General features: G+C 39.6%; 1 protein-coding gene and 1 long non-coding RNA gene across 2 annotated transcripts; both read right to left on the bottom strand.

Annotated features, from left to right (window-relative positions):
* Positions 1-19,606: 19,606 nt before the first annotated feature.
* LOC112138496 (NLR family CARD domain-containing protein 3) lies at positions 19,607-53,141 on the bottom strand (the record flags this gene model as incomplete). Its single annotated transcript, XM_024261047.1, has 7 exons — positions 19,607-20,911; positions 21,230-21,403; positions 36,552-36,725; positions 39,486-39,659; positions 50,823-50,996; positions 51,092-52,884; positions 53,052-53,141. Coding segments are annotated over 7 exons (2,595 nt in total), but the record flags the coding sequence as incomplete, so codon positions are not given.
* Positions 53,142-61,477: 8,336 nt separating this feature from the next.
* Positions 61,478-67,226, bottom strand: LOC112138493. Its single transcript, XR_002917791.2, has 3 exons — positions 67,166-67,226; positions 64,593-64,766; positions 61,478-64,263 (listed from the first exon to the last, which is right to left on the bottom strand). It is a non-coding gene; the product is annotated as an uncharacterized LOC112138493 (long non-coding RNA).
* Positions 67,227-72,089: the final 4,863 nt, after the last annotated feature.

The raw sequence follows: 72,089 nt of genomic DNA, 5'->3' as shown, positions 1-72,089 counted from the left end.
CTTATTTTAGACCCAAAACCATTGAAATTATGGAATGTCAAACACAGAGAAACCATCTGAACCCATCTACCATCCATCATTTGCACCAAACATTAGCTCAGTTGTCAGCAACGCTGCTTCCCACTGCGGAGTTTGCGAGTTTGAGTCCCGGCTACGGAATTTGTTTTTACGCTTAAAAAAAGAATTCGGCGAGTAGTTTTTAAGTCTTGAGAATTCAAATTAAATAAATACTTTTTTTAACATATGTCAGGCAGCAACAATTTCTTTTTAGCGTGCAGTGATATCCGTGTGTGTGTGGGGGGGTGGGGGGTGTTACCAAACTGGTCATTCATGCGATTACGGAGATTACTGGTTAAATTAGAAACAGATCAAAAACCATTCCTTACTCAACAAGTGACAAAATAACCTTCCTGACATTATTTATTCATTATTAGAAATGTTCTGTTCTACCGCTGCAGCTGTGTTGCTTTTCTTGATGAAAATGTTCTCCTATAGTCGCATATGCTTGAAGGAACTTATCAATTTCCGCCACCGGAAGTACAAAACTCAGCTGTTTGCTCCCGTTGCCATGGTGAATCGTGCTGTCTTTGCTCCATTGATCAGGGCTTTTTATGGTCGCGACGCTCACACCTGGTTCTGGTTCTGACAACTTCAAGTTGATTGAATCAAACATTTTCAGCTGTTCTGGAACCGAAAACCCTGAGTTTGGGAATTTAGAGTCCAGTGACTCTAAGTTCAGGTTCGAACTCTAAATTTGTTGAACCTGCTTCTTGAAACGGGCCCCTGTTGGCTAAAATAGTCTTCATATATAAACTAGTAAAAATTTACACAGTACAACTGTATCTCACACACACTTAATCATACAAACCCACACGAATAAAGCCTTTCATTCTGTCACACATACTATTAGTGTAAAGGTGAGCTGACACCTGTGCTCAGGTGAGTGTTTATGTTTTGCTGAGATGGTTGATAATGGAATGTACACAGGGGGAAGGTACCCGGCCTTCCCCACACCTATACCCCCCGTCAAATCAGCAGCCAGGGCCCCTCTACACCCACCACAAGGCCACAGAGGGAATCCGCTCGACGAGAAATCCTTCAGTTGTTCAATATCTTCCGCACTAATTCCGCCTCGCTGACGTCGGGCCTCCATTTCAAACACAGAGCCCGGTAATCAAGAGCAAAATCCCTCAGACACTGACCTGGAACCTGTACCATATCTCCTAATTCTTCTACTTCTGATTTGTAATCAGGTGGAAGAAAAACAGATTGAAATGCTTCTTTGACCTCTGTCCATCCATGTATCTGAGATTTTGTCACACTCAACCAGCTGTGTCAAGGCTCTGTGAGAGCACCTGATAGAATGTCTATTTCTATTTAATTCTATTTAATGTATTTAGTACAAATCGGACATACAATTTGTAACAATAAATACAAAGAAGAACAAAGGGATAAAATTGTACATAGATTAAATTAAAAAAAATAAAATGAATGTGCATGGAGTGGAAGAAGCCAGAAGGCTTTTAAAGACCACCCAAAATAAAAGATGAAAAAGTATAAATAGAATATAATCACAGAAAACATACATACATACATATATATACATATACATATACACATATACATACACAGTACATACACATATACAGACATATACACACTACAAACATACACATATATAAAGCAGTAAAGCAAAAAAAGAGATTTTTGACATGATTGAGAGTCTGAAGAAAAAAAACAGATAATTCCCCATATTTTACCGTCTGTTTTTCAGTCTTGGTTTGTAGACTGATAAGGAGATGTTGTGATTCAGCAGGTCTATATTTGCATTCCACAACTTAGGTCTATTAAATCTGATTGAAAATTGTTCACAATTACGTTTGAAAAAAGGCAGATGTAATCTGGGAGTTTGTCTGGTTGGATAATTGTGGATTTTATAGTTTAAAGCAAAGTAATTGTTTACATTGGAGGGCTAGTTGGTGTTATAGAGAGCATTAAATACAAATTTACAGGTCAATAATGTATTGATATCATAGATGCTGAGTAGCTTCAGATTATTGAATAATGGACAAGTGGATGATTTCCAATCGGAAGAACTAATAATTCTTACCATAGTTTTTTTGTATGAGGAATATTTTATGTAGGTGAGATATATAGGTACACCCCCAAACAATATTACAATAGGATAAATATGGATAGGCAAGACTGTAGTAAAGAGTTAAAAGACATTTTGGATAAACAGGGTGACGTATTTTAGAAATAACTCTAATAGACTTAGTTATCTTTTTACATACAAGTCCAATTTTTTTGTTTCAGCCTAGTTTTTCATCTATCCATAAAACCAAAAAACATACTTTTGAAACTTTATTTATGTTGGTTTTGTTCATGTACACCTTTACAAAGTCATTGTTGTATTTTTTCCCCCTGCAAACAGTATGAATCCTGACTTATCTATATTAAGAGATAACTTATTTGCTTTAATCCACTCAGAATAAATCTGAAGGTCACTATTTAACATTTTAAGAAGAGTATTAATATTATTATTTGAAATAAAAATATGTGTGTCATCGGCAAAGAGTAACAGATAAGATGATGTAGAGATATTAGCAAGATCATTTATGTAAATAATGAAGAGAAGTGGACCCAAAAAAAGCCCCTGGGGAACACCGTACTTTATATGAGTCATGTTTGAATCAGAGTTATTTATTGATACATATTGTTTTCTATTTCTTAAATAATTTGATAACCAGTTATAAACTATTTCTCTGAACCCATATTTCTAGAGCTTAGCAAAATGTAATGGTCAACCATATCAAACGCTTTGGAAAGTCAAGAAAAACACCTATTGCAAACTTATTATCTAGAGCTGAGTGGATTTTATCCAAATTCTGTCTGCGCCATGCAAGAAGAATATTTTTTGCCAAAGCAAAATTGATTTTTGAATATTATGTTTTTTCTGGTTAGATGATCACTAAGTCTTTTGTAAACCGGTATCTCTAGTATTTTTGAAAAACACGGCAAAACAGAAATTGGACAATAGTTGCTAAACAGGATTTTAGCGCCTTTTTTATTTATATATATAGGTATAACTTTGGGAGTCTTTTAATCTGATAGTATAATGCCAGTTTTTAAAGACAAAGAAAAAATAAATGCAAGTGGATCAATAATTATGGGTTCAATATCTTTAATAATTTCAGCACTTATTTTGTCATGACCTGGGGCAGATTTTCTAAGACTTTTTATGATATTGTTAATTTCTTGAGAAGTTGTGTGCTGAAAGATATTAAGAGATGGAAAAGAGCCTTTAATGAAGTCTATTGCATTAGCTTTTGTCTATAATGTCTATAAGATGAGCATGAATCAGAGGTCTAACAGCCAAAAAGGATTCACATTCTTCTATGAAATGTAACACTTCTGCAACTTCCTTTTCACAGTAAAATAAGGAAAATCTATATGAATATCTGGTTTTGAAAAATGCAAGGGCATTGTAGCATTTTGATTGAATATGAAGTCAGGGCTTATTCTACTGCAACTGGAGTTGGACCCCTTAGATCCAGATTGCTATTTACACCTGGTCTTTTTGTGATATCACTACCCTTCGTTACCATCTAATACTTGCTCCGAACTCAAATCTCTTTCACCTTTCTTTTGTGCCCTTATCCCCCCACCCCCAACCTCCCTCTTCTTCTTTTCCATCTGGCCCAACACAAAAGAAAGAGATACAAACATAGCCAATATAAATAAAGTTACAAAAGGGGGTTATGCAAATATACATGTTGTGCGTTAGAAGAATATTAACCCCTGTTGTGACAATAAAATCTGTCTAAAACAAGAAACTCTCATTGTTTTTGCTGTTTGCTCAGCAGTTGGAAAAGACAAGTTTAAAAAAAGAAGGAAAAGAAAAAACAGGAAATCTTACCCAGATGTGACATATTTCTTTCTGGATATATTTTCTTACTGGTCTTGCTTATTCTTTGATCTTTCTAGTGGTGGACTTACTCATTGCAGTCATTCCTTTAAAGAAAAATAACTTGTCACAGTGATGAGCTAAAAAGTTTATTTTATTATCCATTCATCCATCCATCCATCTTCTTGTCCGCTTCGTCCCTTTCCTAGGTCGCGGGGGTGCCGGAGCCTATCCCGGCCACTGACGGGCAAAGCTGGGGTACACCCTGGACAGGTCGCCAGTCTGTCGCAGGGCCTCAATCACACACACATTCACTCTCACATTAAATGGAATTTGGACTATGGCTGAGCAGGATTTGAACCCCTGACCTTGTCCTTATATTTTTTGTCTTCACAACTGGGCCAGATTAAACCATCTGGTGGGTTGGACACGCCCCGCGGGCCGGTTGTTTGACACCCCTGATTTAATGTAAGGATGTTGCAGTTGGGGTGAAAAAGCTGGTGCGCTTTAGTTTTTCTATCTCTGACTTCATTTTTTTTCTCTCTGTTGTAGATAATCAACCAATTGTTCCTCAAATTGTTTTATCATTATCACTGTACAGTCTTCTAATGTTTCAACACATTTATTTACATAGGAACGGAGGTTCACCTTTCTGTTTAGAGCACTGCTAGCGGAGTCTGAAATCAACTTCCAGGCTGGTAAATTTTCCATTTAACACTTCCAGTTGATTGCAAAAAGAACACACATCTGCTGGGTTCAAATAGTCTTTTCTGCATAATAATCCATAATGGATTATTCCGTCCGTAGTAGTTCTGTTACAGCAGAGGGACTCTTTGGAAAAAATAAAACAAATCACCTTTAATCCAGCTGTCATGAAAATAAGGAAAAGATGAGAAGAAAGAGAGAAATTTGTTTCCACACTTCCTAAATTACTGAAAGACAGAACAGAATCAGTGACCCTCAATCAGAAAATATAGAAAGACAGCAATGAGCAAAGGGACAAAAGATGAGGAAAGGCAAAGTGAGGAAAAGAAAATTGTAATTTAGAGGATTCCGTTATTTTTTATTTACTTCATTTTATTTTTGTTTATTTTGTTTCCTTTAATAAACCCTGATCCATGCTGCTGGATTGACTGGATCCACTGGATCAGCTCACAGACACCTTCTTCCAGTCTGCAGAGGAAACCCTCATCATCATCAGCTCTGATCCTCCTTCACTAACAGATGATTTGAAAGGTGATTTGTTTTATTTTTTCCAAAGAGTCCCTCTGCAGTAACAGAACTACTACGGACGGAATAATCCATTATGGATTATTATGCAGAAAAGACTATTTGAACCCAGCAGATGTGTGTTCCTTTTGCAATCAACTGGAAGTGTTAAATGGAAACAAGAAAGTGAAGGATTAGCAAATTAGTTCATTGAATACATTTGATGTAAAAATAGTAAGTAAAAATATTGTTTATAAAATACACATTTTTATGATTTGTGATTTCAGTTTCTTAGCAAATCCTTTGGATTCATGACTTTGATGTTGTCTGAAAGTGATGCAGTTATTCATCAGATGTTTTACCCTATAGATAAAGATTTTTATTCAAAATAATTTAAAAATAATCATTGCAGAGGGTTTCATGTGTTTCTTCTGTGGACAGCAACAGAACTCTGATTCACCCGTCTGGTTCAGATGATCTTGACGTTGATAAATCAAAACATGTGCTCCTCAAAAATGATTTGTCACAATATTTGTCTGAAGATAAACAGTTTCTCTGGTTCATAGTGTAGAGGCTTGGAAAAGTAAAAAATAAATTGAGAAATTGTAAAAGTAAAAACAGACACCCCTTACATTTTCTTACATTTTTTTAATTTTAATTTACTTACATTATTATTTACAGAGTTCCGTTTCCAACTTTGAGTACTGTAATTCCCTCACTGTCCGCTAGGTGGCAGTGCAGCAGAATAGATGCGCACCAGAGGAAGAATAAATCCTCTTGATAAAATGCTGCAAGCATATTAAAACGTGTGCTGTCTCTTTGTTCCAATTAACAGACCACATGCCCTCTGAGCCACGACTTAGAAGAGCAACAATAGAAACAAAACATTCAGTGTAAAGTGATTCTGCAAACTGTTTCTGTGTGTTGCAAGTGGAACCATAAAAACATTGGAGACAGGCGTGTTCAAATAAATTGACAATATTTATTGGTCACAGCATTCCTGGTCTTTAAAAGGTTCCACTGTTGTCCTGAGCCGAGATAAAACACAAATGTAAGGCAGCAACTTGCTGCGAGCACTGCAAACTGTTTAAAAGGATAAAAAGGTAAAAACTTATAAAATGACAAACACAACACAGCATGCTCATGCTAAAAACTAATCGGCTGGCAAACAGAAATTACAGACCCGGAAGTGACCACAAAATAAAAATGATAAAAAGTGTAAAAACAGAACAACTGGAGTAAAAAACTAAAAACACAATATAAGAAGGACAGCAGGTACTGGTATGATGACAGGGGAACAGAAACAATAAAAACAATCAATCATTTGTTAAAATACCCACCCCTCCCCCACCCTCTTCCTTTTTTCCGTCCGGTCCAACAACAAAGAAAATATAAAAAATAAAACATAATCAATATAAATAAAGTTTAGCATTAAACACAACAGGGGTTTATACTCAATAAATCTCTGTTGTGACAGTAAAATCTGCCCAACACAAGAAGCTCTCAGCCCACATCTGTTGGCTCAGCTGTTGGACAGGACAAGTTAAGAAAAAAAAAAAAAAACTTTTTTTCTTCTCTACCATTTGCTGAAACCCATCATAAGTGAGTCGAGTCCTGTGAGCGTAATCTGATCCATTATAGCAAAATATGGGTAGCCATAAATTGATGAGTGAATCGAGTCCTGTGTATATAACTTGATCCGTTGTACCATACCAGGTAGCGAAAACCTGTCACCCGCGTCGTGGGGAGAACAGGTGATTTGGTAATAATAGGTTGTGACCAGAAATTTACGGGAACCAACAAACTTCAGTCGTCCTAACCAATCAAGATCAGGTGTATAATTGAAGTCCTGTGAGATTGGTTCGGGAAAGAACAGAAAACAGGTAATGCAAATGAGAAACAGAGCGGAGGTTCAGACTCAAGTCTGGTCACGTTTATGAAAACAAAGCATGGTTTTGAATGTTGTGAATTTCTAGATTACTGGTGTCAGAAACATGGGTTCCCCAAGGGAGGTTCTTTGAGTAAATGCCAACTTGAAAAACCCGGAAAAAACCTAACTGTCCAGTTCTGTCAGGTGGGATGGGTTTAAATTCAGAGCTGTGACCAGAGCAGTACAGCTGATCTTTGACAAACTGCAGTGGATCAACCTAAATACAGAAAAAAGAGTTTCATTTAAAGACAAAGATCATGTTTTTCATCCTTCAGTTCTTCTAAAGAGTTCAGAGCTGAAGAAGATCAGAAAGTTTGGAAAAAGTCCAAAGATGTGAATCACACATCACACCACAAACGGTTATTGAGCCATCTGATTGGTCAATGTATAACTCTAATAACTTGTGATAATGGAAAAAAATCTTTAAAAAATAGGATTAGAAAAAAGAAGTTAATCAGAAAGCAGCAGAGGAAGAATGATTATTCTGACATATAAAATGACTCAGAAATAACTGTTTCTCAATGTAATTCAATGGGACTTCGGCCTTTTTGCAACCCAGTGGTACTTCCTATATGGAACACGGAAGTAGGGGGGCTTGCTCTGTCCAGTTATTAGGTGTGTTTGAGACGACCGGCGCTCGGCAGATCGCCTGGATTGCGGTGCATGTTGGTTAGTTTCTTGCACTGACGTCAAATGTGCGCCGTCACGAAGTATCGCGAGAAAGGGGCGGGTTCAAGGCGCCTTCCTAAGCCAGCGCAGCCAGAAAATAGGGACTGCGCTGGCTGCATGCCGCCTTGATGACTACAAAACAATGCATTGTGGGAAACTGTGTCCACACAGTTCTTGTAGTTCGGTGTGAAATAACTGGCGCTAAATGAAGGACATCGGTGTATTTTTTTACTCTTTCTAGAAGGTAGTGAATCACTGATGAAAAAATAAACAAGATTTCAAATAATCTGTGGTTATATTTGTTATTGTTGCCTCTAAAACTTAACTTTAATTTAATTTTATTTATTTATTTGGGACAGTGCGAATGCTATTTTATAAACTGTATTACTCTAAAATATGTTAAAAAATAATATAAAAGACACAACAGCACAAATCATACTAGGAGGAGTAGCATGTTAACTTTCAGACGAATGGTAAGGACAACCCCCACCTCCTTGATCTCGTACAGTCTCGTCATTCACCTTTGTGGCTGCATTTTCTGTATGGGGAAGCAAAACGGTTGCACTGCTTACCACACATGCGCGAACCACACGTCACTTCCTCTTTTCGCCCACTATACCACAGAGTCATTTCCAAACAGTAAAACTCCTTGATCACATGAATTTTTTGTTTTTCTCAACAACTGAGAGCTTCTCCTGACTGGATTACAGTTCGAAAAAAAAGCCACAGAGTTACCGTTAATAACGTGTTTGGATTACCGGAGGCTGCACGGTGGCGCAGTGGTTAGCGCTCTTGCCTCACAGCGAGAAGGCCCTGGTTCGACTCCCGGCTGGGACCTTTCTGTGTGGAGTTTGCATGTTCTCCCCGTGCATGCGTGGGTTTTCACCGGGGACTCCGGCTTCCTCCCACCGTCCAAAAACATGCTTCATAGGTTAATTGGTGACTCTAAATTGCCCCTAGGTGTGAATGTGAGAGTGTATGTGTGTGTGATTGAGGCCCTGAGGCAGACTGGCGACTTGTCCAGGGTGTACCCCGCCTTCGCCCTTCAGTAGCCGGGATAGGCTCCGGCACCCCGCGACCCCGAAAGGGACGCAGCGGTCAGGAAGATGGATGGATGGATGGATGGATTACCGGAGAAAATAAAGTGTTTTGAAGTGGCGCTGTATCCTCTTAGGGAGTAAACTACCGTCATGTAAAACTGCAAAAGAAGAAAACATTTGTAGTCCGTTTGTAGTCACTGCAAGATCGTAAGGTCCTGATCCTTAACGTGTCTTTTTCCTTTCGTTTCAACAATAAGTGAATGTTTTCACTATGATAAACATTTTAAGTGCTATATTAACATCCTACGAGGTTATTATTGTTGCTACCGTCCGAAGACCGGAAAATGCTTTAGTGGAAGTGACGTTTGGTTCGCGCATGCGGGAGAGCGGTGCAAACAGTTTGCTTCCGCATACCAAAAATGCAACGACAACCTTCATCTCAGGCGCCTTTCTCCGCCCCCTCCTGTAGCAGCTTAGTCTCGCCGACGACGCAGGCGAGGCACCGGGGGATCTCAAACACACCTGTCCTTATATACAGTCTATGGTATGACCCGAAGGGCGCATGTGAACGACGAATCCAGCGCGTGCCACGCAGGATTCAGAGACACAAGTGAAAGGCTTGTTCAGTATTGTTCTAAATAAAGTCAGATCGAACAAGCAAGCACTTGGACCCGAGTTATTTCTTCTGGATAACACCACAAATTGATCACGTGACCTTTAAGCTATTGAGCTAAAATGCTAATAATTTCATATAAATCTCCATTTACATTTTGAATAGTTTTAGAATTTTAAATCAAGAGCCGTATCTCATGTAGAGAGATGAGTGTTATGATCCAATATCAATTATGAGTCAATCGATCACATGAACTAGAAGCTATTGAGCTAAAATTATAATGAATAAAAAATACTAATAGTTTTACATTTTAAAATCAAGAGTCATATTTCATGTAGGGCGATGAGTTTTATGATCCAACATTGATTTAGAGTAAGTTAATCATATGACCCGCAAATTATTGAATTTAATTCTAATATTTGCATATTATCCATTAAAATTCTTAAACAAATCAAATCAAGAGGTGTGGAAGTGAAGTAGCATGATGCAACACTTGTGGGGCTGCTATAACGTGATTTTATTCTTCCACAAAGACAAAGAAATAACATAAACATGACCCTCATCTGCTTTTTGGCATAAGAGACATTTAAATGTCTCGTCATCCTCTATCTCCTCACTCGCCACGGACAGACAGGAGCAATGGAACCACCTGTTGCAGTCATCACACTGTATCTGTTTAAATGAAACATTTTAATCTCATTGGTTGTTTTGATTTACTTTTATGATTCGACACCTAAACATCATTAGAACTGTTTTGCATCACTCACCCGTTGTATTATGGTAGTTCCTTGTCCTGGTGTCTTGAAGATGGCACACACAGAACTTTACCTTTCCTAAACTTTGATGAGGCAGATTTTTCCGCTCACCAAAGAGAATACAACCTGCTGTATAGTGGCTCAATAAATAGATCTTGTGTCCGTCACACTACATGTGTGGGAAAAAGCATGAAGCAGGCCCTCCATAACCTGGTAGAAGCAGCAAATAGATGTTTGAGTTCATAATAATAAACAGTCTCAAACAGGATGAAATATGACTTCCATCAGCTTTACTATGTCATTCTCATAATAATTCATACTCCAATACTTCAGATAAAAACATCTATGACAGTAATAAAAGTACATTTGATGATACATACCTCCCCATCAACCACTGGTGTGGCCTCAGTGTGCACAGCTCAGAGTGGTGATGAGGATGTTCTGCCCTTCATCTGTGAGGAATCACAACAACCACCTCACAGTTCTTTTTCACAGTAGTTTAACTGCACATTGACATTTAAAAAAGTGTATGTTCTTAATGTTTTTGGATGGGGTGGGACAAATAGACTCAACAGGGTCATCATCTGACTTGCTTGAACTTTTATTGAGCTTGTCCAAAATGTCCTCTGGAAGATTTTGTTGCATGACGTGCTCAATATATCTTCCCTGTATTGAGGCATACATGTTGGACACAAACTCTGCTGATCGCAAGTATCTCTTCTTTTGTAGGATGGAATGCTTCAATAACTGAACCACAGCTCGACATGACAGTTTGTGTCTCTTGTTTTAGGCTTTTTGTCACTTTTTTAGTTCTGTTTTCACGTGAGACATCCCCAAGAAGCAAAGCACTCCATAAAGGATAGATGTACTTCTTGAGTAGCACATGGATAACACCAGGACAGCGGTATGGGGGTTTTGGGCCAACAGCATCATCAGAAAGGATGTCACATTCTGCTTGGTCTCTTTGGAGTTGAAAAACTTTTGTGAAATGTGACTTTTGAATCATGGTGTAATACAGTACTTTCTTGTTTTGATCTGGTGTTTTCTGGACAACACTTCCTGTAGCATCAAGATAGAGAGTGACAGCTGATGTTTTTTGAAGTGCTCAGTCAGAATGTTAAGTCCAGCCTCTGTGTACAAATGTAGAGCAAATGGATCCATTTGTAGGTGCTGAAGGTAACCTTTAAATGATGCACGATTGCTGGCGATAACTTTTCGAGTGAGCGTTAGTTCCAGCATTAAGTCGTTGTGAAGCCTTGAACTTTTCTTCAACTCGGAGGATATTTTCTTTAGAACATCAAGAATCAAGAATCAAGAATCTTTATTGTCATTTATGCAGAGCAAAATGAAATTTCTGCCAGCAGCTCTTTGCTAAAATTTAAGAAAGAATAAGATAAGATAAATATATACAAGGTGCATTACAGTTAAAAGACACGGTGAAAGGGAAGTGGATATTGCACGACAGTTAAGAACATAAATAAAAATAAATAAATCGGTGCACAGAGACCTGAGAGTTATTGTTGAAGTCTATTTCCTTAGACTTAGGGTGGGTGGGTGGATGGACTTCACAGCTCTGGGGAAGAAGCTGTGTTTTAGTCTGTTGGTGTGGGTCCTGATGTTCCTGTATCTCTTCCCAGAGGGAAGAGCTACAAACAGTTGGTGTCCAAGGTGGGTGGGGTCTGCAGCTATACGACCAGCCCTCCGTTGGACCCGGCTGTCGTACACTGAGTCGAGTTGTGGGAGCGGTTGACCCACAATCCCCTGTGCGGTTTTCACCACCCGGGCCAAGTCCTTCCTGTCTTTTGCAGTGCAACTCCCGTACCACACTGTGGCGCTCATGCAGAGGATGCTCTCTATGGTGGCTCTGTAAAAGTTCTCCAGCAGCTGAGAGGAAAGTCCAGTCCTTTTTAATTTCCGAAGGAAGAAGAGTCTCTGTTGAGCTTTCTTCACAAGGTAGGATGCATGCACTGACCAGGTAAGGTCAGATGTAATGTGGATCCCCAGGAACTTGATGTGGTCCACTCGCTCCACCTCTTCCCCGTGAATGAGAAGAGGGATGTGTTCCACCTTTTTAGACCTCCTGAAGTCCACTATGACCTCCTTGGTCTTGGAGGTGTTTAGGACGAGGTTGTTATCGGTGCACCACCCTGTTAGGTGCTGGATCTCCTCTCTGTAGTGGGTCTCATCATTGTTCGATATGAGGCCCACAATGGTGGTGTCATCTGCAAACTTGACAACCATGTTTGTAGGGTGGATAGCAGAACAGTCGTGGGTGAATAGAGTGGTCATACTGCGAGTTATGCTGCCAGCTCTTAATTTATCCATCGTGTATTTTTCAGCATGGCGGAATGAAAATTACTGACACCTTTGGTTACAGCTTTTGCTATTTTTCTTCATAGCAGGAACTTCGCTGGTCGAAATCTCCTTTGATTTTTTCTGTGTAACCACACCAACGCCAATAACTTTAAAACTCATTTTTTATCTGAGTATTTTGGCTTTTTCCTCTTAGAGAAATGGTAGACAGCTGTACATCCATCAAAAGTGCATCTTGCTTTTGCACTGAAATAAGGACATTTCTTTTTGTTCTGTGTCCTTTTTCCACATGCTGGTATTTCAAGGAAAGTGAGCAACATGGGTTCTCTATCAGAAACTCATGATACAGTGTGTCTGCCCATGGAGGTCTGAGTTTATTCATGTCATGTTGAGCTTTGATCTTATCCCATTTCTTTTTGTAATGAAAATGTTTAACGTTCTGGTTTGTAATATCTGTTGTCAGTCTCTTCCTCCTGAGCACCTTCAACATCCACTCAACTTTCACTTCTTTCTGCTGCTGCTGGTGTTTCTTCTGTGTCTAAAGTGGAACTCTCCTCAACCTCTTCCTTCCTGTCCATCTTTCCCTTTCCCTGCCTTTTCTTTACCTGTTCTTGTGCATCATCTACAAAGAGGTTACAACGTGATAAGTTAGAATCATGCTACAACGAGATATAAACAAATTCATTTTTCTTTCATTGTAGCAATATGCTTCCATACAGAAAAATGATCCCACAATCCATTTCTCCTGTAAAATGCATCACCGAGCTGGGAGGAGCTGCTGTTTCAAAATGACTGGAACAAACAGTGTGACATTATGTAGTAGTTAGGCAAAAATAAGCTTAATAAGTAGATCTTTGAACACCAACACATGCGATTAACCAAAGAAAATTAATGCGTTAATATTCATTAAAGCTAATTTTTTGCACCTTGTAGAGCAGCCGTCTTTGGTTTTGCCTCATTATTTAGGCTTCAACGGAGTGATTTAAAACCCCTTTCGGAAATTATAGAGTTCAGTAAAGTTAGAAAGATATTTACAGTTTTCCACTTCCAGGCTCAATAGCTCTTCAGACAAAGGTTCAAATATGACAGCAAGGATCTCAATCGTTTTGTATCACAGAGAGTGACCTACAAATACAGTTAAAAAGAAAAAAAAAAAGAGATTGTTTTTTCCCATTTAATGAGAAGTGTTCTCTTCCAGCTGCAGATGGAGAGACGCTGCTAAGGGACCGTCTACAAAGTACAAGCTTCCAGAAAAGACATTCTGTATAAATCAATAATCTCTCAGAAACAAATAAATGTCGGCTTTTATGTGAACTAGTGATGGAGATTCGTTGCCATAATCATGCTACAATAAAGATTTTGGGGGAAAGTCTTTCTTTATTTATTTTATTATTTTGTTTCAATCAATCCTTAGAAGATATATAAAACATGATAAAGATGCTCAATACCTCTGGGAATATTGGAGCTACAGTCACCAAACTTTCTGTATTGACTAATGATGAGTTGACTGTGTTACTACAGCAAAGATTATGGAATAAATTTACTTTGTACATTTTCCTGATTTTTTTGCATGAATATGGATCATATTTTTTCTAAAATGCTTAATAGCTCTAAAGATATAAAGCTACAGTCAACAAACTTTCTGTACTGACTAATTATGAGTTTATTGTCCTACTACAACAAAGATTATGTCATGATTCTGTGATCTGGTTATGTTCTGTTTTCCTTGTCAGTCTCACCATGTTCAGGTCATAATGTCAGGGATGGTGGTGTAGGACCCAAATGCAGGAGACAAGACTTGTGGCAGAAACTCAAAGATTTACTTAATAAACTCAAAACATGACAAAACCAGGAGAAAAACAAACCAGTGCTGTGACAGAACAGAACAGATGACCTGACAATGAGAACTGAAGACCAGACACTTAAATAGGCTGAGGGCAATTAACTAAATGAAAACAGCTGTGGGTGATTTGACCAGAACATGGTGAGACTGACAGGGAAAACAGAACATGACAAAACTGAGGCATGAATCATGACAGATTATGGCAGAAATTTTCTAAAATGAATTTTTCTTTTACTTTCTTTATTTTCTAGAATTTTTTACAATGGAAATATGGATCACATTTGGTCTAAAATGCTCAATATGTCTGAAGATATTGAAAGTTTGGTGACTGTAGCGTCAACATCTTTAGAGCTATTAAGCATTTTAGACCAAATATGATCCATATTTTGATTTAGAAAAATTCTGGAAAATAAAGTAAGACAATTTCTACTATAATCTTTGTTGTAGTAGGACAGTAAACTCATCATTAGATAGTACAGAAAGTTTGGTGACTGTAGCTTCAACATCTTTAGAGCTATTAAGCATTTTAGACCATTTTTGATCCATATTTCGATTTTTAAAAATTCTAGAACATAAAGAGAGTAAACTTCAACCATAGTTTGGTGATTGTAGCCTCAATATTCAAAGAGCCATTGAGCATATTTTCATGTTTTATATATTTATTAAAAATTGATTAAATCAAAAATAATAAAATAAAATAAATTGCTTTTTTTCCCGAAATCTTTATTGTAGCATGAATATGGCGACGAATCTCCATCACTAGTTCACATAAAAGCCGAAATGTATTTGTTTTTGAGAGATTATTGATTTATACAGAATGGTCTTCTCTGGTAGCTTGTACTTTGTAGACGGTCCCTTAGCAGCGTCTCTCCATCTGCAGCTGGAAGAGAACACTTCTCATTAAACGGGGAAAACTATCTTTTTTCTTTTAAACTGCATTTGTAGGTGACTCTCTGTGTTGATATAAGACGATTGAGATCCTTGCTGTCATATTTGAATGTTTATCAGAGTCTGGAAGTCTGAATCTGTGAATATCTTTCTAACTTTACTGAACTAAATTACGGAGCGCGTTTGTGTTACGTTGTCACAGACGAGAGCGGAGAAGTGCAGCACTAAAGTTGTTGGTTCGTTTCTAAAACCTCCATTTGACCCATAATATGTTGGGCTGCAAGTTATATAACCATCAAAATGATTCCTGTTAAATCCAGATTAAAAAAGTATCATAGCCATGCGGGAAATGAGCTCACCTGCACGGAGCACAGCTGTCCGGACTCCTCGTCTGTCCTCCCTCCAGATTATTTTCAGACAATGGGTGTAGTGGGCTTTCCTACTTTGGAGAAGATTAGTAGTGAGTAATGTCCAAATATCTGTGGGAACATTTATCTCAGAAATATGGCACATAAACCCCAATAATGGCTCGTCTCCCTCCAGCTTTTGCCCACATATCTGTGGTCTTCTTTCTCTGGCCTTTTTTGAAGCGCCCCGTACTTCATTTGTCAATCGTTACTGAAGATTCCTCAGCTGGTCTCCTAGCTGTCCTGAGACTCAGCCAATCACATCCCTCGAGCGTCTGTTGTTTGGATTGGTCTATAATTGTGTTGTCCTTGAAATTGATAATAAAGAAATAAAAACAATAATCTTAATCTGTTAATCTCAGGCTCACCCTTCTGATGCTTAGAAGTGTTTTTAGTTTCAGAATAAAATCTCAAAAAATCAGACGACTTGCAGTGAGCTTTAGCTGCTGGTTTTTGGAAGAACTCTTCTTTTTTAACAGAAGAACCAGTTCAGTCTGAGTTCTTCCTCTGCTGCTCTTCTTCCTCACAGATGAGATCACACAGAAACATCACTGCCTTCATCATGAAGGAGAAGACGACAGAAAACACAAAGACTCACCATGAAGAAGAAGAAAGTTGGAGCCTCGTCTCTTCCTGCTCTAACATGGAGAAAAACACTAAACTTCCTCGTTTCCTGGTTCAAGGACACCTGAACAGAGCTCCGCCCCCTGTATGTATGGATGTGTTTGTTAGCTCCTCCCTGTAATCAGACCCTTAGAGAGTCTCTGCTATACAGGAACTGACATTATTGTGTGTTTTTTTATTAACAAAGTTAAAAAACTTGTGAAAAACAGAAGGTAGAAAAACAACAGAAGAAAGAATAAAATCTCAGGTAAAGTAAATACTTAAGTTCTTCATCAAACTGCAGCTGAGCTCTCACCATGTCACACATCTGCTGTCTGGTTGATCAAACCTCCTTTCATGTTGTGTGCATACATGAGTGTGTGTCTGTAAATGTTGTGTGTTTCTCTGACTGTTAAGGACCAACAACAACACAACATGGCAGCAACCGTCACCACCACATCCTCAGAGACTTCCTCTGTTTAGCTGCTTCAACATGAACTATAGGAACAGAGAATTGAAACAGTGAGTCTGAAAACTTGGGAAGAATCAACAGGGGCCCGTTTCAAGAAGCAGGTTTTGTTGGAACTCTGAGTTCGTGAACTCCAAATTCGGCAAAATTCTGAGTTTTCGGTTCCAGAAAGAGGGATAACTCAAACCCGGGAAAGTGGGCGAAACCAAGCCCGTTTCAAGAAGCGGGTTAAGCTGAACTCAGAATCAATCACTATGGTAACTGAGTCTGTGAACGAAACCTGGTCGGTAGCAGGTTTTCTTCAGGAAACTTAGAGTTCTCTGCGGTCTCCGCCCCTTTTTAAAGTGAAGGATGTTCAAATATGAGTTCCTCATGAACATTTAGAGAACATTCACGTTAGAGACGTCACGTTTTCACCACGTAGAAACGAAAATGACACGTTCATTCATAGAGGATCATGTAGAGAGGAGGCTGATTAATCCAGAGGAAATGTTATTTACGTCGGTAGAGGATTTGGAGGACACGAGTCGACTGACTGCAGTTTCCCAATTCATTTTTATTTCAGCAATATTATAAATAGTGAGTTTTTCCAGGGACTCGCTATTAAAAAATACAGTCTTCTTTTCCTTATTTTAATCCCTTAACAAAAGGAACGATTGAATGTCAAACACTGGGAAATCATCTAAACTCATCTACCATCCAGCACTTGCGTCACACATTAGCTCGGTCGCCAGCAACGCTGCCTCCCACTGCGGAGATTGCGAGTTCGGTACCCGGCTGCGGAATTTACTTTTACGCTTAAAAGAATTCGGCGAATATTTTTTAAGTCTTGAGAATTAAAATTAAATAAATGCTTTTTTGACATATGCAGCTACAGTTTCTTTTTTAGCGTGCAGTGATATCCGTGTGTGTAGGGGGGGGGGTTACCAAAACTGGTCATTCATACGATTACGGAGATTACTGATTAAATTAGTAACAGATCAAAAACCATTCCTTTCTCAACAAGAGACAAAATAACCTTCCTGACATTATTTATTCATTATTAGAAGTCATTCAAATAACTGCAGATATTTTCTCTCTGTTCTACCGCTGCAGCTGTGTTGCTTTTCTTGCAGAAAATGTTCTCTATAGTCTGCATATGCTTGCAGGAACTTATCAATTTCCGTTACCGGAAGTAGTAAACTCAGATGTTTTTCCCCGTTGCCATGGTGAATCATGCTGTCTTTGCTCCATTGATCAGGGCTTTTTATGGTCGCGACGCTCACACCTGATTCTGGTTCTGACAACTTCAAGTTGATTGATTCAAACATTTTCAGCTGTTCTGGAACCGAAAACCCTGAGTTTGAGAATTTTGAGTCCAGTGACTCTAAGTTCAGGTTCGAACTCTAAATTTGTTGAACCTGCTTCTTGAAACGGGCCCCAGGTAAAAAAACAAGTAGTTTGTTACCATGGAAACAGTGAGTTTAAGTGTTCTGAAAACACAAACTGAGTTTAAATCTGGTTTCTAGGACAGAACTCTGATCTACTGTCTCAGAATCAGAACTTTGTTCAACAATGATGTCTACAGATGTGAGAATGTTCCTCAGTAACAGGTTGTGTTTGAACGGCTGCAGATTCTGCAGAAGATGCAGGAATGCAGGAGTGCTGCCCCCTGCTGGACAGCTTTCTGACAGTAACTCAGCAGTGAAGCTTCAGGATGGAGTCAGTTCCAACAGATCAGATCAACGTTCTGCTCTCTGCTAAAGAGGAAGAACGTCTCCTTCTAAGAAGAATCCAGAGTTCATGATCACAAACATCAACTGAAGCCCAAATCAGAGCTGATCAGACTGCATGGAGCCAAAGAAAGACTTTTTCTGACTGAAAAGAGGAGAAAAGAAGAAGTCATCCACATGAAGCTTCAAGTCAGTGGAGAAAACTACCTGCTGAACAAAAGTACTCGAGTAATGAGGAAGAGTTTGAATGTCTGATTTATTGCTTAGAATTAAAAAAATCAAATTCCTAAAAATAAATAATTAAGCTAAAGAAGAGGAATACTTTACTGAAGAAAATCCCATGTAAAGACAGCAGATATGTGAAATACGACGACCTCCTTCAGCTCCATCAGCTGTGTTTTGGTTCAGTTCTTCAGTATTGAAACATTTCTCTTTTTAAGGTCAAATCCCAATTCTTCCTATACCCCTCTAGCTTCTCCCAACCCCCACGTTTATCCCTCCAAATGGAGAAATATGGAAAATAGTGTCTTCCAATTTAGATGTTACTAACACTCAATGACATCATCAATATTCATTGGTCATCTGCGTTAGCACATGGCTGCCAGCGCTCGGAAAATACATCAAAACATCAGTTTTATGACTTTAAAAAGGTCATCTTATAACAAAAAGTCTTGATTTACATTTAAAGGTAAACTTTTGTGCTTAGAGCACACCCACATGAAGAAATGCATTTTTCCTCCGTGGGACAGCACAACACAGAACACCCTACTGGAGGAGGGATACACAGTCTGAAGTCAATACAGCTACCCCTAAAAAACAAGTTTTGACACCACTACAGCTCCAAATACCCCTACAATCGGAGGGGTGGGGGAAGAATTCAGATCTGGCCCAGCTTTGGACATGTTTTCAAACTCTTTATCTTCTGCTGTTCATGGAGTCGTGTCTCTCTGTTCTTAGAAAGGAGAAATGTCCAGAGAACTTTTCCCATTTCCACTCCCTCCTTTCAGCTGCTGCCCACTGTTCCCCTCTGAATCAGGAGGGAGGAGCTCTCATCTGTTCTGCCCCCCATCTAGAAAGACATCAGCAACAACTGAACATTACAAAGCTCTTTTCAACCCATTTCTACTGAGAATGAAGCAAACACATGAATATTAGAACAGCTTTAACAGGATGAGGGGAAGGCTAAAGATTAAAGTCTGTTTGTGAGTCAAAGATAGAATGAAGACAAAATCAATCTCAAACACAGTGTTGATTCAAAAGAGCATTTATTAGATCCAAACAGGCTGCAGGAATTTGACAGACAGCTTTCAGTTTGAACCTGTAGACACTAAGATGCAGTTCTGGAAACAGCCAGCAGGTGTCCCCCTTCTCCCTCCTGCTTCAATGCAGTTAGTGTTGTTGCAGCAGCTGCATCAAAGTGATTCTCTGTCATTCCTCACTAACATCCACTCTGTTCATTCATGTCCTCTGGAGAAAACAGGCTTTATGCTCAGAAAGTTTCTACTAGTTTCAGACTTTCTAGAAAATGATCAGATTCTACTGGATTTAGATGAAACTTCTTTAAAAACTGAAGCTAAAATGCTGTCATCATGAAAAAGAACAGAGTTTTACCCAGAAAACGCCAAAGAAAAAAGAAGTTCAATCATTAAACTGTAAAAAACATCAAACTAAAATTCTGAGTCTTTCAAACTGCATGAGTCAATATTTTATCATCAACAGAACAGAGATGATATAAAATGATTCAACTGAGAGACTTTTGTTAGTTCTGGTGGGATTTCTGCTTCAGGACTCAGAGTAAACAAGAGTGCGGTTCCCACAGTTACCATGGTTACAATAGAACAAAATCCTGTAAAATAATGAACAAAATCCAAAACCCAGCAGCCTTTGATCAGAGGAACTCAGTCCACTTTGTGGTTCTGAAAGGTCTGATAAAGATGAAAAAGAAGAACCAAAATGCTCCCAGATGGAGAATCCTGAGGCCAGAACTGCTGGAAGGTTTTCTTTCTTTGGTCAACAGCCATGCTGCTGCTTTCTGGACCAGCTGAAGGATGTTCAGAGAATGCTGGTCCACTCTGTGGTACAGAGACGTGCAGGAGTCCAAGAAACACCAGAAAAGACTTGTGAGCTTCTGCAGGAAACCATCATGTCTGAATCTGATGAATCACCAACACAGATCATTCAGAGAAACAGTTTCAGGACACATGAGGAGAAAACTACAGCAAGAGTGTGTGGACAAAGTTAAGAGAAGCTCCCAATACAAGAGAGAAGAGAAACAGAAGACTTCCCAACACTCCAAGTCAGAATGAGAAGATGAAGTGCAGATCTCCATCAGTCCACCGGGGGAGCTGCAGCACAATAACTGTACACTTGATGCTGAGAGAGACAGTGGAGCTGATCTCAGATCAGTTAATGCTGCAGCTCTGACAATCATCTCCACTTCCTCTGATTCCTCCATCACTCTGCTCTCCACCTCCAGGAACAACATCTCTGCAGACCAGCTGATGATGATGATGTTCTCTGATCCAAAAGGAGGAACCTCAGACTAACCTCCACCTGCAGAGAGAAATGAGAAGTCCAGAGATGAAGTGTTGTCTCTATCTGATCTGGTGTGTCAGTCAGTGATGCAGCACAGCAGCAGAAAGAGCAGCAGGAGCTTCAGTTCTGCTCAGAGCAGCAGCTTCCTGTCATCTTCACCTGTTGGAGCTTCTGCTGCTCTGATTGGCTGACTGTTGTCCTGAAACCTGTCATCATTCTCTTCAGAGCTTCATTGAGTAGCTGCAGATTCACAGGAAACTCTGCATCTTTGCTCTCAGACTAACTTTAGGACCAAACATCTGGAAGCAGCTGGACTGACTCCAACTCTCTACTGACCTCAGAGTCTGCAGTTTGAAGTTTGGACTCTCCACCAGATCCTGGAGCTGCTGAACATCTGAAGACTGAAGGCTGTTCATCCTCAGGTCCAGTTCTTTCAGGTGGGACGGGTTTAAATTCAGAGTTGTGACCAGAGCAGCACAGCTGATCTTTGACAAACTGCAGTTCTCCAACCTGAATCCAGAAGAAAGAGTTTCATTTAAAGAAAAAGTTTGTGTTTTTCATCCTTCAGTTCTTCTAAAGAGTTCAGAGCGGAAGAAGATCAGAAAGTTTGGAAAAAGTCCAAAGATGTGAATCAACAGCAGCAGATCAGAAGAGTCCAACAGAAGCAGAGAAGAAGAACATTCAGGAACATTCAGGACAACATGCAGCTGCTTCAGTAAAGAAGTCCAGATGTGTGAAAGTCAAACATCAGCCTGTGGCTGCATCTAAACCAACTGATGTTTCTGCACAATCAGCAGAAAAAGTCAACTTCCTCTTTCTGCTCAGCTCTACTCCAAACACCAATGAATCATGGGAGAATTTCAGCTCCATCTTGAAGTACTTTGTAGATTTAGCATTGATCCAAGTTGAAGTCTCTTTTTACAGACGTGTAATAAACCTCAGAGATGTTTTATTCTTCATCATCATCTCCATCATCCAAACTGAAGCTTCTCTCATTTTTGTTTGTGTTCTGTACTGTGATACTGTAGAGCTTCTTTTTAGTTTTCTATTGTCTTTCAGCCAGCAGTGGACATCCAGTGTATCGCTCCATCACGATTGGTTCTGATGCTCTTTATTTACATCATTTCATCAAAGAATTCATAGTTATAAAAATGTAATTTTTGATTAGAAACAGGATAAAATAAAACTTTAGAGGCACCATTTTTAAGGCTCAGAAATATAAATTCAAGACTTTTCTAGGTTTTTTAAGGTATTATTTCCACATTTATTAATTCAATGTTTCTTAGACTTTTTAAGACCCTGTGAGAACCCTGCAGAAATGCCATCTCTAATGTTGACCAACCACGTGCAGCTCAAAGAGAAAATAAATCAATAAAAAGAGCTGGAGCCGTTTCAACTGTGATTTCAGCAAGTTGGTGACACAGATGTCAGAAGGAAAGAAGCCAAGCATGAACGGAGCGGTGACCCTGCAAAACAGATTTGCTCCACTGTCAGATGACCCCGGATTACCCGACGACCATCCACTGGAAAGCAGCACAAGGAGGACCTGTAACCCAATAGAAGGTAAACGGCCAGAAAGAAAGCTGAAGGGTCGGCCTGAGACTCTGATTGTGGGTGATTCCACTGTAAAAGATGTTCAGTGGTTCTGCAGCAGGAACACTAAAGTCCTGTGTTTTCCAAACGATATGGTCAGTGACATACAGGAGAGAATACCGCAGACTGTGGCAAAGTATCCGTCAGTACAAAACATTGTACTACACACAGGGTCAAATGATGTGTCCAAGCAAAAATCTGAAGTTTTAAAGCAAGACTTCACTGGACTGATAAGAACTGTGAGCTCCATGAATGCAGCTGTCTTTATCAGCGGTCCCATTCCAACAATTCGAGGAGGAGAAGAGAGATTCAGCAGGCTGTTGGCACTGAACAGGTGGCTTTCTACGACATGTGGGGACACCGGAATTCATTTCATCAACAACTTTCACATTTTCTGGGAACGCAAACATCTTTTTAAAGAAAATGGATTCAGTTTAAACAAATCAGGAGTTAAACTGTTCTCTTCCAATCTTTTTTACTTCCTGCATCATGCCAAGACTGAGATAAATTTATCTGAGTGTCAAGGCCAGACACAGACTGAATCCACACGAGGAACAGAGCTGCCCCCACTGGAGGAAAACATCAAAAACGGGAAACCTGCCTCCAAGCACCGGAAGAGGAAAAACAACGAGGACGATGGACCCTCCCAAACACCACCAAACCAACAAACTCCTGACGGTTCCCCCTCCCCCTCTTCACCCTCTTCACCCCACCTGAAATTCACTGAGCAGATGATGGAGCGAGTCGGGATTGGGCTTCGATCTACCCCTCTGGCCAATCCATTTTTGTCACCCATAACTCTGTCACCAGAACGTTCGAAGGGTCGACGTAAAGCCCCACCCTCTCCTGTACAACATCATATCCTGTCCCTGCAGTCAGATGTTTGATGTGTTGAGGGTCCAGGCTGTGGAAATACCAACATTCATGATGTTCTCCAGAAAAACCTGGGACCCTGTTCTCTAGAAACACACACCGTTTCTGTACTTGTCACTAACAGGAGGAATGTAATCTGCCCAAAACGCAAACAAAGGACTTTAAAAGAGGTAAACATTTCCTCTGCGCATTTCCAGAAACAGAAGGTAAATGAAAATATTATTACTCCTAGACCTCTCAAGTTAGCACTTTTAAATGTCAGGTCTTTAGCAGGAAAAACATTTTTAATTAATGATTTTATCACTGAGAACAAAGTTGATTTTATGTTTTTAGTTGAAACCTGGTTAGATGAGAATAGTAGGGGAGCAGTTCTCACAGAGTCGGCTCCTCCCAATTATGGTGTTATCAGTGAGGAAAGAACAAGCAGAAAGGGCGGGGGGGTTGCAGTTTTGTTCAATGAAATGTTTCAGTGTAAAAAGTTATCTTTTGGAAACTTTCCATGTTTTGAATATGTAGCCCTACAGCTGAAGGCCTCACTCAAAACAATATTTATCAATATCTATCGACCACCTAGATATAATCCAGAATTTAACCTTGAGTTTAGTGAACTGCTGTCTATAATTTGTCTTGATTTTGACTGTATAATCATGGCTGGAGATTTTAACATCCATTATGGAAATCTTGAGAACAAAGGGACTAAGGACCTGATAAACACTCTGGACAATTTCGGGTTGACTCAACATGTAACAGAGCCCACACACAACAGAGGGAATATTCTTGATTTATTGATTTCCAAAGGTCTGAACATCTCTAAGGTTACTGTATGTGATTTAGGTCTGTCTGATCACTGCTGTGTTTTCTGTGAGAGCACAATTCCAGTACACACAAATGTTTTGAGGGAGGAGATCACAAAACGGTATATAACTGAAAATACTAGTGAGATGTTCAACCAGATTTTCTCACTGACTCCTCCCCTCTCAGGGGATTCAGTCAATGAACTTGTTAATAGCTTTAATTCCAACATGTCAAATATCATGGATAGTATTGCTCCTAGTAAGGTGAAGGTGATCTCTGGTAGGAAAAAATCTCCATGGAGAAACTCCATTGTGGTAAAGAACGGAAAAAGAGAATGTCGGAAATCTGAACGCAGGTGGCGGAAATCTAAACTACAGGTAGATTATGACATCTATAAAGAGAAACTTCACTTATATAATTTACAACTGAGCAATGCAAGGAAGTCCTATTTTTCTGACATTATTACCAAAAACTCCCATAATGCTCGGGCCTTATTTAATATAGTCGACAGGTTGACAAAACCCCCTGTGTCAGTGGCACCAGAACTTTACTCCACCAAAGCCTGTAATGACTTTGCCAAATTCTTCAGGGACAAAATCAAAAACATTAGACAAACAATTGTTTCACCAACTACAAGTTCAGGATATGAACCCTATCCACTAGAAACCAGTATAAACCCAATGGCTCAGTTTCAACCCATAAACAGTAAAGAACTGCAGGACATTCTATGTCAACTGAACTCCTCCTCCTGCTGTCTGGATATTCTACCCACAAGCTTTTTCAAAAAAGTTTCAAAGATCCTGGAACCAGCCCTGCTCCAGATTGTCAACTTGTCATTAACATCTGGTGTTTTCCCAGAACTACTGAAAACAGCTGTAATCAAACCTCTTAAAAAAGGACAGTCTAGACAAAATAATAATAATAATAATAATAATAATAATCTTTATCTATAAAGCGCATTTCATGGCGTGCGCCAGCTCAAGGCGATGTACATAAGAAACATAAAGAAAGAAAACATATAAACATTTAAAATAGACAATCAAATACCCATTAAATACCGGCCCCTCCCCACCCACAGTGCCCACCCCTGAAACATTCAAAAAGAAATCTGTGGCTTGGCTCTGCTGTACAGAATGGTATTGTTGGGATCCACTTAATCCAGGGGGACCGGTAACATACATGGGGCACCAGTGCGGCTCCCATCAACACCAGGAGGGCAGAGGGTCCACGCCACAGCTATTGAACCACGGTGCAGACCCATGCCTGCTGCAGTTAAAATGAGAGCCAACGCAACCAGGCCCCAAAGGATGGCCAGCAAAACCCCTGAACAAAGAGGATCCCATGAGGAAACACTGGAGCTAAAACAGCAACAACAACAAAAGAAATAAATAAAAAAAATAATAAAAAATAAATAAACACACGAGAGTAAGTGCAATTAAATAATTAAAAGAAACAACAATGATAAGAATAATGAATATAACAAACAGTTAAAAGTTTAAACAATAAATAATTAAGAAAATAAAGAGGTGTTTAAAAACTCAATTTTACTACATGAACATGAATAAAATCAACTAAATGCTAAATTAAAAAAATATGTTTTAAGCATTTTTCTAAAAACCTCTACCGTTGTAGCCGCCCTGAGGCTCTCCGGCAGGCTGTTCCACAAGCGAGGACCATAGTGGTGGAACGAGGTCTCACCATAGGTCACGGTCCTTACCCGTGGAACAACTAAAAGGCCAGTGCCGGAGGACCTCAGGGTCCGCAACGGCTCGTACCTTAAAAGAAAGTCCCCAATATAAGAAGGCCCAGTACAGTTAAGACTTTTATAAATTATTAAAAGAATATTAAAAATGGACCTGAAATGCACAGGGAGCCAATGCAGCGATTTTAAAACTGGTGTAATGTGCTCCTGCCTTCTGGTCCCTGTCAGAACTCGTGCCGCTGAGTTCTGGAGCAGTTGTAAATTATGAATCGGTTTTTTAGGTAAACCAGAAAGCAGGGCGCTGCAATAATCTAACCGACTAAAAATAAAAGCATGCATCAGCACCTCTGCACTAGCAAAAGAGAGGAATGGGCGGACTCTGGCAATGTTTCTGAGGTGATAAAATCCAGTTTTGATTACATTTTTGATGTGAGGGCTAAAATTTAGTTCAGAGTCTAAAAAGACACCCAAGTTTCTCACACATTGAGAGGGTTTAAAACTCTGAAGACTTGGTAAAATCATCTCTCTCTTGTCTTCAGGACCAGTTAGTAAAACTTCAGTCTTGTCCTGGTTGAGCTGTAAGAAATTATCTGCCATCCAGAACTTAATGTCAGAAATACAATTTAAAAGAGTATTAATAGGTTCAAGATCATCAGGAGACACGGCGATGTAAAGCTGTGTGTCATCAACGTAGCTGTGAAAGTCAATGCCGTGTCTCCTGATGACATCCCCAAGTGGTAACATATATAAATTAAAAAGTATTGGGCCTAAAATTGAACCTTGGGGGACACCATAACTTATCTCATGGCACATTGACAGCAGAGCAGCCACACCTGAGGCAGCAGAGCAGCCACACCTGAGGCAGCAGAGCAGCCACACCTGAGGCAGCAGAGCAGCCACACCTGGCTCAGCACGCTACGGCGGACGACGGCCCACTGTTCGGCAAGCAGCGACTACCGAGCCCGGAAAGCCCTCCTAACCCGGACCGCTATTCCCGGTGAGCGTAAACCAGCGCTTGTTGTAGCATGATACCTTCTACCTCTTTGGCTCCCAGCCCTCTTTCCTGCCCCACTTGTCATATGTTTAGTCAGGATCCCGCCTCATTTAGTGAAGACAATGGTCGTTGTGTTAACTGTAGTCTGATATCAGACCTGTTATCCAGGCTCGAACAGCTAGAAGCGCGTCTTAGCTCAATGGAAGCTAAACCAGCTAGCCATGTTGCTGTCACTCGGAGCGCTAGCCGCGCCAGTAAAGCTGACTTAGCTAGCATCCCACCGCCCTCTCAGCAGCCGGGGAATCCCCAGGATGAGTTTGTACCGGTGGGGAAAAAGCACAGAGCTAAACCTAAGCCCGCAGAGCGCCCGGAGCTCCCTGTACGGAACAGGTTTTCTCCCCTCAGTAACGCATCAACTGAACCGAAAACCCTGGTCATCGGCTCCTCCGTGGTCAGACACGTAAAGCTCAAGGGAGCTACAGTTAGATGTTACCCGGGAGCCAGAGTTGGTGACATCGAAGGAAACCTCCGAATGTTAGCCCAGAGTAAGGCGAGGTTCCGTCGGGTCGTAATTCACGCAGGTGGCAACGACGCCCGACGAAGACAATCAGAGATTCTTAAACTAAACGTAGAATCGGTGTGTAAACTGGCTAAATCTGTGTCAGACACAGTAGTTTTCTCTGGACCTCTCTCAAACAAAGTCAGTGATGAAATGTAAAGCCGCTTTTCATCTTTTAACCGCTGGTTAGCTAAATGGTGCCCAGAAAATGGCGTTAGCTTTGTGGATAACTGGAGCATGTTTTGGGGAAAGCCCGGCCTCATGCGCAGAGATGGCATTCATCCCGATTTGGACGGAGCGGCTCTTCTGTCCAGAAACATTTCTGTTAGCTTTAGCCATGCAGCCTGACAACTCAGAGAGGAGACCCGGGGAGAGAGCAGTAGTTTAAAACTCTCCCCTGAGCGGCATTTAACACCGATGCTAACCCCAAACAGGGCTAGCTCAGCAGTTCCTAGTGTTGGCTTATGTGCTGGAAGGCAAATGAACAGAATGAATCACAGTAACAAAAATTATGATGTCATTAAATGTGGGCTACTAAACATTAGATCAATTTCCTCAAAGTCCCTGTTAGTTAATGAATTGATTAATGATAATAAACTTAGCCTGCTAGCTCTAACAGAAACCTGGCTAAAACAGGATGATTATGTTCGACTGAATGAATCAACCCCCCCTAGCTATAATAACTATCAGAAATCCAGGATTTCTGGGAAAGGAGGTGGGTTAGCAGTAATTTCAGAGTCATGCTTGATCCTTAACATTAAAGTTAAACACATTTATAATTCGTTTGAGAGCATTGTACTGTCTATAAATATCCCAAACAGAAAGACTCAAAAAGCAGTTTTATTTATAATTATTTATCGCCCTCCCGGCCCGTATTCAGAATTTTTATCTGAGTTTTCAGAATTTTTATCAAATATTATTTTAGATTCTGACAAAATCATAATTACAGGAGATTTTAATATTCATATTGATGATTCCAGTGACTGTCTTGGAAACGCATTTGCGGCTTTATTAGAAAATGTTGGTTTCACACAAAATGTAAATCAACCTACTCACTGTCATAAGCACACCCTGGACCTTGTTTTAACTCATGGAGTTGAGATTAGCCAGCTGAATGTCCTTCCTCATAACCCCATACTCTCAGATCATTTTCTAATTACCTTTCAGTTTATACTAGAAAATGCTACTGCTCCAATAAATAAGAAAGAGCTTAAACGAACATTATCTGAGCGTTCTGTGTCCGAATTTAAACTCTCAGTCCAACCAATGTTTAGTAACATGTTGGATAAATATTCTCAGAGCACTTTAAGTCCCGCTGATAATGATCAGTTTGTCAATGATACCATGCAAGCCCTCAGAGGAACACTTGATGCTGTTGCCCCTCTGAAGCTTAAGCTTGTTAGACAAAACAGAGTAGCACCGTGGTTTAACGCTGAAACACGTTCCCTAAAACAAATAACTCGTAAATTAGAAAGAAAATGGCGCCGTTCCGGCTCAGAGCACTCTCTGAATGCTTGGAAATGTAGCCTCTTAAGTTATAAAAAATCCCTGCGTAAAGCGAGAACTCAATATTACTCAACTTTAATAGCAGAAAATGCAAACAATCCAAGATTTCTCTTTAGTACTATAGCCAGGCTGACCAGCAGCCACAGCTCGGTTGAACCACATATTCCTGCTACTATCAGCTCTGAAGATTTCCTTCAATTCTTTGATAATAAAATCTCAAATATTAGACAGAAGCTAAATGTGGTTATTCCCACTATCGACCCAAAGCAGGCAGAAGTCGTAGAAATAAAGGCATCCATAGAAACGTCTGTAACATTAGACTGCTTTACTGCTGTGGACCAAGCAGAAATAGCATCAGTTATTACGTCTTCTAAAACCTCCACTTGTCTCTTAGACCCAATCCCCACTAAACTTTTTAAAGAAATCTTCCCCCTTATTAGTGAATCCATATTAACCATAATAAATACCTCTCTAGAGACTGGTTATGTGCCTCAGTCTTTTAAATATGCGGTTGTTAAACCTCTTTTGAAGAAACCCAGCCTGGATCCTGACATTCTAGCCAACTATAGACCAATATCTAATCTCCCATTCATATCTAAAATCCTAGAAAGAGTTGTAGTAAAGCAGCTGCAGTGCCACCTACAGGACAATAATCACTTTGAAGATTTTCAGTCAGGGTTCAGACCTCACCATAGCACTGAAACTGCACTGGTCAGGGTTACTAATGACTTGCTATTGGCTTCAGAAAAGGGACTAATCTCTGTTCTGGTCCTGTTAGACCTCAGCGCAGCCTTTGATACCATCGACCACAGCATCTTACTCCAGAGACTAGAGCATGACATAGGGATCAGGGGATCTGCCCTCCAGTGGTTTGAATCCTATTTATCTGATAGATACCAGTTTGTTAATGTAAATGGACAGTCCTCTCATTGTACTAGAGTTAGCTACGGAGTCCCTCAGGGCTCAGTTCTAGGGCCCATTCTGTTCACGCTTTACATGCTGCCCTTAGGAAACATAATCAGGAAACATAGCATTAACTTTCACTGTTATGCAGATGATACACAGCTGTATTTATCCATTAAACCTGACCAGAATGACCACCTAGAGAAACTGAATTCATGCATCAGAGACATTAAGACCTGGATGACAATTAATTACCTCCTTCTGAACCCAGAAAAAACTGAGGTCATGATACTGGGTCCTAAACACCTGAGAGATGCTCTCTCAGATCAGATAGTCTCCCTGGAAGGTGTAAATGTTGCCTCCAATTCTTCAGTCAGAAACTTAGGGGTTTTATTTGACCAGGATTTATCATTTAAGGCTCACATATCTCAAGCTTGTAAAACTGCATTTTTTCATCTACGTAATATAGCTAGGATCAGGAATATGTTATCTAAAAGTGACGCTGAAAAACTCATCCATGCATTTGTTACGTCTAGACTGGATTACTGTAACTCTTTACTAATAGCATGCCCGAAAAGTTCTTTAAAAAGTTTTCAGCTTGTCCAGAATGCAGCAGCACGATTGTTAGCAGGAACTAGTAGAAGAGAACACATCACTCCTGTGTTAGCTTCTCTCCACTGGCTACCAGTTGAATCCAGGATCAAGTTCAAAATCCTCCTGTTAACCTATAAGGCTCTGAATGGTGTGGCCCCATCCTATATTAGAGATCTCATAGTTCCTTACCAACCAGTCAGAACACTTCGTTCACAAAATGCTGGACTGCTTGTAGTTCCTAGAATTTCTAAAAGTACAGTTGGAGGTAGAACCTTCAGCCATCAAGCCCCTGTTCTATGGAATAAGCTCCCAGCTCATGTCAGAGAGGCCAGCACAGTTTCTACCTTCAAAACTAGCCTTAAAACATTCCTCTTTGGACAGGCGTTCTGCCAGGCTAGCTAGTAATCAGAGAATATTCCCTCTCCTGTGGTCCTTGTGAGGCTAGATTAATAAACCAATATTGATGCGTTTAAATATAAATGTAGATTTTCTATCAGCGTTATTATTCAGATCGGCTCTGGGGTTCTGTTCTCTATTCTCATTTACTTCTCCTCTCTTCTATTGTATTTAGTTATCCATGCTTCTGTTGGTGCAGTTCCATTCACATGTTGTTCTTCTTTCCCACTCTCCTCTGGGGAGCGGGAGAGATTTCAGATCCCCGGTGGATCGCCCACGCTCCCACTCTTGGCCGTGGACCACGCCCCCGACACCATCCTGCATCTCTGAGTGAGAGTGATTCCTGCTGGGTCATCTGTCCTCCTGCTCCTCGTCGTGGACTGCACTTCTGCTTCATCTTGACTATGGACTTAATCATCACTCGTCCCTCAGCTTTATCTGAATGAACTCTTAGATACGTAGTTGTAGAAGCTAATTCTTCTTTAACTGTTCTGGTTTCGTCTGTCCGTCCTGGGATAGGATCTCTCCTTCATGTGGGAATCCCTAAGGTTTCTTCTTTTTTTCCTGATTCAGGTTTTTTTTAGGAGTTTTTCCTTACCGGGAGGGAGGGTCTAAGGGCAGGGATAACCAGTTTATGTAGTCTGTTTAGTTTTTAACAATTGTTTATATTTTGAAGCCCAATGAGGCAAATCTCTTTGTGATTTTGGACTATATAAATAAAATTGAATTGAATTGAATTGAATTTTGGAAGACCATGTATCCATATTGACAAAAAAATTGCACTCTGTAAAATAGGACTGAAGCCACTTTAAAACAGTGCCTGTAAGGCCCACAAGACTCTTAAGTCTTTGAAGTAAAATCTGGTGGTCTATTGTGTCAAATGCGGCACTAAGATCCAGTAGAACCAGCACAGTGAGCTTCTTTGAGTCAGTTAATTCTAAAATCAGTTACAATCTTTAAAAGGGCCGTCTCTGTACTGTGGTTTGTCCTAAAACCTGATTGATATTTCTCTAAGATGTTTTTCTCATTTAAAAATTCATATAGTTGATTAAAAACTATCTTTTCTATGATTTTGCCTAAGAATGGTAGATGGGATACTGGTCTAATTGTCTAAAATCTTGGGATCTAAATTGCTTTTCTTCAGCAAGGGCCTTACCGCTGCCGTTTTACATGCAGATGGGAAGACACCTGTCTGAAGAGAGCAATTCACAATATTTAAAAGCTCCAGCTCAAAAAATCCATAAAAAGATTTTAAAAGTGGTGTTGGTATAGGATCTAAAAGAGAGGTTGTTGTGGTAACTTGGGAAAAAACTCTACCAAGCATCATAGCATCAACCAGGACAAAACTCTCCAGTGTTTCCTCAGGTAATATCAGTGTTAGTGATCCCTTTGGATGATCGTTCTGTAGTGATAAGAGACTTAGTCTTATAGCACTGATTTTTCCTCCAAAGAGGTCTGCAAAGGTTTCACATGTCGCTTGGGAATAAGACATGGAATAATTGTTGGGATCTCTGTTAATTAAAGAATCAATTGTTTTGAAAATAATTTTGGGATTGTTTTTATTGTCTTTGATGATATTTGAAAAATAAGTTGTCCTAGTGCTTCTAATTTCGGAGTTGTAGAGTTTCAATTGTTCTTTTAGAATTACATAATCTTCCTTTTTTGTTGTTCTCCTCCATTTTCTCTCCGCTCTCCTGCAGTTTCTTTTCAGATTTCTGATTGATTCATTTCTCCATGGCGTTGTAATATTTGATTTAAGAATTATTGTCTTCACAGGAGCAACTGAATCAATAGCAGATCTTAGTCTATTGTTAAAATCATCAACGATAAAATTACATGATGCAGGTAAAATTGGAGCAGGAGTTTCTTTAAAAGTATTAGTGAAATTTGCAGCCACTTCGGGGGAGATATACCTTTTCTGTACAGTTCTCACCGGGGCCTCCTGTTGACCTAAAATGACCAAACTAAAATATATACAGTAATGGTCAGAGATTGCAGTGTCCACTATAGAGGACACACCTGCAGACAGGCCATAGGTGATTATCAAGTCTAAGGTGTGACCTCTGTTATGGGTGGGCTGTGTAACATGTTGCTCAAATCCTAAAGTGTCCAGGAGATTTAAAAACTCACAGGCATAGAAATCATTATCATTATCAACATGCAAATTAAAATCTCTGGCTAATAAAATTTTATCGTATCTTAAAAGGATTTCTGACAAAAATTCAGAAAATTCATTGATAAAAGAGGAAGGGGGATTTGGTGGTCTGAACAGTGTAATTGATAAAACAGGAGGGCTATTAAAAAGAAAAGCATGGTACTCAAATGAAGAAAACTCAGAGAGCATAATAACTTCGGTTTGTATAGCTTGCTGAGTAATTGATGCTGTCCCGCCACCTCTCTTACCTTCCCTAATAGAGAATAGAAACTTAAAATTAGACGGAGAGGCCTCGGTGAGAATGACTGGTGCGTCAGTGCCAAGCCACGCTTCTGTCAAAAACAAGCAACTTAAATCATTGTCTAAAATAAGATCATTGACAATAAAAGACTTATTAGAAAGTGATCTGACATTTAAAAGGCCCATTTTCAATGTCACAGTAGAGTTCAATGATGGGGTTGACAATGGTTGAGTGGATGGTTTCTGAATGTGCACTGCTTTAAGGTTATTAAAGTTTCTGTGAGATGGCCGAGGGTGAGTACTTGTTCGATTGGATATGACAGACTGTATGTGGAAGATGACGGGTGAGGAATAAAGTTCTAGGGCATTATCATCAGCGGTACTGAGGGGGAAAACAGAATTCTGAAAATGACCAGAGGTAGATTCTTGGGGAGTGTTTGGAGTTGGTTGTCAGTCAAGTGTAAAGCAGTGCACAGAATGTTGAATGTTACATATTAAAATATTATTTCCAAGGGGGCTGGGGTGAAAACCGTCAGAACTATAAAAAGAGGGGCAATTCCAAAAGAGATTAAAATTATCAATGAAGCCAAACCTGAAATTCCAGGAGGTGGACTGCAACCCTTAGGACCGACTGACCCATGTTCAACTGTTGTTCACATGGAACCCTTCTCCACTTCGGCCTTCAAAGTTCTCGTTTGAATATTTGCTACTAAAAACTCAAATGAACAACTACAGACCGATATCAAACCTGCCATTTTTAAGTTAGATCATTGAAAAAGCTGTTATCCATCAGTTAAATGAATTCCTAATAAAAATCAACTGCTATGATATCTTCCAGTCTGGCTTCAGACAGAACCACAGCACTGAAACGGCTCTGACCAAAGTGACTAATGACATACGTTTGAATACAGACAGTGGAAATATGTCAGTGCTAGTTTTACTGGATCTCAGTGCTGCGTTTGATACAGTCGACCACGCAATACTACTCAGATGACTGGAAAACTGGGTGGGTCTCACTGGGCCAGTACTAAACTGGTTCAAAACAAACTTAGAAAACAGGAAATGTTTTGTGTCAATTGGTAACTTCACTTCTGAGCCAATAGAAATTACATGTGGAGTGCCCCAAGGCTCCATCCTGGGACCACTTCTATTTAACATCTACATGCTCCCACTGGCCCAGGTTATAAAGAACAACAACATTAGTTACCATAGCTATGCAGATGACACACAGATATATATTAGACTGACACCAGGAGACCGAGGCCCTGTACAGGCTCTTGGTAAATGCATTGAGGACATTAATGACTGGATGTGTCACAACTTAATTAAACAAAAACAAAACTGAGGTTATTGTCTTTGGGGCTAAAGAAAAAAGGTTGGACGTCACTACAGAGCTTCAATCTATTCAACTAAAAACTACCAACCAGGCCAGAAACTTGGGTGTAGTGATAGACACAGACCTAAATTTTGATAAACACATTAAGGCAGTCACTAAATCAGCCTATTATCATCTCAAAAATATCTCAAGGATTAAAGATCTGATGTCTAAGCAGGACCTGGAGAAACTAGTGCATGCTTTCATCTTTAGTCGACTTGATTACTGTAACAGTGTTTTTACAGGACTATCAAAAAAATCCATCAGGAAACTGCAGCTTATTCAGAACTCTGCTGCTCGGGTTCTCACAAGGACCAAGAAAGTAGACCACATCAGTCCAGTTCTGAGGTCTTTACACTGGTTACCTGTCTGTCAGAGGATAGACTTTAAAGTTCTGTTACTGGATTATAAAGCTTTGAATGGTTTAGCACCAAAATACATGACTGACCTCCTGACCCAGTATGTACCAGCCAGACCTCTGCGGTCATCAGGATCCGGTCTTTTATCAGTTCCTAGAGTCAGAACTAAACATGGAGAAGCTGCATTCAGCTTCTCTGCACCACAGATCTGGAATAGACTTCCAGAAAACCTTAGATCTGCTGAAACACTCAGTGTATTTAAATCCAGGTTAAAGACTCACCTGTTCTCAGCTGCATTTGATTAATATGTATTCAAAAGTTTACGTCCGCACTGTCTCTCTATGCTTGTTTTAAATTAAAATCTTTTTACTTTCTTTTAATTTTATTTTAATGATCACATTTTTACTATTTCTTTTGATTGTTTCTTTTAATGTTTTATGTAACGCACTTTGAATTGTCTCTGTACATGAAATGTGCTATACAAATAAACTTGCCTTGCCTTACAATGCTTAAGACGTGTTCCACACATTTCCAACACTCCATTCTGGCTAAACAGCGTCTGTCAAACTTTCAGAGGGAAGTTGGCCTACCAGGTTACATCCTAATTTCACTGATTTCACAGTTTTTCAAAATGTATCTCACTTTAGTTTTTCACAATAAAACTTCAGGGAAATACATTGTTTTACATTGTTATTTGAACAAATAAGAAATCTTACTGACATTGTGTCAAAGAACAGCTAGTAGTTTTTTGCTATAGCAAAGATAAGTCATTTAATATGCTGTATATTTATATAATACTGTTTTATATGAAACATTTTATTGAACTGTTTATTTACCTTTTTAATAAATCGTAATGAAAGGTGAATCTCTAAATGCTCATGAACAATTCAATTCTTTTTTTATTTATTTGTTTTTTAAATAAAGTTAATTGTTGAAGTTTGTGTTATAAATTAGGATTCCAGTATTTTCACTTTTACAGCAAATGAATATAGTCATTATTGACCTTGATCACTAATAATAGTATCTAATATTCATAATAATGGTCTCTGCCACTGACATTAGAAATGAAGAAGATGTAAAGAAACAGGGCGACAGTGGCTCAGGTGGTAGGTCAGCCAATGATCGAAGGATAGACGGTTCGATTCCGGCTCCCGCCAGCCAAATGTCGTTGTGTCCTTGGGCAAGGCACTTAACCCTACTTGCCTCCTGTGTGGCTCCACTGGTGTGTGAATGGGTATGAATGTTCCGGTGACGGTCAGAGGGGCCGTAGGCGCGTATTGGCAGCCACGCCTCTGTCAGCCTGCCCCAGGGCAGCTGTGGCTACAGTAGTAGCTTACCATCACCAAGTGTGAATGAATAATGGATATACAATGTAAGCGCTTTGAGCGTCTGGAAAGGCGCAGATAAATCTAATCCATTATTATTATTATTAAACATTCAAACATGAGATATTCTGTCACAGTGAATGGACTAAAGCTCAGAAGAAGAAAACAGCTTTTAGCATGAAGATGGTCAGCATGCAGCAGGAGAACATCAACCTCATGTCTGCAGTTTAGTGTCAACACAACTTTGTCATCATATTGATCTGAACAAAACTGAAACATGGAGTCTGACCTCAGAGTCTGCAGTCTGCAGTCTGGACTCTCCAGAAAACCACGCAGATGAAGAAATCCTGAATCCTGGATGTTGTTGTAGCTCAGGTCCAGATCTGTCAGTCTGGACGGGTTGATTTTCAGAACCAAACCCAGTTCTTCACAGCTGATCTCTGACAAACTGCAATACTTCAACCTGAAATCAGACAGAAAAGTGTGTTCAGGAGCAGTGATGACAGCTGGAGTTCCAGCAAGTAAACAGTTTGATCAGATTTACAAGATCATTATTGAAACAGATCAGTTTCAGATCAATCATCATCACACAATCAACTCAACTGATGGGGAAAATATCAAACAATCATCAGTTTTTTCAAACAGCTGTAGAGCTTTTCTAGATTCTCTTTTTCATCAGTTTTTCAGTCAAAAGTTATTTTCTAAACCTGAACTGATCTCTTCCATAAAGACTGACTGAAGATTGAAACTTTGCTGACTCAGCAGAAAGAGTAATGTGTAATGACACAATGAAAGAACAATATTAGTGGTTGCTGCTGAGTTTGCACATTTCATCCTGACACAATGCTCCAACTCCAAATCCAAGCTGCTCAGACTCTCTCTACGTTTGTCAGCACATACAGTATCTATGTGAACAACTGTTCTATTTGATGAAGCTAAACTAAACATCACATAGGAGCGTCTGATGAACACCTTTAAATGGTAAATGGCGTATACTTGTATAGCGCTTTCTACCCTCCTAAGAGGGCCCAAAGCGCTTCACAGTCACAGACCCATTCACCCATTCACACACACATTGCTGCCATTTTCAGAGCAGCCTGCTGGAGATTTGGATCATTTTCTGGCTGCACTAAACTCCAGAAGTGCTGAGAATGCTGCAGAGATTTGATCTGAACATCATTGTGGAGATTTAGGACTTCCATCTCCACAGGATCAACAGAGAACAGGTCAGCATCTGTCCTGACAACTCACTGATGTCCACATCCAGAAAAGCTTCACAATAAATGTCACACAGGCTCCAGTTTCTCAAAGTCATAGAATCTGTTTGAAAACTCTTCTACCAGCTTGGACAGACATCACAATATCTGTAAACATGAAGAACTTTTTCTGTCCCTGAATGAACTTCCAGCATCTTTGATACTGAGAGGAAGAGATTAAGTCTTTAGTCTCTGATTTGCTGGATGTAGAAACTGAGCTTTACTTTGAAGGTCTTCACAGCTCTGATCATGTCACATATTTGTCTCCATCTTGTAATTGTTGCTTCAGGTTGTTCATTTTTTCTGTTACATCTGTCATGAAAACCAGATCCCATGACCTTTCCACAGAGAACCTGCTGGTGGATGATGCAATGATTGATCAGAAATGGAGGAAAGTCTGGGTCATTCTTGCAGTAAGCGATGAATCCTGAGTGACATCCTGTCATATCTGCTGCTCCATCAGTTGTTACAGGTGTGACTCCAGCTGTCTGACAGCATCTGCAGACAGATCTCTCACCCTCCACACCACAGTATTTGGACCAAGCTGGACGTCAGCAATGGTGGACAGAATCTCTGTCTTATTTAATGATCCTGGAATAATGATTCCACCACGACGGTCATCCGTCTCTTTGATGATCCCGCCATCAGTGAAGGACTTCTTGTTGGTCAGAATGTGTCACTTTAAATGATGATTCTGTTGATGGATTTCTTCATCTGTTCAGTGAAAAGAGACTGTTGTTTTTGAAGATGAGTCTTCAGTTCCTTTTATCTTTTCTGTGCAGTCTGCTGTCCATCAGAAAGTCCAGAAAAAAGTTGCTGTTAACAGTCAAGTAACATGGAGAGAAAATAGACTCACCACGATTTGTGCATGTGGAGTTCTTGATTACAAGCTATTTGTGTGTATTTTTTAAAGACTTGTGCGTGTAGTTTGTTTCAAGCTGGTGTAATTGTAAGTTGTGAATGTGTTAACTGTATTTTTTTTAATTTTGTAATTTTTGCAGTCATTTACAACATGTAATGTGTGAGTTACATATCAAGAATTATGCATGTACAAATCAAAAGTTAAGGTCAAATCAAGAATTACGTCCCAATAAATCAGGGTGAATCTGTTTTCTCTGCAGAGTAGAATGTCCTTAAACGTTACATCTTATTCCCACAACCACACTCACTCCTCCAATTAAACACACACTTATCTTTTACATTGGTGAAGCAAAAGTCAACTTCCCACTGTTCATGAAAATGATTTCTTTTATTACCATTTACTGGTGTGAGTGAGCTCCACCTGTCATTACTGCCGGCCTAGCTCTCTGTCTGACAGTCTACTCTAATGACAGACCGCACAGCAATGTTTGACTGACAGCTAGATGACAAACAGTCGTGTCATCTTGGGACAGAGGGATGGGACATTTGCAATTTTGGTCAGTGATCAACTTTATCAAGTGAGGAATCAAACTGGTTCTTATTTATAGACACATCACAGAGAACTACCGGTAGCATGAGAGACGAGTCTGAGAACCTGATCTAGAGTGTTTATTTCTGTGCTGTTTGGAATTATCTTCCTCATTATTTCACCTTTTAGAACCAACAAAAAGATATTTTAAAAACATGAATCAATCAAAGTGATCTGCTTGAGTTTAGAAATCTTTGTTTTCCTTCAGTCATTTCCAGATATTCTGGAAGTAGATCTGCAGTGAAGCAGAAACAGGAAGTAAAGAAGACACAGAAAAGCAGGAGACACATCAGCATGGTGGAAACATTCCCTCCTGTCTCCTTTTCCTCTTTTCCTTGACCTTGTTGGAAAAAGGTCATGGGATCAAGGAAAGGTTGTAGAGAAATTCATCAGACAGCTGAACTGACTCCAAGCTGTGAACCACAAATTGTTCAGAAAATCTTCCAGTGAAACATCAAAAAGTTCTTCACCTGAAACCTTCTTCTCATCCTTCAGGGAGTTCAGCTCATTTACTGACCTCAGAGTCTGCAGTCTGCAGTCTGGACTCTCCAGAAAACCACGCAGATGAAGAAATCCTGAATCCTGAATGTTGTTCAAGCTCAGGTCCAGTTCTGTCACTCTGGACGGGTTGTTCTTTAGAACTGCGCCCAGAATTTTACAGCTGATCTCTGACAAACTGCAGCCTCTCAACCTGAAATCAGACAGAAAAGTGTGTTCAGGAGCAGTGATGACAGCTGGAGTTCCAGCAAGTAAACAGTTTGATCAGATTTACAAGATCATTATTGAAACAGATCAGTTTCAGATCAATCATCATCACACAATCAACTCAACTGATGAGGAATCAAACAATCATCAATTTTTCAAACAGCTGTAGAGCTTTCCTAGATTCTCTTTTTCATCCGTTTGTCAGTAAAAAGTTATTTTCTAAACCTGAAGTGATCTCTTCCATAAAGACTGACTGAAGATTGAAACTTTGCTGACTCAGCAGAAAGAGTAATGTGTAATGACACACTGAAAGAACAATATTAGTGGTTGCTGCTGAGTTTGCACATTTCATCCTGACACAATGCTCCAACTCCAAATCCAAGCTGCTCAGACTCTCTCTACGTTCGTCAGCACATACAGTATCTATGTGAACAACTGTTCTATTTGATGAAGCTAAACTGAGGATTTCCTCAGCTCAGAGCCTGACCCCAAACATTGATGAACTTGAACCAACGATGAGACAAATATGAGTTTCTCATTAACATTTCGAGAACATTCACATTAGAGACGTCACGTTTCCACCACGCAGAAACCAAAATGACAATGCATTCATAGAGGATCATGTAGGGAGGAGGCTGATTAATCCAGAGGAAATGTTATTTACGTCGGTAGAGGATTTGGAGGACACGAGTCGACTGACTGCAGTTTCCCAATTCATTTTTATTTCAGCCATATTATAAATAGTGAGTTCTTCCAGGGACTCGCTATTAAAAAATACAGTTTTCTTTTCCTTATTTTAAACCCTTAACAATAGAAATTATTGATTGTCAACACTGTTAAAGCCTTTGAATTTATCCACCATCTAGCACTTATGTCGAACATTAGCTCGGTTGTCAGCAACGCTGCTTCCCATTGCGAAGTTTGCGAGTTCGATTCCCGGCTATGAAAAGCATTTTTATGCTTAAAAAAAGAATTCGCCGAATATTTTTTAAGTCTTGAGAATTAAAATTAAATAAATGCTTTTTTAACATATGCAGCTACAGTTTCTTTTTAGTGTGCAGTGATATCTGTGTGTGTGTGTGGAGGGTGGGGCTATTACAGAGATTACTGGTTAAATTAGTAACAAATCAAAAACCATTCCTTACTCAACAAGAGACAAAATAACCTTCCTGACATTAATTATTCATTATTAGAAATTATTCAAATAACTGCAGATATTTTCTCTTTCTGTTCTACCGCTGCAGCTGTGTTGCTTTTCTTGCAGAAAATCCGCTCCCATGGTCGGCATTTGCTTGAAGGACCTTATCAATTTCCGCCGCCGGAAGTACAAAACTCAGATGTTTGCTCTCGTTGCCATGGTGAATCGTGCTGTCTTTGCTCCATTGATCAGGGCTTTTAATGGTCGCGACGCTCACACCTGATTCTGGTTTAAACAACTTCAAGTTGATTGAATCAAACATTTTCAGCTGTTCTGAAACCGAAAACTCAGAGTTTGGGAATTTTGAGTCCAGTGACTCTAAGTTCAGGTTCGAACTCTAAATTTGTTGAACCTGCTTCTTGGAACGGGCCCCAGGTTAGAGAGTGCTTCAATATGAACCAAGTGTAGCAGCACGAGTCGTGGGGATTGTTGATCTACAACGCCACCTGGGCACAGACTTAAAATATAATTAGACGCATCATCTCTGACGTCACCCATTGACTTCCACAGTCCCTGAAATGAAGCCTGAATATTCAGCTCATGGCTGCAGCCATATTGGCTGGAGTTAACTCCGCCTCACACGGACGTTCCAAATATGGGGAAAAGGGGCGGGACCGAGTTCACCCGCTTTTCCTCCGGTTTGTTTTAGTTCACGCCCACAGCTCTGCCGTTTGCGGCTCCTCAATGCTAACGGCTAACCGCTTCAATTCTCCAGCAAAGCAGCACCGCGGTGGATAATTTACATCATGAATCTTTACAGGTGAGTACTTGGTGTTTTACACACAATCTGTAAAACGGTGGAAGTGACTTTTAGGCAACAATGAAAACGTATTTTCCCGTGGTACGAGTTTAGTACGAACTGTACATCCACTGTTTGAACCATAGACTGTATATAAAATAACTTTATTATGTATTATTTTTACAGTTTATGGTTTGAACATGTTATTTCTGTGGTCCTAAGATATCTTATTTAATAAGAGTTATTTAGTCTTAAGTTACTGTAGTCTTTATATACACATTAAAAATTCACCACAACAGTAATATGATTGTGTAAAACATAGTTTTTCTCTAGTGCTAAATCAAATTGTTGATATATGATCACATAATGGTGTGATTACAATGAGTATTTCTTTTTACTTCTTAGTTAAGTCAATCATGTCAACGTCTTGAAGCTGGAGCTAATATTTAAGTGAATCCTCTAAACACAGTCACAGTGAAGCAGAATGAACAAATATCCGTCAGAATGTGATGAACATCAGGTCTGAAGAGGTTAAACCAGGGGTCGGCAACCCAAAATGTTGAAAGAGCCACTTTGGACCAATACAATAAAAAATAAATATGTCTGGAGCCGCATAAATTGAAATGCCTCTTAAAAGTCTTACAATGAACGTAACACATGGAGAGAGTGTGTCGATTAATCATTATTTCTCCTGCTGCGTGTCCTCGCGTCATGTAAGCCTCAATTTTAGTCTCATGAGAAGTTAGAGTGAAATTGCAGCGTCAAGCTACCTGACATAAGCTGAATAGCCTCATAAAAAAAATATGAGCTTTTATTTTGGCATCCCTGAATGACAAAAGGAGAGGGGGTCCTTATCCGTCTCTCCCTCATTCTCACTCCAGGTGCAGGAAGAATTCAACCATAACAGGACAAAATCATAAATGCCAACAAATGTTCAACAGTCAGACAACAAAACACATTGAGGAAAACCCAAACTTAAATCCAATTCCAGTCAGACAGGCAAAGAATGGGTAACCCACAATTCCTTGCGCTGCCAGACCGACAGCAAGCCCAGCGTGCCTGAGACCATCACTACAATATGAATGAATTACAGTTTGTTTCATTCCTTTGATGAAATTAAAGAAATGCAATAAAGAAATATGATTTTTGTTGTTATTTTTATTTAGAGGATTTGAAAAAACCACAAGAATGGAATGTGCACCTTTAAGGTGCTTCCACACTGGCCGCGTCAATAAAGCGTACACTTTCAATGAAGAGTCAATAGAAACACGCGCACCAGAATTCCTGGCCTCCAAGTTTGGAGCGCGCGTGAGTCTTATAGTCAGACATTAAAAAGGACAGAGTTGTGAAAACAAAAGTCTTCAGAAAGATTTGGGAGATTTTCAACACTTATACTTTCGGTTCTCCCTGTTGTAGATGCAGATGAGCGCTAATGAACAGTAAAAATACAATAGAAGGAGAATATCCTCCCCGCCACGCACCGCACGCGGCCGGTGTGTGAGACCTGCACACCGGCCGCGCTCAGCAGGTGATATCCACACCGGAGATGCGCGGTCACGCACGCAGTGGCGGGAGGAGATTCTTCTTCTATTCTTCTTCTACTGTTCATTAGCGCTCATCTCATCTTGGTGTCATATTAACCTGACCGGACATAAACCGTAATGATTCATTTCTCCTTCGTGATCATGTTTGGCACTTCTGTGCTTTGAAGCAGACTCCGCCCACAAGCAGCTCCCGCGCTGAATCTTCAATCCGTTTCCACGCACATTCAGTGCGTGGAAATCTTGAACCGGATTGAAGATTCAGCGCGCTCAATGCGTGCAGATTTGTATGTGGAGCTCGTGACCCGACTTCAAAACCCGCGTAGCAACGTGCGCTCCAGACGCACGGGCAGGAATTCTGCGCGTTTGCATTGACTTTTCATTTCTTACTGAATTTTCTTTCAGTAGATAGAAATATGCTCTTTAGGATCATTTATTAGGTTCTTTAAATATAAAAACAGACAGTATTGTCATAGATGATGCTTTCTAACCATGACATGTGTAAAGAGGTCCCTACTTTGAATAAAGGAAAACTAATTCTGAATTTTTAATGATTAAGGTTTGTAATGTTTTGAATCATTTCATCTGCTTCAAAAATAAATTTTGTACAATCTGACTTTGACCCACATTTCCTTTTGTCTGACCTATATGCTAAAACAGGGAATAAACAGAAGAGACTGGTCACTCAGATATGTTAAACATGATTTTTATTGAATCACACACATCAGCAAGAGTCAAATTCATATGTTAAAATTAGAATTTTACTGCCTTTAAATGTAAATGCTGGATTATTTTGGATTATAAATCCACTCACCACCAGAAGCAGACCTGAAGAGGAACATACAAGACAAACATTAGATACAATTAAAAAAATAACATTTAATATACATTAAAATCACAAGACAAAGCTAAATATAACATGTACACATTTGTTAAAAATTAAATATTTAAATTATATGTTCTTATTAACTGAAAGTTTTCTGTCTTCACATTGTAACTTCACATGAAGAGATTCTGGTGTTACTGTAGCAGATCTGAATCATGTCCTTATATGTTATAAATTTGTGATTAAAGAAAATAACTATAAATAAAAATACTGAGAAAACGTCCTTTTTTGAACTTTTAACATAATAGACATTAATGTTGCTGAGAGAATTAAAAAAAATCGAATAACTGGAACTAAAATAAATAATCATAATATACATTAATGATTTATTTCCGGCAAATACAAAGTTATTAATTAGTACTTACCGGAGAAAAGACATCAGATGACTCCCAGAGAGCGTATTAGTACAGTTTACAACACGGCAGCAAGACAAAAACCCAAATATAACGCTCATGCTAAGACTAAATCTGTAGCAGACCAGCAAAACACCGGAGCACAGCTCCCAGAATCCACCGCGATCGTCACTTGTCAATCAAAGGCCGCGCCCCCTCATTAAGCGAAAATAAATGCTGTTTTTAAAAAAAATTACAAACTTAGAAAAAAATTCACTCCCCTCAGAGTTGTCATGGATCAAATATGCAGCCATTGATGAAATAAAAACTTTAAGCACCAGGCATTGAAGGGGTTTATTGGAGGGCTGAAAATGAGAATTTTAACATGGGAGTCTATGGGAATTTGCTCACTCTAAGCACCAGCCTCTCTGGTCAGTGACGGTACTGCAGCGTTTTGTTACTTCCTGGTTGGCTTCACGTTCCGCCTGCCAGTGTTGGGGGTTGGGTGGAACCAATGAAAACAGTCTGTTCAAATCCTTCAACACCGGAGCTTTAGCTCCTTTAGCTCCAGTGTTTAGGCTACATTCTTTCATCTCCCGTTAACACAATGAGTGTAATTCCAGTGGATTCTGAAGCGGAGTAAATAAGCCTCGCGCTGATACGCAGCTCTGTGCAGTTATGAAGTGTTTGTGTAATCCACGATTATTGGAGGACACTGCAGCGGAGAAAAGCAGCTTCGTGCTACAGCGCTCTCATTATGAGCGCTTTAAGTTACTAATATTGTGTATATCGGAGAAAAGCAGGAAAGAAAAGACGCTTTTTTTCCATGTCAGAATCAGCTGATACACGGTGATATTGAGAATGTAGAAGATTTATGGCAAGCAAAAAAGACATTTAATCACTGCAACATTATTGGTGTTTTAGGGTTAACTACGGTGGCCCTGAAGGTTAAATCACATAAACAAATTCATCAACGCAAAACATTATAAAGGTCTCAATGACAATTAAAAACGAAAATCAAAAAACTTGAAGTTTTAGAAATCAAAACAAAATTCCACAAACTAGAACGATTCTAAAAAATAAAAAAGTAAATATTTCAAAAAACAAAAGTAAATTTCAAAAATCATAATGAATGGCTCTGTACTGATCACAAAACATTTAAACGTTTTTTATTTTTTTAGTTTCAGCATTTTAAAGTCCTACTCCAACTACATTTGATCTGTTTTCAAAGCGTTTTAAAGTGGTCTTTTAATTATGATTCTGCTGTTTTAAGCCAAAATCTAAAAACATTTTCTAGGACATAGTTTCTGCAGAGCGACAGGAGTTCATTAGAAATTCCCCTTGGAGTTTTGGGCGGCACTGTTGGTGTGAAGTAACCCTCACGCTGATATCTGATGAATTCTTTGTTTACTCGCTGTCTCTCTAGCTTACAGCCCCTCACACCCCAAGCTAACATTAGCGTGCAACAAAGATAGTGAGCGATATCACAGTTACAATTTAGATCCAGATCCAGCTCAGACCAGGAAATTATAGGCAATTTGTTTTCAAAATGAGTTAATCTCCTAGACACAGCACTCGGCATGAAAGGTGTCTTCTCTCTCACCACAAGAGGAAGTTTCCGCTTTTAGAGCAGCTCAGAAGAGCGGAGTCTACCAAACCTGCCATGAAACAAAACAGAGACGGAAGCTGATTGTGTTCTGTTTGTGGTCTAGCTGCTCACTAAAGGCTTAACTCCAGAAAAAGAAGAAAAAAATCCACATTTCTTTCAAAAGTGCAACACTTTACAGCTACAGCTGAGGTCTGTGTTGGTTTCCGGCTCCGTGTTACATGTCAGCGTGACAACAAGCCTCATCACGGACAGTGTTAATTTCGTTGACGAAAAATTTTCGTCATCGTCTTCGTCAACGACATTATTTATCCAACGAAACGAAAACGAAACAAAAACTCCCACCCAGACACGAAAACTTTAACTAAATTGATAGACTTTTTCGTCAACGAATAAAAACGAAACGAAAATACTCTTCGAAGACGACATCCAATCATAATGACTGCTGGTGGAGGAGGGCGGGAGCAAATGCAAAGCGATCCAATCAGAACACGGAGCCCTGCAGCACGCCCGGGAAGACGCTAATTCAATGAATTGTGTCTGTGATAGAGGTGAAAAATGTCTACTCCAGGTAGAAAAAGAAGAGCACATGTAGGGACAAATGTTATATTTAACGCGACCCTCAACAAGACATTTTGTGGAGCGACCATCACAGGTAAAAACACAAGAAAACCTGAAGTGACGTTTGCAGAAAAGCCAGCCTGAAATCCACGCAAAGGTAAACATACAAACACGATTATTTCCAGTGTATTGGGCTGAATCCGAATTCTCCCCCTAATGTCAGTAATTAGTTTTTGTTTTAGCATGACGTTTGTAAAGTTATAAACCGATGTTTAGGTGTATTTCCGAGCGCTATCAGCTCTGCTGCTTCTTCAGATCCACAAGCAGTGTTACGGCCCCTGGCTTGCTAAGCCTGTGTGTGTCTGTGTGTATATATATATATATATATATATATATATGTATGTATGTATGTCTGTTTGTTTAGCTTGTTTACAGCTTCCTTGAAAGGCCTGCAGTGGTTGCTGTTGGCTCCGCCTCCTTCAAGGAAACCATCTCTCCTCCCTCCACTCACCTTCACCAATTACCAGGCCAGGACAGGAGGAGATAAAAGAAGAGGCCCAACCTGGATGAGGTGGCGGCTGAAATTCCAGAGGGAATCCGTTTCCTCAGCCTGCCCCTGTTGTCGGCCTCAGCTGATTTAAGCCTGTTTTGCCTGGTGTTGCCCTTCCTGTTAATTTAGTTTTGGGACTTTGGTTTTGCCTGAGGTTGTGATTTGCTTTTTGGTTTGGTATTTATGTTAATGTCTATCTGATGCTAAAAAGCCTGAGATTTTAAGTTTGAAATTATTCTCCCCTCATTATTGGCTACCTGTGTTGGGTTTAGTTTAAGGTTTTTTGTAATAAACGGCCCAGCTGCCAATCTTATTTGATCCCTCCCGGTTTCTTTTTTTCTATATGTTGCACCTTTTTCCCTTTGGGACGTAACAAGCAGTCACCGTTTAATCTCCAACTCCATCACGTTACGTGACAACAGCCGGCGGTGGTATTACAGTTCACCACACATGCTGTTCAAGCACATATAACATGCTCACAGGTGTCCTGGACAGCTTACTCCCTAGTAAATGTTTTTTATGCATTTTTACACTTGCCTACCTCCTCAATACAAGTTTTTTTTTTTACATTCAGACATTTATAATGAGGCTGATGTTATTTACACACATTTACATGGCCAGTAGAGAATATGATGGAAATTCATGTTTTGTCCACATGTAATACGTGCAGCAGGATCCCGTTGCTGCATTTTAAGTTTGTGCAAGGTTGGATTTATTTTGTTGGCCGAACGTATTTAAAAATAAACTTAAAGTCCCATTAACTGTCACGCTCCTAAATGTGTGAAATGTGTTCTCCACATTTGACCCATCCCCTGGTGGCGCCGTAAGCTGCAGAGACAGCCGCACTCAGGAAACATTTGCTTGTTTAACCCTAACCATAACCATAATCCTAACCTTAACCCCTTTGCTCTGGGTCTGTGCGACTGAGAAAAAAGTTTATCACTGGCCGCACGTTTTTAAGTACAAATAGACACTTTCTTATTGGAAATGGGATGGAATTATCATTATTTTTTTCTTTTAATGTGTTTTAAGTTGTTGAAGCTGAATTCGCAGAAATGACACGTTTGGAAAGCAAAGTGAAGTAAAATGCTTTTTTCAAATTAGTAAAATCTTTGCGTGTTATTCATATGATTATACTTAGTAAATTTAATTAAAGTGCTTTACCTTTATTTATATTTTTGTTGGCTAAATATCTATTGTAATTTAGTCGACTAAACTTTGACTAAAATTAATAGAATCAACATGACTAAATTGCAACTAAAACTAAACCCTATTTTAGTGAAAAGACTATGACTAAAACTAAATTAAAATTCTCCGTCAAAATTAACACTGATCACGGATCAAATAGTCCGCTTTTTGTGAAAAAATGGGCTAAACCGAAGAAAGAACAATAATGAAGTATTAAATATTCATTGAATATTTATTTATTTTGTAAATGACCGTTGTATGTAAGGGATAATACCCAACAGTGTGCATTATGAGAAATTAATGCACGACGCAGAGACCTGAACCGTCCGACGCAAAGCGAAGGACAGTTGCTTCCGCAAAGTGGAAATAGTTTGTAGGAGTATGTTTGAAGCTGCAGCTGCCCTGTGGAATCTAGCATTATAAGAGGACATTATCAGAGATTTTCAGGAACTTTTAGAAACTTTAATTGATTAAATTAGCACAGAAATGTGAATTTAGAAATAATCTTGAATTTCATTGTGTTGAAGAAAACTCAGAACTTTTGATGAAGATCAAAAATGGAAATTTTTTTTCAGTAACTTGTCAGGTGGTGCATGGTGATCAATTCAGCTTTTTTTCATTAAAAAAAAGACTTCAGCTAGTGTTACAACAACTGTGTTGGATAGATGTAAAACAGGGGTAAGGAACCCTGGTCCTCGAGACCTTCCTGCATGTTTTCCAATATACCCTGCTCTGGCATGTTCTTATTGGCTGGACACACCTAAACCAGGTAATTGTTTGAGTCCCTACTCATGACTGATTACCTGGTTCAGGTGTGTCCAGCCAATAAGAACATGCCAGAGCAGGGTATATTGGAAAACATGCAGGAAGGTGGCTCTTGAGGACCAGGGTTCCCTACCCCTGGTGTAAAACAATGTAAACATTTGTGAGCTTCAGTATGGTTTCCTTCCAAGAAAGAGCACTACTGATGCAATATTTGCTTTGAGGATGTTGTTACAACCTACAAAAGTACAGAGAAAGTCAGAGAGAGCTCCACTATGTCTTTGTAGATCTGGAGAAAGTTTATGACAGTGTGCCCAGAGAGGAACTGTAGTATTGTATGAGGAAGTCTGGAGTGACAGAACTATGTGAGAGCAGTGCAGGACATGTATGAGGGCTGTAAGACAGAGGTCCTCCCTCATGCTTTGGTCTGCAGCTACTGCATCCTCACTGCAGCTAACACTTCACATCTGCTGAACCAGTAAAGTCCAGTTTCTGACTCACAGACTCTGGTTCACATTGGAAACTGATTCACACAGAGGAATGTCCTCAGAAGGAACCTAGTTAATCATTCAAGAGAACAGAAGACTGAGACACTCTTACAACCTGGACCACTGATCTCCTGATATAAGCATAAAGTAGTCCAGGTGAGGAATCATCTAGAATGTATTCAGTTTCTTTATTAATTGGTCTTCATGGCTGAAGTTTTGTCTCAACTGATATTTTCAGAGGACATTTATGGAGCTGGAGTTTTGTTTCCCCACATCAGCTAATCAGAACAAACCTGCTTATGATTTTCATTCTTTAAAAATATTAAGTTTAATTATTGAGTAGAACTATAAACATAGTGCTTCTTTTGACCCTTTAGCCCCGCCCCAGTCTTGTATAAAAACTACCTGCAGAGGCTATTCTATCTAGCCCAGCAAAGATTTTGTCTTTAGAAGCATACGGACTGAGAACTAAAAGCTGACCTAAAAACTATGTGAACTGAAAAACCTGGTGCTGATCTGAACCAGTTCTGTGGGAAAAAACCTGTCAGTCTGCCATAGTTTGACCTCCTCAAACCTTTTCATAAGGAGCTGCTGCTCTATGGGTCAGACATGTACTGCAATGGTTCATTCATTCATCTTCTTGGCCACTTTGTCACTTTCGGAGTCGCCAGGGGTGCCGGCGCCTAACCCGGCTACTGATGGGCAAAGGCAGGGTTCACCCTGGAATTGCTGCCAGTTTGTCGCAGGGCCTCAACAACACACCCATTCACCCCTAGGGGTAATTTGGAATCACCAATGAACCTATGAAGCATTTTTTTGGACAGCCGGAGTCCCTGGAGAAAACCCACGCATGCTCGCGACTAACATGCAAACTCCATACAGAAAGGTCCCAGTTGGTGCTTCTGTTTTAAACCCCCTGCATGGATTTGAACCAGGGCCTTCTTGCTGTGAGGCAAGAGCGCTGATCGGGCAGCTGCAACTGTTTGTCTTTTTAAATCTGCAGTTCTGTGATTGATTCGTGTTTTCTTTCAAAGAACACAGAGAACATGAACTTAATACAGAAATCTACACCTGGATGGACTTGGGTTTTCATTTTTAGTCTGGTGTGAAAAACCCAGGATAACATTTGTAACCATCAGGTAAAGAAAAAAAGGATTTTTAAGTCTGGCAGATTGCTGTGATTTTTTTACAATGTATGCAACAGTCCTCTACTTTTTCTTCTTTTCTGACATCTGACGCTTTCTATTGAAAAACAGGAAAAACAGAAACCCTGGGAAAACAGTTGAATGAAATCTGACCTGAGACTCTCCAGTTTACAGTGTGGACTCGCCAATCCAGCAGACAGAAGATTCACTCCTGAATCCTGCACGTTGTTGAGACTCAGATCCAGATCTCTGAGTCTGGAGGACTGAGAGCTGAGAACTGAAGACAGAGCTGCACAGCTTCTCTCTGACAGATCACAGTGATCCAGTCTGAAGAAAACAAAGACAGACAGCAGTTATTGAATCTTTTGTTTTTCACTCAAATTCATTTGTTCACTGAAGGTGATTTTCATGAGAGTTCTTACAGAGATTTGTTGGAGGCTTTGATCACTGGCAGCAGCCTCAGAAGAGCCTCCTCTGAACGAGAGTATTTCTGCAGGTCAAACTCTTCTAGATCTTCTTCTGATGACAGTAAGATGAAGACCAGAGCAGACCACTGAGCAGGAGACAGTTTATCTGTGGAGAGACGTCCTGACCTCAGGAACTGTTGGATCCCCTTCACTAGAGAACCATCATTCAGTTCATTCAGACAGTGGAACAGGTTGATGCTTTTCTCTGCAGACAGATTCTCACTGATCTTCTCCTTGATGAACTGAACTGTTTCCTGATTGGTCTGTGAGCTACTTCCTGTCTGAGTCAGCAGACCACATAGAAGACTCTGATTGGTCTGTGAGCTACTTCCTGTCTGAGTCAGCAGGCCTTGTAGGAGACTCTTATTGGTCTGCAGTGAAAGACCCAGGAGGAAGCGGAGGAACAAGTCCAGGTGTCCGTTTGCACTCTGTAAGGCTGCATTCACAGCACTCTTGAAAGAAATACTTTGTTTTAGTTTAAAGATCTTGGATTTCCTCTTTTGTTTCATGAGGTTGGTTCCAGAGTTGATGAAGGTCAGGTGGACATGAAGAGCAGCCAGAAACTCCTGAACACTCAGATGGATGAAGCAGAACACCTTGTCCTGGTACAGGCCTCTCTCCTCTCTAAAGATCTGTGTGAACACTCCTGAGTACACTGAGGCTGCTCTGATATCGATGCCACACTCTGTCAGGTCGGATTCATAGAAGATCAGGTTTCCTTTCTGCAGCTGCTCAAAAGCCAGTTTTCCCAGAGACTCCATCATCTTCCTGCTCTCTGGACTCCAGTGAGGATCTGTCTCAGCTCCTCCATCATACTTGACCTTCTTGACTTTGGCCTGAACCACCAGGAAGTGGATGTACATCTCAGTCAGGCTCTTGGGCAGCTCTCCTCCCTCTCTGCTCTTCAGCAGATCCTCCAGAACTGTAGCAGTGATCCAGCAGAAGACTGGGATGTGGCACATGATGTGGAGGCTTCGGGATCTCTTGATGTGGGAGATGATCCTGCTGGCCTGCTCTTCATCTCTGAATCTCTTCCTGAAGTACTCCTCCTTCTGTGGATCATTGAACCCTCTGACCTCTGTCACCATGTCAACACACTCAGCAGGGATCTGATTGGCTGCTGCAGGTCGTGTGGTTATCCAGAGGCGAGCAGAGGGAAGCAGGTTCCCCCTGATGAGGTTTGTCAGCAGATCACCCACTGAGGTGGACTTTCTAGGGTCATTTAGGATCCGAGTCTTGTGGAAGTCCAGAGGAAGTCGACACTCATCCAGACCATCAAAGATGAAGATGACCTGGAAGTCTTCAAAGCTGCAGATTCCTGCTTCTTTGGTTTCAGGGAAGAAGTGATGAACAAGTTCCACCAAGCTGAACTTCTCCTCTTTCAGCACATTCAGCTCTCTGAAAGTGAATGGAAATGTGAAGTGGATGTTCTGGTTGGCTTTGCCTTCAGCCCAGTCCAGAGTGAACTTCTGTGTTAAGACTGTTTTCCCGATGCCAGCCACTCCCTTTGTCATCACGGTTCTGATTGGTTCTTGTCTTCCAGCTGGGAGTTGAAAGAGCTCTTCTTGTCTGATGCTGGTTTCTGCTCTGTCTGCTTTCCTGGATGCTGCTTCAATCTGTCTGACCTCATGTTCTTCATTCAGCTCTCCAGTTCCTCCCTCTGTGATGTAGAGCTCTGTGTAGATCTCATTCAGAAGGGTTGGGTTTCCTGCTTTAGTGATTCCCTCAAACACACACTGGAACTTCTTCTTCAGACCAGATTGGACTTTATGTCGACAAACTGCAGCAGCAGATCCTGAATGAAGACAACAAACAGAGTAAATAAACTCTCTGCAGCCTGAATGATGAGGGTTTGAATCCATGTGGTTCCATGTGTTGAGACATCAGTAAATCTTCATTTATCAGCAGCTGAAACCTTCAGAGAAATCCTCTTACTGCTCTGCAGTCGATCAGCCAGCTCCTCCTGCTTCATTCTCCTCAGGAAGTTCTCTGTGATCTTCATCAGTGACTCTCTGCTGCTCCTCTGCTCTTCATCTTCATCCTCCTCCTCATCCTCCCTCTGACTCAGAAGCTTCTGGATCTTCTTCAGCTCCTTCTTCACAAAAGTGACAATGTTGTCCTCCAGCAGCTGCAACAGAATTCTAGATGAATGAGCCAATCAGAGTGAAGTCATGGAGCCAAACATCAGCTCCATGTTGGACACACTGACAATCCACTGGTCTCCAAAGTGCAGCATGGAGATGACTGTGGACAGAATGATGGAAAAGCAGTTGTTGTTCATGTACAGACCAGAAAGATGGAATCCAGCTGTGTTTGATGCTGCTGGACAGACGGACCACTGGGAGTCTCTGAGCTCTGCTGGTCCACTCTGTGGAGAATCAGAACCATCAGATCCATTCTGTCTGTGCTGGGAGGATTCAAATAAAACTAACTTGAGTCAGATCACTTCACAAAATCACAGCTAGAATGTTACACAACAAAAGTCAGTTCCTATTAACTTTACTGTAAAAAGGCCAAGCTTACAAAAATGTAAACATTTTCACAGTGACTATGTGGTTTCATTTTAAATCTATTCTATTAAATCGATTCTATTGGTTTACTTCATAGTAAATATACAAATTCACATTAATTCTCAGACTGTCCAAATTCTCAGTTATTTCTTGCAATATTTAATCTCTCAGTTATCAGATTAAAAAGCAATAATTTGAGAGAGAAACACATCAACCACAGTGTTACTGCTTTATGTTTCCAATTTAGGATCTAATTAAAGTTGAATATGAAAATCCAACAACACGCTTTAGTATGATCTTTGTGTCTGCACCAATAATTAACTACCAATAGTAAAAGCTGAAAACTTCTCATGAGTCAATGGGATTGGTTGAAATTTAAAAGAAGAGAATTTCAAAATAAAACATTCTCAAAGACTAAAAGGAGGAAAGCAACAGAGAACTAACTATTGTGAAGAATCCTTGAGAAAATCTAAACTATCAACAGATGAAATTATTGAATTAAATAAACTACAAAACCAACTGGCTAAAATGAGCAAAATTCTAAAGATACAAAGACTAAAGATAAAGGCTAAAGATACAGAATCTTATTCAATGGATCAAAGACTTGAAAAAAATATTTTCCCCCAAAAAAACAAATCAACAAACGGTTAGAAAACTCTGGTTAACAAAGTGAAATGTAACTTTTACAATATGAATCCAGATGTTTCATTTACATCATTAAAGGCTGTTAATGAATTGTTGATTCTTAATTTCACCAGTTTATCGAAGACCTTTAAAACAAATAAACAGATGTTGCTGTAGTAATAATGACCTCTGGAGGGTCAGCTGACCTGAATAGTTAATAAAGTTATTCCACACTTATGAAGAACATTAGAGAGATATTGTTAGATTGTTTAGATTGTATCTCAGCTGGTAATTGAGCAAAAGGTATCAAGGGTTAATCAAATAATTCCTCTATTAAGGACACATTATAATGACGTCATTGGAGGTAAATTCCTTTATTGTTAAATGATCATTAAATATTAGCTCTGGTTTCTGCAGACTGCCTAAATAGAGGACTCAGAGATGTAGTGGATGATTGTCAGTCAGCATTAACATTATAAAATAATATCATTAACATATTTGACAAAACAGTTTCTTTTCTGATCCAAACATTTGTCCAGATCAGAAAATGTTCAAAGATTCATTTCTGTTTAAAGTTTCTCCAACATCTCTGATCTCAGAGACTCTCAGAAGATCAACTGAAAAGATCTGATCACACATGATGATCCAAGAGAGTCTGATCAGAGAGATCAAGAACTGAACCAGAACTCAAGTCATTCATCTGAAAACTATTGATCATCTGAACTATTATCCAGACTCCTTTAACTCTGACAAACACTTACTGTTCCACTGCTGAAATGATGGACTTAAAGTCAGGAACCCAATCCTTTGATCTGTCACTCCTGAAGGACATACAGCTGGATCCAGATCTCTGTTGGAACCTGATGGGAAAATGTTTGTTTTATTAAAAAGTAATTAATTTTGTTAAATGGCGTATACTTGTATAGCACTTTCTACCCTCCTTCGAGGCCCCAAAGCGCTTCACCGTCACAGACCCATTCACACATTCACACACTGGTGGTGGCTCCGCTGCTGAACACTGGCGCCAACCTCCCACCAGAGGCAATTCGGGGTTTAGTGTCTTGCCCAAGGACACTTCGACATATGGACGGGCAAGGCAGGAGTCGAACCAGCTCACTTCTGATCAGGAGTCGACCGCCCTACCACTGCACCACGGCCGCCGATGTTGTAGATGTTAAGATAATTTTTCATGTGTGAACTATTGATGTCAGACCATGAACAAACTGGTCTGTTAAAATTGTTCTGACAACTGATAGATGCTGCGTCAATTTATCTAATTTAAGTTTAAAACATGTTTTTGACAAACACTTACTGTTCCACTCCTGAACTGATGGACTTGAAGTCAGGAACCCAATCCTTTGATCTGTCACTTCTGAAGGACACACAGCTGGATCCAGGTCCAGGTCCAGATCCAGATCCAGGTCCAGGTTGTTTCCTGTGGAGAATGGCGGTTGCTGGTGTGAGTGCTGAGCTCTGACATGGAGAAGAGTCCTGGACAGTTAGAGATGTTCATCTCACCTCTGAGCTTTGCTCTGGCTCTCATCTTCCCCACACAGAGTGCTTTTAGAGGGAGGGGCTCCCTCCTGTGTGTCCTCACACTGATCCATGCTGCTGGATTGACTGGATCCACTGGATCAGCTCACACACACCTTCTTCCAGCCTTCATCTGCAGAGGAAACCCTCATCATCAGCTCCGATCCTCCTTCACTAACAGATCAGCTGCTCCTCCACTGATGGGCTCTTCTCTTGTGTTTCCTCTCATTCTTCCTCTGACTGAGATGTAGAAACCAGCAGTTCTGGACTCTGATTCAGTGATTGGTTGAAGAGAGTTCTGCATCACTGTTGAAGCTGCTGAGAGCAGAACTTAGAAGAACCTCCAAACAGAGGAACATGATTGATGCGATGTCACAGAGAATCAGTCAACGAGCTTCTGTCTGTGTTCAGCTCTACACTTCCTCCGTTTAAAACTGCCCCTCCTCTCTGCTTTTTGACCCCCCCACACTAACGTAATCTCATTTCTCTTTCAGGTGATCTCCAATGACCTTTAACTGATGAACTTTTATTTTTGAACAGAAGAACGAGTTCAAGACAAACTTCAGTCTCTGCTGCTCTTCTTCCTCACAGATGAGATCACATAGAAACATCACTGAAGGAGAAGACGACAGAAAACACAAAGACTCACCATGAAGAAGAAGAACGTTGGAGACGAGGTCTCCTCCTGCTTCGTCATGGAGAAAACGAAAGTAACTTGCGTAACTACAGTTCTCTGAATCCTGGAAGACCAGCAGAGACGGTTCCTCAAGCTCCACCTCTTTCTTGTTTCAGTACAATTTCAGGAAAAAGACTTGGTTTTATTTATTATTAAGGGGTGAAAGTCCAGACTGCAACGCTCCAGATCTGCTTCCTCATTTCAACTTCCTCATTTCCTGATTCAGGAACACCTGAACAGAGCTCCGCCCCCTCTAAGCGTGTTTGTTTTAGCCTCCTCCTGTAATCAGACACCTGAAAGAGTCTCTATGCTTTACAGGAAATGACATCAGTGTGTTATTATTCAACTTGGGACATGTCAGGACTTTGTAGGGGAAAAACAGACGAGAGTAAAATAACAGAAGAATGTGAGTAAAATCACAGGTAAAGTCAACAACAAAGACTGCAGCTGAACTCTCACCATGTCACACATCTGCTGTCTGCTTGTTCAAATCTCCTTCCAGGTTGTGTGTAGAAATAAGTGTGTTTGAAAATGTTCTGTCTGACTGTTAAAGACCCACAACAACACAACATGGTAGCAATTGTCCCCACCAGAACCACCGGAACCAGAGACTTCTGTTTTTCTGCTTCAATGTGAATCATGTGAACAAAGAATTGAAACAGTGATGAACAGTGATTGAAACAGATGTGACAGAATGTTCCTCATAACAGAGTGTTTGAACGTCTGTAGATTATTCATAAAAAATAAAGGTTTCCTGCAGCTGGGAGGATCTGCTCCAGGAATGAAGGAGTGCTGCCCCCTGCTGGACAGCTTTATGATAGTGAATGGATGGAGTCCGTTCCAACAGATCAGATCAACTTTCTGCTCTTTACTAAAGGGGGGGGGGATCTAAAAAGATTCCACTCTGCTGCAGTTCCTGATGCTGCTTGGTTGAGTTCTTCAACATTGAAACATTCCTCTTCTTGGTTTCTAGAGTAGAAAACTGCTCTCTCTGATCTTTGATCTTTATGTTCCAAAACAACTCGAAGACCTGCAACTCCCTGAAAACATCACTAAGTCTGACTTTCATTGTTGCTGTTAAGTGTCGAACACGTGAATATAAAGAACCATAGAAATATATAACTAGATCAGGGGTCTGTAACCTTTAATCCTAAAAGAGCTAAAGGGCTTTTTTCTCACAGATCAAAACATTATAGGAGCCGTTAAGTCTTAATTCACCTTTTTGAAAATTCAGATGCATTCATATTGTTGATACTTTTTAAAATATATAAATTATATTTACCTCTTTGGGCATAAATAAACAGAAACAGATGGTGGAAAATACTTTCTAAATGTGGAATGAGTTTTTACTTCCTTTCAAAATAAAAGACATCCTGTGTCTCATAGGATCATCAAACTATCATCATTTTCCCTACTTCCTGCTGTTGTTAATCTTTACAAAAACACCTTCATCGGTTTATCATTCAATAAGAATAGTACCTAAAATATGTTTTTAACAAGTCCTTTCTGTATAGGTAATAAATATTTTTGTGAAACATAAAATGTGCTTTAAACTCATAAAATAAGATCAAACTTCACACATGTCAGCAAGGGTGTAAAAAATAGTTTCTTACTGTTCTATGAGCAACTCAGCCATAACTTTATGAACCTAACCTAAATTAAAATAATGCCAACTATATGACTAATAAAAGTCCAAGCCACTTTCTTTCTTCAACCAGAGAGCCAATATTGGGGGTTAGAAGAGCCACATTAGACTTAGACTTGGCTTTATTGATCCCTTTGGAATTGCACCCTTGGGGAAATTAAGTTTTTCAGCAGCTTACAGAAGTATACACAGTAAAAATCTCAATGTACAATAATAAAGTACAACAACATAAAGAAGAGCAAAGTATGTATGGCGGTATGAAAACAGTTTTGAGTGTGTGATTGAGTTATTGCACATGTTAGGTTATTATATAGTGTTAATTATTGCACTTATACTTATACACATGTGGCTCCGGAGCCTCAGGTTGCAGACCCTGAACTAGATGGATCATCTTGTGTCGCGCATAGACGTCTACTCTCGAAGCCTAGATTGTCAGCTAATAGTCACCACTGTATTGGCAGGAGTTAACTCCGCCCAATTCAGATGTACCATGGGGGAAAGTGGTGTGACTAATTTAGTCATTTTTTTTTCACTTTTTTGTTGAACAAACCAATAGTTTATGCTCTTTGAAGATCCTCCAACGCTTACCGCCTGTCATATGTGAAACTGACCATCTGCTTTTGCTCTTTTATGAACGTCTTCCATTTATCCACACAGAGGTGAACTGATATTTGGATCATCGATCTTTATAATATGTCGTTTTTAAACGACAGAAATGCAAATGACATTTACAATAGTAAACATTTTCTATCTTGTGTTCAGTGTGACCAACCTCTTCCAATTCGTCTGTTTTCTTTTTCTTTCTTTCTTTAAAATTACATCATTACATCATAAAAAAGAAGCAGGCCAAGAGTGGGAACACAAGACGAGAAACACAAAGTAAAACTCACAAGAAAGTAGAGAAAAAGCAGGAAAAAAAATTAACAGTGTAAAACGTTAATTCATCAGGCAGCACGGATTGACTTCAATAAATATTAAATAGCATTTGCATAGCGATTTAGTTTAAATTATTCTCAATTTCGAACAAATACTTGAGGTAATATTTGTTCCAACAAATGAAATCAACAGGAGTCAATATGTACAAGTCCATGACAAGCTAATCAGACCCGTGAACTTGATAAGACAAAAGGACTTAAATGAGAAAATTACATTGTTCTTAACATTAAAAATCACAATAAATAAAGATATAAATGTAAAGACATTTTGGAAATATTGTTATTGAATTACTGGAATTGACAGAAAAGATCATAATAAATATTTTGTAATTTTATTTAAATCAATGGAAATTTCTGAAGTAAAATTTAAAAGAAAATGTTTACTTACAGAAAAAAAGATGAAAGCCGTAGGTACTGCCAAGGGTGTCACTGCGTAGACTGTTTACGCTTGTTCACTTTGCCATTGAAGAAGTTTGTTTCCGCGTTGCAAAATGTACGCAGTGCATGCTGGGATAGCTTATAATTTGATTTAGATTCACAGCAAGGTACAGGGGATTTAGTGGACATTTGTGACTCAACGGCAGCTTTCTCTTGACGTTGGATCAATTTCACAACTTTCTGAAAAGTACAAGGTGATTCTTGTCCTTAATCCTCCTAAACATTGAGGAAACTTAATGAAATTCCCGGCATTCGTTGTTTCAGACCCGAGTTTCTCACGTCACATTGAGACAAATTTCATTAAAGACCTCGGTGAGGAGCGTCCTCAGGCTTAATCCCTTGATACAGAGTAATACACTGAACTCTGCAGATATAAACCATGTAAGAACATAAATTAAAAAAATAATCTAAAAAATAATTAAAAATTGCCAAACACTTGAACCTGTGAAAGATTGATAGTGTTTAGAGCAAAAATTAGTGAGAAGTAGCACTTAAAAAGACAAAAAAAGAAAACTTTATATTTGTACCTGGGATTACCAATATGTTCTACTCAAAAAACAAAGGTGAATGTAATTTACATAAAATATTAATAACTTGCTTAATTTTAAGTATATTTTTCTGTTTTGATTATGTTTATGTTAAGAATGGTCAAAAATTATCTTATGGGGCTTGGAAAATTGTGGCTGGTGGTCCCAACAAGAGGCCTCAGATAGAGTGTTAGAACAGGTTACAGAACAAATCAGAAAATAGAGTTTATGCTAGCACTAAAACAGGAGATTTTTGTTTGTTTGTTTTTTTGTAGTTAACCATTTGAGCTGTTTTCTCTGAGTCCACCATATCATCTGTTAATCATAAAACCGCGAGCCCTCACTAATAAACAAAAATAAAGACTATTTTTAAAGAAAACTATGAGATCAAGTATAAAAAAGCAAAAGTTAAGGGTGAAATATTTTATGTTTTATAATATGTTTTGTCTTCTTCTTCACAGCTTCTGGTAGAGATCTATGATCTGAGCTCAGTCCTGAGTTCAGCAGTCAGAACTGGACCTAAAGAGCCCTTATTTGGAACCAACAAACAGCAGAAAGCCACACTGTGGGAAAGACTCCACACTTCTGACTGATGTTCATGTCCACTTTATTCTTCACAGGAAAGATTGGAATTTCAAACTAAAAAGAAATGAAAAAAAGTTATAAATTCTACTAGAAAACATGAATCACATGAAGACAAGACAAAAATGCTTTTTATTTTCCTTTATCCGCCTCTACCTTACTGCATTTCTGGGAAAATATTTCTTCACAAAGCAGTTACTTTCTCAAACAACTCAGAAAAAAATAATTGCAGTCTGCATTTTTGTCAAAATAAAAAAAAAACGTTTACTGATCTCACAGTATTGTGAGAATTAAAGAAGTATTCAAAATATTTCTAGTGTTGTCATGGTAACACACAGACTTACAGTTTTTCTCCATAGTTTTGGCTCATTTCCTGAAACAGAAATGAAATTTCCCTAATTCAAAGATTGTTTGGCCAAACACACTTGTACTTGTTCACAACAGAATGTCATTTCTCATTGCTTTCGTCAGATTTCATTTGCTTTAGTACATGTCTCAGATGTGTCAGTTAAATTTGCTAGTATATTTGAACAAGTTCCCTAGAGTTAGCACAATAAACCAACATTTTGCACATTTTTCAATAGCTTAGATCCTTTTGATTTAAACTGATGAGACAATTCTGAGTCAATCGGCCGTGCCATTCAAAACATGTCGGCAAAACTTCATTCAGGGAGCCATCCCATTCACAATTATTAGTACATTTTTCTAATCTAGTCAAGAACAATATGTTATGAAAAATACAAAAATACTTGAAACAATTATTAGATTCAAGACAATTATTGATGCTGAGGTCAAATGAATCCTTCACTAATGAATGAAGAGTTTTTCACATCTCAAATAGCCAATCAGCCAGTGAGTTCTAACTCCTCACAGGTGCAGCCTAATGTGCCTATATAATTGTAAAGGCTGGTGAATATGTTTAAATAGGCCAGGGCCAGAACCATTTGTAGAGTGAACATGGAGGAGCAGCAAAATGAGCAATGTTAACTTCCTGCTGGAAGAAGGGGGAGAGAACCCCCCTCCTTTTCCCCTGCAGTAATTTTCTCGACCATTAGAGGTCGCTGTTTGCCCGTTTTATTGAGAAATGATATTTAAGTTGGGTTTAAAGCAGATTTGATTATTTCATTTGTTATGAGGACTCTAGGCTTGTGATGATGCAGTCATTTTCCCTTGTTTGTTGTTATACTTTAATTACATTAAATATTTTTTATGCCTTTTATGGTATTATAAGATACATCCTTTGTTATTTACTGACTTTTTATGTGAATACTATTCACCTCTGGAATAAATTCAGAACATCTGCCAAGTGGAGCCTCATCTCTTCCTTACCTTCCTGTGCTCTGATCGGCACACCATCTTGTTTATTGTTATACCCAAAACCCGAATCAGTCATACAGTCCACCATTTACTCCATAACACCCTGCACTCATACTTTCATCGTCATTACGTGTCACAGAACTATGAACAAGGTAGCCCGCCTCCGCCAGTTTTTTAAAGAAAGAGAACAGTGAGCTCAGAGCTCACAGCTAGAGCTGTTCTGTCCACTGTGGAGATGGACTCATTTGTTTGGACTTTTGAACCAAAAAAAGACGACTTATGTTGTAACGACAGATATAAGTAATGCTGTGAGTTCAGAACTAAATAAAATTAAAAAGTGGCAAACGAATACAGACTACAAATAAAAGAAAAAAAACAAAACTAAATAGTTTAACAGATAAACTTATTTTTTTATTTTTTTTTTATTTCCACATACATAAATGCAATCACATGGATTACACTGACAAATACAACTGAAATACATCCGTGCAGGAGAGAGTGAAGACCTACACAGGTCTTATATAACCACCTCCCCAAAACATAATCAACAGAAACAGACATGTCAAGCTAAATAAAAATGTTACATTTGATCCTATTCACACTTGTTGAAAAAGTTGATAAAAGTAAGTTTAATTTTAACTGTTTTTTAAATGTCTCTAACAAAGAAATAGATTTAAGAGTATAGTTTAGATTATTCCAAAGTTTTGGCCCTCTGGACTTTGTAGTATTTTGATTAATGGAAGTTCTACAAACAGGAAGATAGAAATAATCACAGCGTCTTGATGGATAAACATGAACATCAGAAGAAAACATAAAAAAATCAGCAAACGATGTTGGTAAAACCTTTGACCGATCCTTAAACATAAAGACACAGATACAATGTGTATTAATATTAAATATTCTTAATATCTTATATTTTTTGAATAAAGGAATTGTAGGAGATAGTCTATTTGAAACTAATGACACGTAGGAATCTTTTTTGTAACAGTAACAAATTATTCAAATATACTGTACATGTATTGCCCCAAATCATATTACAGTAGATAAAGTTTGGATAAATTAAAGTGTAGCACAACTTCATCATGTAAGGTGTGTTTATAGAGGAGTGAATTTAGTTCAAAATACCAACTGATTTCATAACTTTTTTACAAATATTTTGAGTACGATTTTTCAAAGTTAAGTTTTGATCAACAATCACTCCCAAGAACTTTGTTTGAGTAACTTGGTTAATAAAAATGCTGTCAATATTAAGTTTTTGATTTACTAAATTGAATGCATTCATTTTATTACTAAAACTCATGTAATTCGTCTTTAAAGAAAGTTGATTTAATTTAAACCACTCAGAAATATTCAATAATTCTCCATTTGCTTTATTAAGGAATCCAAATTTGAGTTGGCTATAAGAATACACTTATCATCTGCAAACATGAGAGGGAAGATGGTTTTACAAGAACGTATTAAATCATTAATATATATAATAAATCAAAGAGGTCCCAAAATGGATCCTTGAAATAAAAATGATTCAACTGGGAGACTTTTGTTAGTTCTGGTGGGATTTCTGCTTCAGGACTCAGAGTAAACAGGAGTGTGGTTCCCACAGTTACCATGGTTACAATAGAACAAAATCCTGTAAAATAATGAACAACATACAAAACCCAGCAGCCTTTAATCAGTGGAACTCAGTCCACTTTGTGGTTCTGAAAGGTCTGATAAAGATGAAAAAGAAGAACCAAAATGCTCCCAGATGGAGAATCCTGAGGCCAGAACTGCTGGAAGGTTTTCTTTCTCTGGTCAACAGTCATGCTGCTGCTTTCTGGACCAGCTGAAGGATGTTCAGAGAATGCTGGTCCACTCTGTGGTACAGAGACGTGCAGGAGTCCAAGAAACACCAGAAAAGACTTCTGAGCTTCTGCAGGAAACCATCATGTCTGAATCTGATGAATCACCAACACAGATCATTCAGAGAAACAGTTTCAGGACACATGAGGAGGAGAAAACTACAGCAAGAGTGTGTGGACAAAGTTAAGAGAAGCTCCAAATACGAGAGAGAAGGGAAGCAGAAGACTTCCCAACACTCCAAGTTAGAATGAGAAGATGAAGTGCAGTTCTCCATTAGTCCACCGGGGGAGCTGCAGCACAATAACTGTCCACTTAATGCTGAGAGAGACAGTGGAGCTGATCACAGATCAGTTCATGCCGCAGCTCTGACATTCATCTCCACTTCCTCTGATTCCTCCATCACTCTGCTCTTCACCTCCAGGAACAACATCTCTGCAGACCAGCTGCTACTGATCCTCCTCTCTGCTCCACCAGGAGTACCGGAGGCTTCCACCACACCACCTGCACATAAAGGAAAAAAAGAAAATCAAAACAAAAAAGGATTGAGTGTCTTTATCTGATGGTGGTGTGTCAGTCAGTGATGCAGCACAGCAGCAGAAAGAGCAGCAGGAGCTTCAGTTCTGTTCAGAGCAGCAGCTTCCTGTCATCTTCACCTGTTGGAGCTTCTGCTGCTCTGATTGGCTGACTGTTGTCCTGAAGCCTGTCATTATTCTCCTCAGAGCTTCACTGAGAAGCTGCAGCTTCACAGGAAACTCTGCATCTTTGCTCTCAGACTAACTTTAGGACCAAACATCTGGAAGCAGCTGGACTGACTCCAACCCTCTACTGACCTCAGAGTCTGCAGTTTGGAGTTTGGACTCTCCACCAGATCCTGGAGCTGCTGAACATCTGAAGACTGAAGGTTGTTGTATCTCAGGTCCAGTTCTGTCAGGTGGGACAGGTTGAGCTTCAGAGTTGTGACCAGAGCGACACAGCTGATCTTTGACAAACTGCAATCCCTCAACCTGAATCCAGAAGAAAGAGTTTCATTTAAAGACAAAGTTCATGTTTTTCATCCTTCAGTTCTTCTAAAGAGTTCAGAGCTGAAGAAGATCAGAAAGTTTGGAAAAAGTCCAAAGATGTGAATCAACAGCAGCAGATCAGAAGAGTCCAGCAGAAGCAGAGAAGAAGAACATTCAGGAACATTCAGGACAACATGCAGCTGCTTCAGTAAAGAAGTCCAGATGTGTGAAAGTCAAACATCAGCCTGTGGCTGCATCTAAACCAACTGATGTTTCTGCACAATCAGCAGAAAAAGTCCACTTCCTCTTTCTGCTCAGCTCTGCTCCAAACAGCAATGAATCATGGGAGAATTTCAGCTCCATCTTTAAGTGCTTTGTAGATTTAGCATTGATCCAAGTTGAAGTCTCTTTTTACAGACGTGTAATAAACCTCAAAGATGTTTTATTCTTCAATGTCACGTTAAATGTGCATTTCTCCATCATCCAAACTGAAGCTTCTCTCATTTTTGTTTGTGTTCTGTACTGTGATGCTGTAGAGCTTCTTTTTAGTTTTCTATTGTCTTTCAGCCAGCAGTGGACATCCAGTGTATCGCTGCATAACGATTGGTTCTGATGCTCTTTATTTACATCATTTCATCAAAGAATTCATAGTTAAAAAATGTAATTTTTTATTAGAAACATGATAAAGTAAAATTTTAGAAGCACAATTTTTAAGGCTCAGAAATATAAATTCAAGACTTTTCTAGGTTTTTTAAGGTATTATTTCCACATTCATGAATTCAATGTTTCTTAGACTTTTTCAGACCCTGTGAGAACCCTGCAGAAATCCCATCTCTAATGTTGACCAACCACGTGCAGCTCAAAGAGAAAATAAATCAATAAAAAGAGCTGGAGCCGTTTCAACTGTGATTGCAGCAAGTTGGTGACACAGATGTCATTACAATGCTTAAGACGTGTTCCACACATTTCCAACACTCCATTCTGGACAAACAGCATCTGTCAAACTTTTAGAGGGAACTTGGCCTACCAGGTTACAACCTAATCCAGGCTGTTCCAACGAGGTGGAACTCAGTGCTCCACATGCTGCAGAGAATGCTTTAACAGAAACGTGCACTTAAACTCTACTCTGGTTCATATGGAGGATTCAGAAGCTCCACAGATCCTCCAACAGTGGGATATTGTGTCTAATATCATTGAAACTCTGCTCCCAATGGAAGAAGTGACATTTCAGGTCACAGTAACTCATCAATATCCTGCATCATTCCATGCCTGACTGTGCTGAAGACACTACTACAAAACAATGGGTTGGAGAAGCTCCATAAAAGACACTGGAACACTCAGACAATCCATGAGGGACAGCCTGGCTAAGCATGTCTCAAAATGAGAAGACATAAAGCCTGTGGTGCTGGCCTGTCTCCTACATCCTCATTAGAAGACTCATGCATTTTCATTTGACAACTCTGAGAAAGACCAAAGTCTGGTTGAAAGAGGAAGAGGATGCTGTCACTCAAGAGGAACGAGCTGTCCCAGAAGAAGTCACTATGGAGGAACAGGGTGCTGCATCTGGGACAAACAAGGATGACGGAAACACCACTGACAGTATCTGAGAACTGGACTGAGTCAGTATGATGTCACCCATAGAAAATGACTGGCTTCTGACTCCAACCAAAATGATGTCACATGAATCCCCATTTATTTTCATGGTCCAGATGTTTGGTCATTTTTGTTGTGAATTGTCCTTCAGTCACACCAGCTTCAGGTTTGTCATGATTCACAGTCGTCTTCGTTTCAATGAATTACCTTCAGTCTATTTCAGTGTCTGCTTTTCACTTCTTCCTTATCAGATCATCTGATCTGTTTTGACACTCCTTTCAGTTTATTAAATGTTTCAAGTTTCTGCCTCCAAGCCTGGTCATATGGTAATATGCTGTATATTTATATAATACTGTTTTAAATGAAACATTTTAGTGAACTGTTTATTTACCTTTTTAAAAATCTTATGAAAGATGAATCTCTAAATGTTCAGGAAAAATTTCATTTTTTTTTTTTTTAAATAAAGTTAATTGTTGAAGTTTGTGTTATAAATTAGGATTCCAGTATTTTCACTTTTACAGCAAATGAATATCGTAATTATTGACCTACTTCATCATTAATAACTGTATCTAATGTTCATAATAATGGTCTCTGCCGCTGACATTAGAAATGAAGAAGATGTAAAGAAAAATTCAAACATGAGATCTTCTGTCACAGTGAATGGACTAAAGCTCAGAAGAAGAAAACAGCTTTTAGCATGAAGATGGTCAGCATGCAGCAGGAGAACATCAGCCTCATGTCTGCAGTTTAGTGTCAACACAACTTTGTCATCATATTGCTCTGAACAAAACTGAAACATGGAGTCTGACCACAGAGTCTGCAGTCTGCAGTCTGGACTCTCCAGAAAACCACGCAGATGAAGAAATCCGGAATCCTGGATGTTGTTGTAGCTCAGGTCCAGTTCTGTCAGTCTGGACGGGTTGTTCTTCAGAACCAAACCCAGAACTTCACAGCTGATCTCTGACAAACTGCAGTTCTCCAACCTGAAATCAGACAGAAAAGTGTGTTCAGGAGCAGTGATGACAGCTGGAGTTCCAGCAAGTAAACAGAGATTGATCAGATTTACAAGATCATTATTTAAACAGATCAGTTTCAGATCAATCATCATCACACAATCAACTCAACTGATGAGGAAAATATCAAACAATGGTGTAGAAGTGGCTGTATGGTTGGAGGTACTGTGGTAGATCATCTATGTACACTGATGACTTGTTAGTCTTTAGACTCAGTTCAGCTGGACTCCAGCAGTTATTTAATGTGTTCCGAGTACAGTGAACAACATGATATACAATAAAATGCATTGAAAAGTTTAACTATGATCTCCTGTACAAGAGAAGACAAATATATGTCATTTCCATGCTTTAAACTGTCTGGAAATATCCTTAGTGTCTGTAATAAATCAATTATCTGGGTCATGTGATCACTGACTGTCAAATGATGAGGACATGTATCGTCAGTGCTGGATGTTATATTCACAAGTTAATCTACTCACAAGGAAATTTGGTTCTTGTTCCATTGAAGTGAGAATGATCTTATGTAGGGCACACTACACTCCACTGCACACCTTCGGTCAGCCTTCAGAGACTAAAAGTGACTTACAATGATGCCTTGAGACTTTTATTAAGAAGGCCCAGAGGGACCAATGTTTGTGTCCTCCTGAGTCAGCACACTGCAGGCTGTTTCAAGAAATGTATACATTTATGGGTTGCCTAAATAAGTCTGTAAATATAATTATTTTATCTCTTATCAAAATCGCATTTAGTACTACATGATATTCATCACAGCTGTGGAAACACTGATGTGACTGTTAACTGAAAGTACAAGAATCTTTTTTATTTTTTAATGAGTGTATTTATGTCTTTTGTAGGTTTTTATGGACTAATGATTGCAATTAAAGTTTTTCTATCTTATTAGTAAAAGTTATTTTCTAAACCTGAACTGATCTCTTCCATAAAGAATCATTGATGGGACTGAAAGTGATGTCATCCTAGAGCCTCAGCAGTGAGTCTGTGTTTCACCTACGAAAACACACATCTGAACTTTTGTAAAGACGGATGTTCATATTGTTCATTTAAAATGAAAGTGTTTTGCTTATAACTCTGTGAAGACAATTGATGTGTGTGTTAATGGTGCTGGTAACACAGAATCGTCCTGGAAGGGGCTGTTCCTCACTTTCATATGTAATAATGAGAGGACCAACTCACTTTCTTGAAATGGGAGGGGCTGGTGCTCAGAGACCAGAGCTTTAAAGAAATGTTCAGATATGCATGAATGGAGCAAAATACTGCTTTGAATTCTTGAGAAATTAGCATTATGATACATTTAAAAGCTCTAAAATTTTTATTTTGGATGATATAGGTACTTTGAGATAGTTAACGGCACATTTGATGGTAGATAAATGACAGAACAATGTAATAATTGAGTGTCTGAAGGTCACAGACACAACAAGAGTCTGAAGAATCAAAGTCAACAGATCATATTTGGCTTTAAGTGGAATCCTCAGAGAGCAGATTTCTACAGCTGAGAACGGGCACAGAGTTAGTATCTTGGCAAGTATCACTGCTTGTAAACACTTTCAAGTCTCTCAATTCTTGTTTGAGGTATCTTCATCCAGTTTTCTTTACCAAAGTCTTCCAGTTCTTTCAGACTTCTTGGATGTTTGTTATGCTCTGCTCTTTTCAGGTTTATCCATAGATTTTCAGTGATGTTGAGGTCAGGGGATTGGGAAGGTCACTGCAAAACCTTCAGTCTCTTCTCTTAATGGAAGACAGTGTGGATTTTGAGGTGTATTTTTAGGATCATTATCCATTTGTAGAAGCCATCCTCACGGATTCAAGGATTCTTTATTGTCATTTCACTACAGGAATGAAATGAAATTTGCATCTCTGGTCCCAGACCAACTGTTAAAGTGCATTATACCATGGTCCGGATGAATACTCAGACACAGACTGGATCCACACGAGGAATGGAGCTGCCTCCACTGGAGGAAAACATCAAAAAATGGGAAACCTGCTTCCGAGCACCGGAAGAGGAAAAACAACGAGGATGATGGACCCTCCCAAACACCACTAAACCAACAAACTCCTGATGGTCCCCCCCCCTCCGCCTCTTCACCCCACCTGAAATTCACCGAGCAGATGATGGAGCGAGTCGGGATTGGGCTTCGATCTACCCCTCTGGCCAATCCATTTTTGTCCCCCATAACTCTGTCACTAGAACGTTCGAAGGGACGACGTAAAGCCCCACCCTCTCTTGTACAACATCATATCCTGTCCCTGCAGTCAGATGTTTGATGTGTTGAGGGTCCAGGCTGTGAAAATACCAACAGTCATGATGTTTCCAGAAAAACTTGGGATCCTGTTCTCTAGAAACACACACCGTTTCTGTACTTGTCACTAAGAGGAGGAATGTAATCTGGCCAAAACGCAAACAAAAGACTTTAAAAGAGGTAAACATTTCCTCTGCGCATTTCCAGAAACAGAAGGTAAATGAAAATATTATTACTCCTAGACCTCTCAAGTTAGCACTTTTAAATGTCAGGTCTTTAGCAGGAAAAACATTTTTAATTAATGATTTTATCACTGAGAACAAAGTTGATTTTATGTTTTTAGTTGAAACCTGGTTAGATGAGAATAGCAGGGGAGCAGTTCTCACAGAGTCGGCTCCTCCCAACTATGGTGTTATCAGTGAGAAAAGAGCAACTAGAAAGGGCGGGGGGGTTGCCGTTTTGTTCAATGAAATGTTTCAGTGTAAAAAGTTATCTTTTGGAAACTTTCCATGTTTTGAATACGTAGCCCTACAGCTAAAGGCCTCACTCAAAACCATATTTATAAATATCTACCGTCCTCCTGGATACAGTCCAGAATTTAACCTTGAGTTTAGTGAACTGCTGTCTATAATTTGTCTTGATTTTGACTGGATAATCATGGCTGGAGATTTTAACATCCATTATGGAAATCTTGAGAACAAAGGGACTAAGGACCTCATAAACACAATTTCAGGTTGACTCAACATGTAACAGAGCCCACACACAACAGAGGGAATATTCTTGATTTCTTTATTTCCAAAGGTCTGAACATCTCTAAGGTTACTGTATGTGATTTAGGTCTGTCTGATCACTGCTGTGTTTTCTGTGAGACCACAATTCCAGTACACACAAATGTTTTGAGGGAGGAGATCACAAAATGATATATAACTGAAAATACTAGTGAGATGTTCAATCAGATTTTCTCTCCGACTCCTCCCCTCTCAGGAAATTCAGTCAACGAACTTGTTAGTAGCTTTAATTCTAACATGTCAAATATCATGAATAGTATTGCTCCTAGTAAGCTGAAGGTGATCTCTGGTAGGAAAAAATCTCTATGGAGAAATTCCATTCTGGTAAAGAACGGAAAAAGAGAATGTCGGAAATCTGAACGCAGATGGAGAAAATCTAAACTACAGGTTGATTATGACATCTATAAAGAGAAACTTCACTTATATAAATTACAACTGAGCAATGCAAGGAAGTCCTTTTTTTCTGAAATTATTACCAAAAACTCCCATAATGTAGCCACGAGGGGGCCCAAGCCAGGGTCTCATTGTGCCGGTCCCAAGCCCGGATAAATACAGAGGGTTGTGCCAGGAAGGGCATCCGACGTAAAATCTTTGCCAAATCAAATATGCGAATCAGACCAAAGAAATCCATACTGGATCGGTCGAGGCCTGGGTTAACAACGACCGCCATCGGTGCTGTTCACCGACAGGGTACCGGTGGAAATTGGACTACTGTTGGTGGAAGACGGAGAGGAGGAAGGCGGGTTCGTAGGGAGAGAGAGAAGAGGAAAGTCACTAGTGTTGGACTGAGAGTTGGGACTTTGAATGTTGGAACTATGACAGGAAAGGGTAGAGAGTTAGTGGACATGATGCAGAGGAGAAAGGTAGACATACTGTGTGTCCAGGAGACCAGGTGGAAAGGTAGCAAGGCTAGAAGTTTAGGAGCAGGGTTCAAGTTGTTCTATCATGGTGGAGATGGGAAGAGAAATGGAGTAGGAGTTATCCTAAAGGAGGAGTTTGTTAGGAGTGTTGTGGAGGTTAAAAGAGTGTCAAATAGAGTGATGAGTCTGAAGATAGGAATGGAGGGTGTCATGTTCAATCTTGTCAGTGGGTATGCCCCACAGGTAGGATGTGAGCTGGAAGAGAAGGAGATGTTCTGGTTGGATCTTGATGAAATGATGATGTGCATCCCTGGAAATGAGAGAGTTGTCATTGGTGCAGATTTCAATGGTCATGTTGGTGCAGGAAACCGAGGTGATGAGGAGGTGATGGGCAGGTTTGGTATCCAGGAGAGGAATGTAGAAGGACAGATGGTGGTTGATTTTGCAAAAAAGATGGAAATGGCGATAGTGAATACATTCTTTGAGAAGAGACAGGAACATAGAGTGACCTATAAGAGTGGAGGTAGAAGCACACAGATAGACTACATCTTGTGTAGACGGTGTAATCTGAAGGAGATCAGTGACTGTAAAGTAGTGGTTGGTGAGAGTGTTTCCAGACAGCACAGGGTGGTGGTGTGTAGAATGATTCTGGTGGTGAAGAAGATGGAGAAAGAGAGGGCAAAGGCAGAGAAGAGGACAAACTGGTGGAAGTTGAAAAAAGAAGATTGTTGCATGACTTTTAAGAAACAGTTGAAAGAGGCTCTGGGTGGTCAGGAGGTACTCGCAGATGACTGGATAACTACAGCTAATGTGATCA

Source organism: Oryzias melastigma, unplaced genomic scaffold (assembly GCF_002922805.2).
Source record: "Oryzias melastigma strain HK-1 unplaced genomic scaffold, ASM292280v2 sc00326, whole genome shotgun sequence".
NCBI classification, from domain to species: Eukaryota; Metazoa; Chordata; class Actinopteri; order Beloniformes; family Adrianichthyidae; genus Oryzias; species Oryzias melastigma.
The sequence above is the reverse complement of the archived record's forward strand: the minus strand, read 5'-3'. Positions and strand labels throughout refer to the sequence as shown.